At 39.2% G+C, this 69,994-nt stretch overlaps 8 protein-coding genes across 9 annotated transcripts; 4 read left to right on the top strand and 4 right to left on the bottom strand.

Annotated features, from left to right (window-relative positions):
• Positions 1-10,984: 10,984 nt before the first annotated feature.
• Positions 10,985-21,991, bottom strand: LOC112164745 (ABC transporter C family member 12). The gene is made up of 27 exons (XM_024301039.2): positions 21,339-21,991; positions 20,912-21,090; positions 20,539-20,578; positions 20,226-20,382; positions 19,888-20,002; positions 19,720-19,800; positions 19,538-19,562; positions 19,374-19,430; positions 18,963-19,028; positions 18,771-18,845; positions 18,549-18,656; positions 18,093-18,227; positions 17,645-17,751; positions 17,470-17,563; positions 16,706-16,873; positions 16,425-16,565; positions 15,668-15,868; positions 15,448-15,546; positions 15,208-15,360; positions 14,622-15,007; positions 14,119-14,299; positions 13,514-13,837; positions 12,660-13,416; positions 12,428-12,549; positions 11,991-12,236; positions 11,404-11,833; positions 10,985-11,315 (listed from the first exon to the last, which is right to left on the bottom strand). Exons 1-27 carry the CDS (start codon positions 21,666-21,668, stop codon positions 11,233-11,235), a joined length of 4,860 nt encoding a protein of 1,619 aa, XP_024156807.1. The 5' UTR covers positions 21,669-21,991; the 3' UTR covers positions 10,985-11,232.
• A 1,204-nt stretch (positions 21,992-23,195) lies between these two features.
• On the bottom strand, positions 23,196-35,571 carry LOC112166220 (ABC transporter C family member 2). The gene is made up of 28 exons (XM_024303006.1): positions 35,415-35,571; positions 34,344-34,731; positions 33,738-33,916; positions 33,540-33,579; positions 32,998-33,154; positions 32,657-32,771; positions 32,488-32,568; positions 32,342-32,366; positions 31,848-31,904; positions 31,295-31,360; positions 31,095-31,169; positions 30,493-30,600; positions 30,147-30,281; positions 29,831-29,937; positions 29,656-29,749; positions 29,216-29,383; positions 28,966-29,106; positions 28,650-28,850; positions 28,293-28,391; positions 28,058-28,210; positions 27,196-27,605; positions 26,441-26,621; positions 26,020-26,343; positions 24,988-25,744; positions 24,771-24,892; positions 24,388-24,633; positions 23,749-24,169; positions 23,196-23,648 (listed from the first exon to the last, which is right to left on the bottom strand). Exons 2-28 carry the CDS (start codon positions 34,674-34,676, stop codon positions 23,551-23,553), a joined length of 4,893 nt encoding a protein of 1,630 aa, XP_024158774.1. The 5' UTR covers positions 34,677-34,731; positions 35,415-35,571; the 3' UTR covers positions 23,196-23,550.
• A 5,252-nt stretch (positions 35,572-40,823) lies between these two features.
• Positions 40,824-57,787, top strand: LOC112166138 (DNA damage-binding protein 1). The gene is made up of 20 exons (XM_040506700.1): positions 40,824-40,846; positions 49,112-49,297; positions 49,988-50,036; positions 50,237-50,296; positions 50,373-50,464; positions 50,554-50,605; positions 50,784-50,846; positions 50,964-51,013; positions 51,224-51,299; positions 51,844-52,053; positions 52,177-52,283; positions 52,396-52,504; positions 53,271-53,471; positions 53,583-53,798; positions 54,356-54,466; positions 54,622-54,897; positions 55,179-55,453; positions 55,885-56,236; positions 56,353-56,637; positions 56,797-57,787. Exons 2-20 carry the CDS (start codon positions 49,194-49,196, stop codon positions 57,376-57,378), a joined length of 3,270 nt encoding a protein of 1,089 aa, XP_040362634.1. The 5' UTR covers positions 40,824-40,846; positions 49,112-49,193; the 3' UTR covers positions 57,379-57,787.
• On the top strand, positions 41,555-46,211 carry LOC112166139 (cell division cycle protein 123 homolog). 2 transcript variants are annotated; one of them, XM_040506701.1, is made up of 2 exons: positions 41,555-41,694; positions 44,795-46,211. In XM_040506701.1, the coding sequence occupies exon 2, from the start codon at positions 44,850-44,852 to the stop codon at positions 45,858-45,860; it is 1,011 nt and encodes a 336-aa protein (XP_040362635.1). In that variant the 5' UTR covers positions 41,555-41,694; positions 44,795-44,849; the 3' UTR covers positions 45,861-46,211. The 2 variants fall into 2 exon arrangements, with proteins under 2 accessions (XP_040362635.1, XP_040362636.1); XM_040506702.1 differs by having other exon boundaries at positions 42,590-46,211.
• Positions 42,883-43,559, top strand: LOC112203112 (pentatricopeptide repeat-containing protein At2g02980, chloroplastic). Its single transcript, XM_024344129.1, has 2 exons — positions 42,883-43,101; positions 43,167-43,559. The coding sequence occupies exons 1-2, from the start codon at positions 42,883-42,885 to the stop codon at positions 43,557-43,559; spliced, it is 612 nt and encodes a 203-aa protein (XP_024199897.1).
• Positions 43,679-44,272, top strand: LOC112203111 (pentatricopeptide repeat-containing protein At4g21065). The gene has a single exon (XM_024344128.1). The coding sequence runs from the start codon at positions 43,679-43,681 to the stop codon at positions 44,270-44,272; it is 594 nt and encodes a 197-aa protein (XP_024199896.1).
• A 178-nt stretch (positions 57,788-57,965) lies between the features above and the next one.
• LOC112166140 (photosystem I reaction center subunit psaK, chloroplastic) lies at positions 57,966-59,277 on the bottom strand. Its single transcript, XM_024302911.2, has 3 exons — positions 59,102-59,277; positions 58,340-58,420; positions 57,966-58,247 (listed from the first exon to the last, which is right to left on the bottom strand). The coding sequence occupies exons 1-3, from the start codon at positions 59,180-59,182 to the stop codon at positions 58,020-58,022; spliced, it is 390 nt and encodes a 129-aa protein (XP_024158679.1). The 5' UTR covers positions 59,183-59,277; the 3' UTR covers positions 57,966-58,019.
• Positions 59,278-60,510: 1,233 nt separating this feature from the next.
• Positions 60,511-63,532, bottom strand: LOC112168330 (glucan endo-1,3-beta-glucosidase 13). The gene is made up of 4 exons (XM_024305457.2): positions 63,040-63,532; positions 61,589-61,927; positions 60,908-60,938; positions 60,511-60,801 (listed from the first exon to the last, which is right to left on the bottom strand). The coding sequence occupies exons 1-4, from the start codon at positions 63,095-63,097 to the stop codon at positions 60,708-60,710; spliced, it is 522 nt and encodes a 173-aa protein (XP_024161225.1). The 5' UTR covers positions 63,098-63,532; the 3' UTR covers positions 60,511-60,707.
• Positions 63,533-69,994: the final 6,462 nt, after the last annotated feature.

Below are 69,994 nucleotides of genomic sequence, written 5' to 3'. Positions count from 1 at the left end.
CCATGGGGACAATCGCAACAAGCAGACGGAATCCTCTCAGCGGTATGCAGTGTTCACCGTCCTCACAGCCTCGTACGAGGAGATTTACAATCAGTGCAAGGATCAGATACCACCGCCACCCTCACCGAGATTCCCCAAAAAGGGTAAGCCAAGAAACACCGGCATGTGGTGCAAGTACCACGAGGACAGCGGTCACAATACCAACAGTTGCAACGCTCTCAAAACAACCATTGAGACCCTATACCGTGACGGCAAGATGGATCAATTCAAGGTGCGCCAACCGCCACCTGTGATTGCCAACATTGAGCCACTAGGCCGCATCAACACCATCGACGGCGGGGCTCCAATCACCAACATGTCTCACAGGGCAAGAAAGCGTTACGCACGCGCCAATCACCCAAAGGAAGTCTGTAACATCCGCTACGAGAGATCCACCAAACTCCCAAAGTCTGGTTGGGAGCCCATCACCTTCTCAGAGGAGGAGGAGCGCGGAGTACATCTACCCCATGACGACCCATTCCTGATCGATGCCATTCTCGACAGATGGTCAGTAGGAAGAATCTTGGTGGATAGCGGATCTGCTGTCAATGTCATATTCAGCGGTTGTTACAACAACCTTAAGCGGAACAAGAAACTACTACAAGACCATGAGCCATTGCTTAGCTTCTCCGGCGATATCACTCAGCCGCTGGGTTCTGACTACATGCGGTTAACCATCGGCTCCAGTCCATGTATGGCGAAGGTACATACCGAATTTATAATTGTGGACTGTTTCAGTTCGTATAACGCCATCATAGGACGGCCGGCACTCAACAAGCTCAAATGCATCATCGCCGGATACATGCTTCTCATGAAGTTCCCCACACCCAACGGCACGGGCTGTGTCAGGGGAAGTCAGCAACTGGCACGAGAATGCTACTCTACCACCATTGCGCGGTCAACCCGCCGCCACGAAATCCTAACGGTAGGAAATCAGGCACCGCCACCAGATATCTTCGAGGATCCTAGGGATGAGGAGGAGAAATACGTAAGGAAGGAACCGGTCAATCCTGAAACATCGTTGAAGGTCATCAGCATCTCTGACGAGCACCCAGAGCGGACAGTCCGCATAGGAGCTCAGCTAGACCCAGAAGTAGCCGCAGAACTCACTCAATTCCTGCGGGACAACGCCGCCGTTTTCGCATGGTCATATGCGGACATGCCAGGTATCTCTCCCGAAATCATCACACACAAACTAACCATTAAGCCATCCTTCCATCCCATCAAGCAGAGGCGAAGGGCCTTCGACGAGGAGAAATACCGCGCCATAGGAGAAGAGGTCGCCAAACTCCAGGGCATTGGATTCATCCGCCAGGTAATCTATCCCCAATGGATCTCCAACCTGGTCATGGTCAAGAAGCCTAGCGGCAAGTGGCGGATGTGTGTCGACTTCAAAAATCTCAACAAGGCGTGCCCAAAGGACAGTTTCCCTCTCCCACGCATTAATCAGCTGGTTGACGCAACCGCCGGGCATGAACTCCTCAGCATGATGGACGCTTTCTCCGGCTACAATCAGATCAAGATGCATCCCAGCGATCAGGAGTGTACCACCTTCACCACCGACAAGGGCCTCTATTGCTACAATGTTATGCCTTTCGGTCTGAAGAACGCCGGAGCAACTTATCAGCGGCTGATGAATGCTATGTTCGCTGAACATTTGGGCAAGATAATCGAGGTCTACGTGGACGACATGTTGGTCAAGAGTATAAAGGCCAGCGGACACGTGGCAAACCTCAAGATCATAGTTACCATCCTCCTGGCCTATGGCATGCGCCTCAACCCAGAAAAATGCTTCTTTGGCGTCACCGCCAGCAAATTTCTGGGTTATATCGTCAGTGAACGAGGCATCGAGGCTAACCCGGACAAGGTGCAGGCCATACTCGACCTGGCAGACCCTGAGTATAAGGTACACGTCCAATGCCTCCAAGGCAAGTTAACCGCCCTCTCTCGATTCATCTCCAGGCTCACTGACAGGTGTGCCCCATTTTTCAAACTCCTCAAAACAACTCACAAGAAAGTCATCAACTGGAACCCAGAATGTCAGGCGGCGTTTCAGGGCTTGAAGGATTACCTGGCGACAGTCCCACTACTCTCTATCCCTGTGCAAGGAGAGACACTGTTCATATACCTAGCGGTATCGGTATCAGCGGTGAGTTGCGCCATTGTCCGGCGGGAGGGACAGGACGAGCTCCCAGTTTTCTACGCCGGCAGGGGCATGAACGGGGCAGAAACAAGGTATCCACCCTTAGAGCAGCTAGCTCTTGCACTCATCGTTGCCGCCAGGCGCCTCCGCCAGTATTTTCAAGCACACACAATCCACGTGCTGACCAATCAACCACTGAGACAGGTGATGCAGAACCCTGAACATTCAGGGCGCCTCAGCAAGTGGGCCATCGAGCTCAGTGAATTTGACATAGACTACAAGCCAAGAACCGCCATGAAGGGTCAGGCGGTAGCGGACTTCATCGCCGAGCTCACTGAGCGTCAGCCCAGTCCCAGCACGGAAAATGAACCCGGGACGGAAATGGTCACCGCTAAGGAGCCAGCTCCCCTACAATCAGATTGGAACCTGCATGTGGACGGCTCCGCCAGCGCCAAGGCCAGCGGCGCAGGAGTCATCCTCACAGGCCCTGAGGGGCTGAATGTGGAATACGCACTAAAATTCAACTTCAAAGCCTCCAACAACATGGCGGAATACGAAGCACTCATTGCCGGCCTACTCCTCGCCATCGATTCAGGGGCTGACAGCGTCAACATCTTCAGTGATTCCCAGTTGGTCGTTAACCAGGTCAATGACAGCTTCCAGGCCAAGGACCAACAGTTAGCGGCATACTTGGGGTACGTTAAGACACTCCTCAAGAAATTCAAATTTCATAACATCACACAAATCCCCAGGGAAAAGAACGCCAAGGCTGATTCACTGGCAAGGCTAGCAACCGCCCAGCCACATCAGAGTCCAGCGGACACAAGAGTGGAATGTCTTGACAAGCCAAGTATCACAAAAACCCTGGCGGAGATCTTCAACATTGAGGTCAATACCAGCTGGATGGACGAAGTCATTCAGTACAAGCGCAACGGCACATTGCCGGACGACAAAGTTAAGGCGCGACAACTCCAGCGGAGGGCAACCCGCTACAACATCCAGAACGGCAAGCTGTACCGCCAGGGATTCACCCATCCCAACCTCCGCTGCCTAACCCCAGAGGAGGGAAAGGTCGTTCTGGCAGCAATTCATAGCGGAGAATGCGGAAACCATTCAGGCGCCAGATCCTTAGCCAATCGCACAATGCGACAAGGCTATTTTTGGCCTACTCTCGGCGACGATGCCCGCCAGGTAGCAAGATCATGCCACAAGTGCCAACAATTTGCTGACATCCCGCATGCACCGGCGGAACCACTATCGGTCATCGTCGCCCCATGGATCCACTCAACTTGGGGCCTGGATCTGATGGGAAAATTTCAAACCGCCAAGGGCCAGTTCAAGTACATCATAGTGGCTATCGACTACGACAGCAAGTGGATAGAGGCGGAACCACTAACAGCAATAACTACCGCCAAGGTAATTCACTTCCTCTGGAAGAACATCTACTGCCGTTACGGTGTCCCACACACGATAATCACCGACAATGGCACACAATTCAACAACAAGGAGCTCATCTCTTTCACCGCCAACTTGGGTACTAAGATGAGTTTTGCATCTGTCGCCCACCCCCAGACCAACGGTCAGGTCGAAGCAGCAAACAAGATAATCAAAAGGCTGCTGAAGAAAAAACTCGACAAATCAAAGGGTCTATGGGCGGAGAAACTCCCGGAAGTTCTATGGGCCATCAGAACAACCCCAACTTCCGCAACAGGTGAAACTCCCTTCTGCATGATGTTCGGAACGGAGGCTGTCCTGCCCATTGAGGTCTCTCAACCTACCGCCAGAGTCGAGGGCTACCGCCCAGAGACCAACACTGACGGCATCAACCTGGACAAGGACCTCCTGGAGGAAAAGCGACACAGGGCCCACCTATGCAACCTGCAAAACAAGCAGCGGGTATCGCGTTTCTACAACGCCAGAGTCAAGGCCCGGAACCTCCAACTGGGGGACTGGGTAATGAAGGAAGTCATTCCACCGCCAACAAAGCTTCGCCCAACTTGGGAAGGTCCATACAAAATTGTGGAAGTCGTTAGCCCAGGCACCTTCTACTTAATGGACAAGGACGGTGTCACAACGACCCACCCTTGGAATACCGAACACCTTCGGTATTATTACAAATAGTCATGCCGCTACCCAAGAGCATCTTGACTTAGCTAAATTTTTGTTCAATATTTAGCTAAGGGAAGCTACCCAACGGGTACTACCCCTCTTTTGTAAACGCTGATCAGTCAGCTATCAATGAAACGAGGAATTATTCAAACCATTGTTACCAAGTCTAGCACTGAGGGCAACTGGCAACGCCAGGAATCGTCAGCGGACCACGTCCGCTACGTGGTGCACTTGGACCAATTTTAATTCCTTTAATGTTTCATTGCTTGGCAAAAGAAAAATCTCTACGTCAAAACTCTAGCGGTACAAACACATCATGACAAACGTCAAACTCTGAAATTTCATTTCAGGGCTGGGACTCCCCACCCAAAATAGTTCATTATTACAGTGTAAAAAAAAAAAAAACCTATGGAAGTCTCAGCTAGCTTCAGCGGTTGTCTTCGGCTTCTCCGGCTTCAACTGGCGGCGGCACGACCGATCGGCTCGCCTGATCGGACCCTCGAGCTGTCGGACTGGGAGTCTCCATTGTACCATCCGCCCGGGTGTGTGCCTCCAGAAATCCGGCACGTGACACCTCCGACGGGGTCTGCTGGGGGGTCTGCTGGGACCTTTCCGGCGGATGGGAGCCACTTTCCCCGCTGCCCGAATGAGTACCTGCCGCAGTGGGAGGCACGACTTCTGTCTCCGGCGGGACACCCTCGACCACCGGCACGTCGGGCTGTGACGCCTTTACAAAGTCAATGGCGCCCTTCCGCGTCAACATGTCTATATTGGCCCGGGCCCCAGACTTCGCCGCTTCGGTCAATGTCTTTTTATACTCCGCCGACATCTTGAACGCTTCAACGGCGGCGGCTGCAGAAGAACTCTGTTCATTTTTCAGGCGGTTGACCTCCCCGTCCAGCCGCTGCATCTCACCCAGTCTGGCGGCAGACTCCCGCTGCACAATAATGAGCTTTTTATCTTTAGCGGCTATCCGCTCCTACAGCAATGCGATCTCCTGCTCCAACTGGGAGACGCGTTCATTCCTCTCCAGGTCCCGCCTTATGGCCGCATTAAGCTTGCCGCGGGCGTCCGCATAGTCACACTCCGCCTTGGCCAGCCCCTGCTCGGCCTCCGCCAATCTCTCCTTGGCCTCCGCCAGCTCCCTCTGGAGACCTCCGATCTCCCCCCTGAGCTCTTCCTCAATCCGGGGCTGCTTAGACGCCGCCTCGAACATATCATGTAACCCCGCAGATATTTGACCAAACGCCGAGCTGAAGGGCGATTGGTCAATTGCCGTCGGGCGCGATATGCCCGCCAGACCCCCGAACCCCAGCCGCTCGCACAAATGGAAAAGGAATGCCCGCTCCCCTTCTGTCATGAATGGCGCATACTCGGCAAAGGAGTCCAGATCACTGACGGCTGCTGCCTCTCCCTCCGCCACTGCACCCTTCGACGCAGCTTGTCGAGCCTTCTTTTGTTGGCGGACTCCGATCACCACCTCTTCTTCCTCTTCCTCGACGGGGGAGTCAGGCTGCCGGCGTTTTTTCTCCAACGCCCGTTGTGTCCCAGCAGCGGTCCTCGTCACCCGCACCGGCGGCTCACCCCGGGACTCGGTGGCAGTCCCCGTCGGCTGCACCGTCTTCTTTTGAGGACCGCGCCGGGTGGTAGGCATCCGCTCCCGCGGCCTTGTACCAACAATCCCCCTCTCCCCGCCGCCCACTTGGGTGTCCGCCTGCACTACCGGCAGGCCATCCTCACCCAGATGGGAGTGGTGCGGCATCGGCAGCTCCACCGCAACCTCAGACTGGCTCAGCACTAGCGTCTCCGGGTTCACCACCGTCTGCTGGGCCGCCAGCCCCTCGGCATACATAGCCTCCAGAAAATTTTCTATCTCGGCACGATCCATTGCTTTTTCGAAAGCGTCGCGACTAGATTTGTTACCGGGCGGGGTTTCTGAAAAGAAAAACACAAACACCCGTCAGTCCGGATCACTAAAAAAAAAAAAAAAAAATGAGGTGTGGCGGAATGGCTCTCACCAATAGAGCGAGTTAGCCCCAGGTCGACCAGCAATTCCCAACCGGTCAGAAGACGGAAGTCAAGCAAATTGCGGTTCCGCCAGCAGCCGCGGATCCTCGCCACGCGACACTCCTCTTCGCGCGTCAGAATGTACCTTAGTCCCGCTGCACAAACACAATAATCATTAGCAAAAACCGCAGGTTTGCAAAAGTTTGAAACCGCCAGTTAGTTTTAGCGGAAACCAGTTGCCAACCTCGGATGGGCTGGAATTCCGACTTAGTCTTAAACGTCGGCCCCTCCACATTCGACCTAGTATGGTACTCCCAGCCATCTGTGGCGACGCAGAAGGTCCCCCGCCAGTAGGACATTGAGTCCCTTAGATTCTCAATCAATTTGGGCGCTCCCTGGCGGCGGCTCAGGTTCACGCACCCTCTGCAACCTCGGCGCTTCACATACACTAGCTCGTAGAAGTGAAGCACTTCCGCCACGGTAGGCCCCTCGCACCCCGACAAGCGCCACAAGGAGTTCATCGCCAACATCAACCGCCACATGTTGGGACAGATCTGCCCAAAGGCAAGGCCAAACTCGCACACAAGAATTTGGAGATTGGGCACTAGCGGGAATGTCACTCCTTGGCGGAATATGGCCTCGTGCACGGCAGCACATCCCGCTGGGAGCATCGAGGCCTTCTCATCCGCTGTCGGGGGCGCAGCTTCACCGAGCCCGGCAACCGGAACGTCCGCTTCATCCGGTTAACAGCGGCGGCATCCATCCGCCCACCTGCCTCGTCGACGGCGGTGCCATCTGAGAGGTACCACGCCGACTCGACGTTTTGGCCCGGCGCTTCCCCTTCGCCAGCGGAGCCGCTAGCAGCACTATTGCTCGCCAAGCGCTCGTCGCGCCTAGCCAACTCACCCGCCCTAGAGCTCTCTGGACGCGAACCACGATCCATAGCTATTTCCCAGGGGATGGTCCGAAGTGGCTCAACTTCAAGCGGTTCTGGCAGTGAGGTTCCTGCATGGGCAGACGGACGCAACGAGTCAATAAAGGTCATATCCGCCACGCTGAACGACACGTCAGACCCGGAATCCTCACTGCTCGAAATATCTATGACGTTGGCCATCCCAAACCCTAAAACCCACATCAGTTAGCACAAATACAGATCTAACCTACTCTCACATCAGATATAGCCAAAGATGCCAAGAACAACTACCCACAAAAATACCAAAACAAAAACAACCGCACGCTCAACCCAGATTAGACCGTCTAGCAAAACCCAAAACCCCAACTTTCTGTCAAACACCATAACCTCCCTCAAATCTCTCCCTACACCCTCCGAGAACAGCACAGAAGCAATATCATACCATTAACAGAAATACCAAAACCCAGAAACCACCATTGCAGATTCAATGAAACAGGAAGAGGATCCGAAATACCAACCTCACGTCGAAGACTTTGGAGTGCAGTTCGTCTTCACTAACAGATTTCGTCCTCTCCAGTCCGACTACTCCACGCAAACCCGGGGATCTCCTTCGCAATTCGCAGGCGAACAAGGCTCGAAGCAGGCAACTCAGATTTGAAGATTTTCCAGAAATGTCGAAACTCGCTCAGTTCCCCCCTTTTTATGTCAACATCAAATAATCCTGAGCCGTCCGCTACAAAACTACATCACGTACCAACCGTACACGTGTCCCACGTCTTCATTAACTCCCTGGATTAGCCGAGGCGTCGCCTCGGTTACGAAATCCATCATTACTCGCATTAATGACGAGAAGACGGCTAGGCTTAGGAGGCAAGCCTCCAGACGCTAACCCTCTCAGAGTTAGCCACGTGTCAACCGTCATCATTCTTTGGCTTCCAAGGGAAGTCACCACCTGACAAGTAAACCCCCAACCATGGCAAGTCTCCGCTGAGCGAAAACCCCGCTCAGCGGATCCATCCTCACTTGTCATCTCCCAAGTGACGGAGTCTCCGCTGAGCGAAACCCCGCCAGCGGATCCTCACTTGCATCTCCCAAGTGACGGAGTCTCCGCTGAGCGAAACCCCGCCAGCGGATCCTCACTTGCATCTCCCAAGTGACGGAGTCTCCGCTGAGCGAAACCCCGCCAGCGGATCCTCACTTGTCATCTTCCAAGTGACGGAGTCTCCGCTGAGCGAAACCCCGCCGGCGGAGCTTCTCTCCTCATTTGGTAAACGGGGCGTCCTCCGCTACACAGCGCACCGCTGGCTGACCCCATTTCTCATCTGACAAGCTGCGTACTTTATTCAGCGCAACACCGCTCAATAAAATACCAAGCACATCTACTTGACGCTGCTTCCTACTACATCTAGCGGGGGGACTTCCGCCAGCGGCGGATCCCGAGGCCACGCCTCTCTGACAACGCCGCCACGCGGGGTTACGGTCAGAATGTCCCTACGGGACACGGGGACTAGTCAACAGTCTACGACAGCCCTGATCAGGTACGTTGACCCCCGTCACCTGGGTGCTAAGATTGGGCTCGCAACCCAACACCCTCTGCTCCGTGCAGCGCTGCTCCGTGCAGCTCCCCCTCAACAAACAATAACAACGACCATCCGGAGGTCCATCTTAGCCGGGGAGTGGGGACTCCCTGGGGGGCCTAGCAGGGGCCCACCCGAAAGGGCACAAAGCGTTTGCTCAGTAAATCCATGGTTGACAACGCACTGACGCTAATTATGCTTCTGCAAAGTCTAGCGGGAGAAACGCTTCAAACCGCCGATCAACTCCCCAACCAAGATTGCCCTCCTTGACTGGGGATTTGGGGGACTTGTACATGCATGTCCATTTGCAAGCATAATTAGCTATAATGAGCCACGCTCATGGTACCACCAGGGGTACCAACGCCCACCATATGAGTGACTGGCGTAAAGACAGTTAGCCGGGTTACCGCCTGAGCCCCGGATCAACCCCAAAGCACCGCCGACGCGCCGCCACGCGCCGTGTCAAGATGGCATCAGAAGCTACTGAAACTGGGAACTGAAGCACCATCAGTCCCACATCGAAAACAAAGAGAAGATCATCCTCTTCCTCACCTATAAAAGGTTCTCTCCTCTCTCCTCATTAATGACGCATTCAATACTTACCTACTATTACTTTGTCAACATAAATACATTGACTAACTTAGGCATCGGAGAGTTGAAGACCGCCCGGCGCGGTCTCCCTCTGACGCCCATTGTATTTTATTTGACAGGTAACGGGAACCACTCACAACAAAGGTATCGATCCGCCTGCCGGATCAGCGTTAACTAAGGTCCAGCTACCGCTAGACTTTTAGACATTAACATACACTGTGCTAGTGACCCAGATGGTGAAATAACACATAAAAAACAGTGAATAGTAGGTGACCTGGTGACCCACAAGTGAACTTGCTCTTAGACGATGACGGAGTGGTTATTTTCCAAGTGGAGGCCTAACAGCTATAAATGATAGATAAAAAATAAGTCCAACCCATATGTCATTTGCCACGTGGATGATAGTCTTGTTTCAATCTGTCAAATTTGACATAGGCTGAGTCTTCTGTCTTTTAATTTTTTATTATTTCTCTCTCTTCTTGCTCTTTGATTCTCGTCTCTCTCTTTCCTACCCAAACCAAAGCCAAAGCCTGTAGATCTGCAATTTTGACATAAAAGAAGCAATACTACCTGAAATTTTAAGAGTATATCAGTAGAAATTTGATTCCAATAAGGTTATTACTCGAATCAAAGTTTTGATTGGTGTACCCAAAGCATCAGATCGTTTAAAGATGTGAAGATCAAGAAGGGGAAAAGTAGTTTGAGTTCAGAGGAAGAAGATGATTGCTGGGTAAAAAGGTCTCTACAAAAAAGATGGATCAAGAATACCTACGCCCAAATAGTACGTCTATGGCTGGTGATGGCGATGATTGATCAGTATTTGAAAAAAAAAATGAATACGATGGAGAGATTAGAGAAACAACCAAAACAGGAAAGGAAGATAGAGAAGGAAAGATAAAACAGTCCAAACAGATGAGAAGAGATCTAAAAAGGACGGTCGATGGTCCTCCACCGTCTTTGATCAGAATCTTCTTAACTTTGGTCTTCCTTATTTACAAGATTAATTGATGTTCAGAAAGATAGAGAGGAAAAGAGAGAAGGAGAATGAAGAAAGGAGAGGAGAAAGGATAAACGTAAAAAACAGAAGAAAGGAGAAAAAAGTAATAAAATAATAATTTTTTTTTTACCCATCTATTAAAGTAGAATTCTAGTAAATGTCAAATTGCCATGTCAGCTGTCAAATTTAAATTTGACAAAAACCAAAAGGCATCTCTGCTGGAAATGCTCTTAGATACCCTAAAATAAAGACGCATTTGACAACGATGTAATTCAAATAACTTGAACCCAGACCCCGATTTGTTTACAAATTTGATCTGCACCTGTACCCAAGTGCCACAAGGCCTAGAAAGCAAAAAAAAAAACCAACCAGCCGACCCACCTCCAAACCAAAAGCCCACATTAGAGCCCGGTTCACTGGCCCAAACCTTAACCTAAGGGTGGTAAGACCCAAAAAGAGGGGAAGCTAGCCAAAGCTAGGAGGAGCCAATGCGCAAAGCCAGTACCCTCGCCCTCATGAGAACCCAAGGAAGCAAACAGAGTCTTCCGGATCAAGATAGCCAAGCTGCCGCGAGAAAATCCTAGGGAAGAGCTCACAAAGAGAGAACATATTTTGTAGTATTTGGCGGCTTTCATTTTTCTTGTAAATTTTTACAAATTTGATGTTGTAGTTAGTGAGAAAGTTTCTAAGCATAAATTAAAATTAAGAACTACTACTATGATTGTTGTTCTGGTGTTCTATGCAGATGTAACTCTTTTCTGCATGTTGCAATTTGGATATCATCCAGATTAGCTATACTCTAATCTATACAATATAACATCTTGAATCCATAGCCTTCTCCATTCAGAGGAAATTACTAGGATAAAGACTGGTCTTCAAAATCGTCATCTTCTAAAGGGTGGAGTCTGTTCTGAGCCAGCCTGCCCATCACGGCCAGACCTGAAACAAATAACCAATATTTGATTACAGATATAATACAAAAGCTCCCCAGAGATGGATTATATGCAGGAGTAAATGATTTTTTTACCTTCAACTATTCTGAAGAAAGCTGACCACCACCCCTCTCTTGGAATATGGTGCTGATTTAGTGATATGTCTATATCTTCATCATGCTTTCCTTCCAAAACTCCCTGTAGTGTTATAACTGCATCCTTTGTTTTCATGAGGATATTGTCCTCGTCTCCAATATCTAACCTCTGGAGATCGTTCTGTGAGGATGTGAGACTGACAGCCAATGCAAATTGGGCAGCAGCTGCCCAGCGCGAAGAGGCTAACCATCTCCTCTGGCTCTGGCCAAACAGTTGCTCAGCTTCGTCTCTATTCACCTTATTCTGCTTGCCTTCAAATACCAGGCTGCGTAAGTACTGCGCATTAGAAGGGCCTGTACTCCTGACCATCTTGGAGAATGCGCTCTCTTCATTTAGCAGTAGTTCTTCTGGGGAACCATGTTCTAGGACCTAAAAGGGGAGGTCAAAAGTTATTAGTGGATAGCTTTCTCTTGAAACCAGAGGTTGATGTAAACATTATCCTAGGGTTTCTACTTTCCACTTACTTCCGCAAACAATATATCCTGTAAGCAGAAAATGCAGGAATTGCATCAAAGTGAGGGCATACCTGACCAGCATCAAGAAAAAGAATTCGATCACAGTCGATAATGGTGTTCAATCTGTGAGCAATAACGAGCATGGTGCATGATTTGAATTCTTCACGTATGGTCTTTTGGATGAGAGCATCAGTTCTAACATCCACAGCTGCAGTTGCTTCATCAAGAACAAGAATCTTTGATCTCCGTAGCAATGCTCTAGCTAGACTTATTAGCTGCCTCTGTCCAACACTGAAATTCTCACCACCCTCGGAAACCTTGACGCAATAACGAAAAGTTAGGAATGACATATCAGTTTCTCAATTTAGATATATCAAGACATCGTACAGTCAAATAGCATCGTTTGGTTATCTGCTATTCTCTGCATTCGAGTAAAGATCTAAGTACCGGGAGTTGCAGTTCCCTAGGCATAATCAGACTACAATTAACAATAAATATTAGGATTTACCTCAGCATCGAGACCGAAGGAATTCCTCCTAATGACATCTTTTAGATGTGCCCTTTCCAGGGCTTCCCAAAGATCAGCATCATTATGCTCACTGAAAGGATCAAGATTAAACCGCACAGTTCCTACATAAGATAGAATGAGCATCAGAATCATGAATCTCATAAAGTCTAGCATGCATATCAGCTTTTAGTTGTACGCTGCAAAATCATGTTAGATCAATCAAAGTGCATACCTGAAAAAAGAACCGGTGATTGCGGTATGATGCTAAGAACTTTTCTCAAATCTGTCAGTCCAAACTTAGAAACATTACAACCATCAATCAAAATGCTTCCTTTTTCTATTTCTACTATCCTAAACAATGCATTAATCATGCTAGATTTGCCAGCACCAGTTCTTCCAACTATTCCTAGCTTCTCACTTGCAGAAACTGTAAACGATAATCCGTGCAGTACAGGTGGAAGTCCAGGCCTATAACGGAGGACAACATCCTCAAACTTGATTGATCCTGATGATGGCCACCCATGTGGAGGACGGTTGCTTTCAATAACAGCTGGAGCCTCAGAAGGCAATTCTATATATGATCCAACCCGCTCAACGGCATTTAAACTATTTTCAGCCCTGCTAGCTTGTCTAAGAACACCACTCAACAGACTAGTGATATTCAAAGTATAAGTGAGAAGTAGACCCATTGTAGATGCAAATTGTACTTGGTTTTCTGCTCTTCCATTTTGCATGACAGCAAAGGTTGCAATCACCCAGATCATGATACCTCCTAGTGTTTCCAACCTTATTGTAAGCCAGCGGTTTGAACTAATATTCACAAGGGTGAATCTGATGTTATTATCCATAGACCTTCCACTGATGTTTGCCATCCGATCATAAGCTTTATAGGCACGAATTGATGACAAACCATTTAATGCTTCTCCAAACTGTGCATAAACTGGAGATCTGGTAATGGAATCCATGCGTTTCACTTCACGGGATGTGCTCTGTTAAAAGAAATTCAATATCATCTTATAATTTTTACAAAATTAATGCACATTTATGTGGTGAGGTAAATAAAAGACTGATACCACAAAAACCTACCTGATAGAATAGATAGGCTGCATAGAACAAAATTAGAAGTGGCATTATGGCCCAGAGGGATATTGTGCTCACAATGCCTATGAGCACAAAAGTTGAAAGGAGCTGCCACACTTGACCCAGAAACATGTTCATAAAGTTGGCTACATTGCGATCTATATCACCAAGATCCTTTGCAAACCTATTGATTATCCTTCCAGTTGGGTTAGTGTGAAAGAATACCATTGGAGCTTTTAGTATAGCATGTAGTAGGGCATCATGCAATTTTCTGGCTGCACGAAGACTTGAAGTGATAAGCCAAAAAGAGTTCGTCAGAGTCACCGTTACCTGAATCAAGAAATGTGGATTAAGCACCTTCAAACCATGTCACAGTCGCAACTCAAGACTACAATAATTTTCTTCTGTAATAGAACACAGGAAAATGCATCTGCTTGTGGCTAATATAAACCACGGTACACTTTTTAGTGAGGTTTCATATGACTCTTTTCCGTGCATGGATTGTTAGATTCTGTAACTTAAAGATAATGGTAGAACTGTAGAAAAATAATATAATAGAATAACATATTTCAAAGAATGGTCCCACATGCATGTACTAACTATCGACATACCTGACCAATGGACAGAATTGCATATATAAGAATGTAGAATCCAGGTGCATAACTCTTTGACGTGCTTTGGTCTGTCCAAAAACTTAACCATGTGCTGCTTGAAACTCGAAGAACTTCTGTTAGTGTATAACAAGTAAATAGAACCATGACCACCCATAGGCCTCCTAATGCATGCTTATACCTGCCAACAATGAACAAAGAGATATTCATCAATTCATTATGATCATATAAGTCAAGTTTCCATGTAGAAAATAGGAATCATACTGCTCACTGCTCAGCTAATGCCCTTCTGCTTGACCAAAAAGAACAACACTACGATTATTTACCAACTCCGACCAAAGCAATATGAACTGTTCCAAAAAGCATATATATCCTTAAATGCTTTTACCATTTAAACCCAAAATATTTCAACAATCTGTGTTTCCTATGAGTAATCTACTTCCTCTGTCTTATTTTTAAGACTGTTGAAGCTTAAATCTTTGAAGAACAATTCAGTGTCTTACCTCTGCAAAATTTTCCAACTTACAACACCTGTTTCCCGTTCCTCTTGTCTAATGAGTACAGATCTCATCCCTTTCCCCTTCTTTGTGTAGTTTGTATCTTTTGGCAAGTCATTCACCACCCCGTTAGACACAGGAAGTGAGGTTTCCTGTTTATCAGTTTTGCTGGCTTCCTGTTCTTCTACATGTTCTTCCATTTTCCCGGCATTTTCCATTAGCTTCTGGAACAGCAAACTGTTTTCAGAGAGATCCTTAAAGGTTCCCTTCTCTTTAATCGTACCATCAGAGACTAATATAATTTCATCCACTTGAGGCAGAAAGTGTAGCTGATTCGTGACAAGCACCCTAGTTTTCCCCTGCAACTCTTCCTTGATACAGTGGTTGAAAACCTACAAAGATCTTGGTTCAGTTGAAAGTACAATGATCTCAACTCAAAACTCAAAAGCATAAAAATTAAAATTTTGCAACTTAAAGAAAAAAGAAATCCGGAGTTACCACTTCGATAAATTAAAATGTTTTTCTTATATATGAATATGGCAAGATTATAAGAATAACCCTGAGATGATAGTTCATCGATTTGAAAAAGTACCTCTCTAGCAACATGAGCATCTAAGGCACTTAATGGGTCGTCAAATATGTAAACATCTGAATTAGAATATACAGCTCGAGCCATAGAAACCCTTTGCTTTTGACCTCCACTAATATTGACCCCTCTTTCACCTATCTCTGTAAGATCTCGACCCTGGAATTCAGGTACAGTGTTAATACACTGGAATCTTTACATGTAATGAGAAGTAATGGCAAAGATAAAACTTCATAATCCACTTACTGGAAGTAGGTCTAGGTCATGATGGAACTCAGTCACATCAATAGCCTTCCAATATCGTGCAGCTTCAAACTCAGATCCAAATAAAATGTTTTCACGTACCTGGAAGAATATATTTAACATCTTGTAAGTACATGTGGGGGTAAGAGATGACTTTGAATTGACCGGAAGGCCAAAGAAGATTGAGCGTTGTAGAAATTTAAAGAGGAGAGCTGTGACTCACAGTAGCATTGAAAATCCATGAAACTTGGGGAACATAAGCAACAGTCCCCCTGATTACAACACTGGCACCTGCAATGGGAGGCAGCTCCCCAAGCATGGCTGATATAAGTGATGTCTTTCCTTCTCCAGTGCCCCCAACAACTGCAACTAATCTGCCAACTGGTATATCTAAGTTGATGTTTGATAATGTGGGTTTCTCTGCCTGCATAAGGAAAGAGGAGAAGATAAGGTTATTAAGACATCTTTGCATGTTAGAGAAATTGAGAGTCAACATGCTACTAGCATCATGATGTACATGAGAAATTTTCTTGGAATCTCTATGTTACTTTTTTCTCTTGTAAAATTTCCAGATAACATAGCATGGCAAGCCCTTTTTTTATACATGAGAAATTTTATTGGAATGTCTATGGTGAAGCATGATACTTGATTACTTGAACCAAGTTCCTTACAATTGATGTCTCATAGAAGTTGAGTTCCTAAACCTTTACTTTTTATTTAGCCATCTCTTTCAGAACTTCTTTAAAAAATAAAAAAAATATAAAATAAAAATAATAAAAAACTTAGTACAAAGAGAAATTTTTTTCCATGGAACATTGCTGCAAAGCATGAACAATGAACAAATAGTGTCATAGACACTAAATATGCATCATGGCCAACCACATATATTCAAATTAGTGCAGAGGAAATTCTCCAACTAGAACATATATATATATATATATATATATATATCTGTGTGTATAAAATTGTAAGCACAACACCTTTGAATCCCATGAAAAGTACCCATCCTGAATTGAGATGGCTGGAAGCCCTGGTTCCAGTGGCGGGTTGGGTACTAGAATTCTCTCCTCAGTTAAAAATAGTTCCTCCAAACGCTGCAAGGATACGTTTGCATTTACAACCTGTCAAGGTAGAATAGAGTCAACGGATGCAGACGAGGACAACTAAGCACAGAGAAATGTAAAATAAATAATCTACCAAGTGTAAATGGGATAACATAAATGTACGTGCTAAGCTAAATGCAAGATGAGAGATTGGCTACCTGACTTAACAAGTTGGGCAGCATGTTTAAAGGAAAGCGTAGCACTGCAAAAAGAGAAAGTGATGTAAACGCCCTAGCAGGTGTCAATTCACCTCCAAGAAAAGTGAATACTCCAAATGAAGTTACTGTCACAACAACTGGGATGCTGTTGAGAATAAAACTGTTCAACTGCAAAACCAAGACAATTGGTCAGAGAAACTATGAGGTGACAAATAAATAGTCTGTAGTAATGTTCTATCAGAATTAAATATTATGAATCTATCAAGGAGTAAACAGTTACTTATCCATATATAAATTCAAGGACTCAACCATCTGCACAAATTATTAATTGGAAACTGTGCCTTAACATTTTGTTTGAATTTGTAGCTGTACGTTATTACTATATCCCTAATAATGTTAATCTAGGTTGATACCTAATTCCATGCTTGAATTTGGTCACGCAGAAATCAAAATTTTACCAATAGAGTATACAACTATACCACACTAGTATAAAAGCATATAACTACTATGATATGACCCTGTCAGCCTCATAAATAGCTGCATCTGCAATTAATGAGTTCGAGCTAAGTGAAAAGGCTTTAGGGGGTGTGATAGCAGTTAGTATACATGCTTATTTCAAAAAAATTCGATGTCAGATCACCTATGGTTACTTCTCTGGTTAGAGCACTGATAGTCAATAATGAGGGAAATCTTGAAATTGAAATTTTCCATTCCTTGAATATATAGAAATTACATAATTGAAAAGATGAAGTGTTGTGTCTTACAGCAGATAGTAATTGTGCTTTACGGAACCTTGAGAGCTCATCATTCCGTATACTTTGAACTCGCTGCTGGAAACTTGTCTCCCAGGCATAACATCTGAAACATAATAATTCAGATTAATGGCAGAATAGTAACCATCACCGCTAGGCAATCTAAAATAATCTAATTCAGTCATACTTCACAGTGTCCATGGCAGCTAAAATTTCATTCATGAGGCCAACTCTCTTGTCAGTCTGTTGCAGTCCATCCTTTGTCAGTTTCCGCATTTTGCTGATGATAGTTGTCTGTGTACAAAAGAAATTATACAAAATCAGCCGCAACAAAATTAAAGGAAGAGTACATTTTTGTCACCAAAATCAAACAGCACAAGTGACACTATCAGAGTAACTGAAATCTAAGCACATAGACTAACAAATAGAAACTGAAACTCACTAATCTTGCAAACAAAAGTCAAACAGACAACCAATACAACCAGTACCTTTCAAGAGGGAAATAAGTACCAATACATGAAAGCAGACAATATTAAGGTTTTCTAAGCTTGACTTACGAGAAAAATCTATAAAACCATAATACAGACTCTTTATAGCAGAAGAGCCAAAAAAAGAAGAATAATAAACATGCTGACCTGTATGGGGATCATGAGAACTAGCATCAAGGATCCAATAAGCGATGCAACACCTAATTGTTGGTAGAGAAGAGTCATAGCTACAATGATACGGAAAGGAGCAGACCATAGTCCGTGAAGTTGTTGGCATATTTGCTGCATCATGAGAAAGGCCATGTTAGTATATAAGTTTATAATTCCATAAATTGACTTAATAAACATCAGTTCAAAGAAAAAGATAAGCATTTCCTTCTTGCTTGAAATAATTTTGTGCACCGAAATACAACAATGAGGAGTAGTGTTCTTTTAAGGTAAAATGAAAAGGAATTGAGGAGAAGCTGAGAGAGAGAGACAGATGAACAAACATAAGTTTCCATAAATTGGTTCTTTATGTTCAAAGGTTTCCAGAAGAATCTGAAATCGTTTACATTTTGATAGCATTTCTTCATGTATGACGATACGTCTACTTGACCATACCTGGAGTGCATTAGCATCTGTAGACATCATATTCGTTATCTTCCCAGTTGGAAAATTTTTGCGGCCCTCATGTGTTATTCTTATAGATTTACGGAATATAGCAGCTACCTACAAAAAATAAAGCAATGAACTTTTAATGAATCACAGAACATGAAACTAAATTGGGCAGCTGAACTTTGGTTTATATTATATTTGCTTGTTAATACAGATAATGTAATCTACCAAAGTTGATCTCAACCGAAAGCCGACCCTCATAACATTCTGGAAATACTGAGATTCAGAGAGCACGCCAAATGACTGGACAAAGATGAATAAACTTGTCAATATAGTTCACTATCTTTTTAATTAACAGTTCAGGCTTTGCAAATTGTTAACACGATGACACATGAAAAAAGTCCAAGATAGAAGCCATACCACACCAATGAAAATTAAGAAGGCATACATGTAACCCATCCAAGCTGGATCACCTCGTTGCATTGACTGCACAGAATAACAAGACGATTACAGACACTGTGAAAATACAAGTAATGTTCTTCACAAAGTAGGTTCATTCAATTCCTCAATGATGATAAAATACTTGAGCTACTAGAGTAATTGACTGAATGATATAATAATGATTAGGTTAACAGTGAATCAGTGATGATATCACTCCCAAGAAATGGTTGGAGAATTGCTGTATATAACAGTTCAATACTTCAAGATGAGAAGTGTCATAGCTCAATACTTCAGACTCACATACCACCTTCATAAACAGCTTTTGATACGATGGTTTATACATGATAAAATTAAGTCTACTAATAAGGCTTTGGCAAGAAAGAAACTAACCTGCAAGAGATGATTTAATAGAATGGGACCCGAAAACTGGGAGAGATCATTGCCAATCTACAACATGGATAATGTTATTAGAGACTTCTTAAGAGTCCATCAACCTTTAAATCCACAATGATTCTAACAATTTGCACCCCTGCAAACTGGAATAAACTCTTTACCTTGAAAAAGCCTCCCAACCAGAACCTACATAAAACACATAAAAAAAAGCAATGAATATAAGATGGAAATGCCGTTCACATTTGTTCATTTATATCTAACCAAATTGAATTGAGCACTTAAAAAAAATTAAATAAATAAATAAGATAAAATAAATCTAGTTTTAGTTCAACTTAACCATTACCTTCGTCCAAGGCTACAATTCAATGCTCTCAGAAGCCATGGCTTGGACCTTTTTGATTCTTCAACCCAACATTCCTGAAACCTGCAAAACTCAATATTATTATGCATGTGGCACAGTGGAGATAAAATAATGAAGAAACAACTGAAAAGGAGGCAATGGGAATTGGACCTCTTAATCAATGTCTCGGTCTGATCCCATGTGTCCAACTTCCAAACATCTGCTTCAGTGATGGGTTTTCTGTACCCTAGCTGCATAAGTGGAGTCATCCATCCAAAATATATTCCTACACAGATGCACATGAAAATACTGAGAAGCTGTAGCGTACATGAAATATGCGCCTAGCGATGAATCTTCTACTTTTGACTCTAGAAGACATCACCCTAAAGGAACTTAGAGAGAGAGAGAGAGAGAGAGAGTTCATTGATTGTCAACAGACAAAAGAGAAAATTTATGACCTGGAAACTATAAAACTCTGCATCAATTATGGGAAGTTTAAGGCTCCTTACTGGAAAATATATTAACATGCCGTTCAGGGCAAATTTGATCTTCTCCTTGTAGTGCTTCATATTCAGCATTGTCAAGTGACTCGGATTGCAGAACAACATAGCCGGGATAAGGATCCAAATTGGGGACATAGAAGAGAAGTAGAATTCCAAACAAGACCTGCATGAGAACAATAACCAAAGGCCAAAACGTAAACAACTTAATATGGAATGACTTAAAATAACAAAATAGTGTGTGTATCCTTGGACATCAAACTTCAGTATAACAAGCAAAGTGTAAGAGAAAAGAAAATAGAAAACAAAAGTTGGGATAAACCTGGCAACAGACAGTGCTTATATACAGATACAGAGCAGATCTGCAAGAATTCAGTAACTCAATAAGTACAAAGATTGTAAGAATGTCCTATACAGTTTGAGAGCAATGACAAATATAGTGAATCATTTATAGTCTAGAACTATTAATTCATTTCGTTTCTGTAAATTTTAAATCTAAATATACAACAACATTTTGGTGAATTTGTTAACTACTATTTCTAAGACGTAGGCTGTTAGGACGTGAGACAACAAATATCTTATACTCTAGCATTTTTCCTCGTGAATGGACATTGACACATCACTGAAAAGCCCACCAAATGGAATTCAATAAAAGGGGATACAGTATTGAGCAAGTGAAAGGAAGAAAAACTAACCTGCTGTAGGAATCTGTCACTCCAAGAATAAGATTTAGCAGCACAACATCTCCTACCAAGACGTAAAGGACCCCAAACCTTACGTACCATCGGAATTCCCGAATGTAAATCCTAGTTTCCAAGCCAATTAAAATTAGCATAGAGCACCAAGAAAGAGCTTCAATGATTGAAGAAGTCATCTGCAACAACACAAATAATTACATTACTCATACGCTTCATGTTGTATACAATCACACTGGGTTGCTATTCACAACTATCAGATCAAGTTTTTACTAGCTTTCGACAATGTAAAACTTTTAAATGAGCTATTCACAACTCCCTTCTGTTTAATTAACCACATACTATTTTGTATGTGCATGCTTTCACTTGAAAGACAGATATCATTAAGACATGTGAAAAGCAAATGTTCTATCCAAAAAAAACTCACCTCAAAAGGAGCAAAGCCAGTTTTTCCAAACGGGTTAAAAAGTGATAAACCCATCACCAACCTCAGTAGAGGCTCAGCAGTGGAGTAACCAGCCAACAAACCCAACAAGTAGTTATAGTAATTTGACCTCAACCTAAACCTCCGGGATTTCAAATTCTTCTTGATCATCCATATTCGATAGCAGCACAATCCAAAAAGGACTAAATGAGAAATGCAGATGACCATAGAGTCCATTGCACAAGGAGTGTATGAGCCAAAAGCACTGACTGCTTTGGCCCATACCCCATTAGCTTCTGGTTGACAATACCAGTCTATTGGCTTAAAACCCATGTCTGGTATTCACTACAAACTAACACAACCACTTCCAGTTTGACACAGCTTTGTTCTCACTCAATCTTAAACACTTGGTTTCCCACTGCAATAAGAAAAGGAAACACCTTTATTCAAGAAATTGCCACTCTTTTATTGGGTTTCATAAATTTGATGCTAGTTTCACTCTCATGCATCTGCAATCCAATTTAAACAAACCCAGAAGCACAAGTTTGGGACTTTTCAGTGTAAAAAGTCCAAACCCACATAAACCCAGAAGCAAAAGTTTTAAGACTTTAAGCAGTTAAAAGTGTTTTAAAGTCCAAACCCAACACGCTGTTGCATCCAAATATAGCAAATAGATATAGTGGCAGGAAAAAGAGGGGGGTAAGGGGGTCACCTTTGAAACGCTGAAAATGCAACCTGGGCATGAGATTCTGCAAGAGTAGGACTCATTGCAGACGTCACGGCTTACGCCATTGATTGGCAAAACGACAGGGAAGAGATTGGCAAAGAGACCAATGTGAACTCTTTGCAGTCTGAACAAATGTATAAAAACAAAAAATGAATATAGTGCGTGTCACAGAGGCGAGTCACCATCTTTCTAGTTTTGGCTGCTTGCCCCCCAGACCATGATTGGTGTCTCATATGAGGAATGGCGGGTATTATTGACCACATATTCATGATGATATCTCTGAGAGTCCTAGACCCAGTTTTAGTATATCACTTGTGACACTGGTTAATGAATCACATGAGTGCTAGAGCTGAGAATTATTGGGGGGTGCACTTTGTGTATGTGGACCTGGCATTAGACTATTTTCCAACTATTTTTCATCACCCGGGTTTGTATCCGGCCGACACTGACTAGGAAGAGGAAGTATTCTAACATAATTTCCCAATACAGATTAGTCTCTCGGCTTAGAAAATCTTTAAGAAACCGTGTGATCTTGATAAAATAATAATAATAATAAAAACTACTTCTCATCTAATTATATCCTAAGAATCATTCTCCAAAATATATATATATATACACACACACACACTAAGAATTTGTAATTTCAAGTTCATTGTCTTCCAATAAATTTGATATATTTTGGAACAATATTTAGAAAAGAAAAGTTGAATTCGAAACTGTCATACTGATAACTCCTCTTAAAATTTTATTACTAAAGCTACGAGTCTCCTTTTATTTTTTTTCATATCATCAAATTGCATAGACCTTCATTACGAGTCTCAAGCTCTCTCCGTCATCGAATCCATCACCATCGACCCAAGGACGGCCAACTTTAGTAACTTGCGCTACAAACCACCACCTTATATTAGAGATTAAAAGAATTGATTCTACACGAGTACAAGTTACCAACTTTTTATTCTTGGTCAAACAACAAGATACCATCTTATTCACTAATTTTGAATACTAAGTTGCTTATAAAAGTGTCACCTTTTCATGTGTTTGTTCATTCTATAACAGTATTTTGCTTTCAACTTTCCAAGACTGCACAAAAAGTTACTGCAGAAGTAAACAACCTTAATTCACTTGAAGATAGCTTTTGGGAACGAATTAAATTTCAGTTTCATTTCAGTCTGCAGGTCTGCACAATTTGTCTAGGGTTTTTCATCATATAAGATCACAAAATAGGATATGGTGATCTGGAATCACAAGGTCAACCTTGAAGTTTTGCAAGGGACCCATTTATTCCCCGAAGCTAGCACCCAATTAAGCATTTACAAAAGTGGACACCTTAAGAGTGTCCTGTGTCTATCACCCTCATCATATAAAGCCACTAAGAAAATTTGTCGAATCTAAATTACAAAAAATTAGACAACATTTGAAGATTGGTGTAAATGGTAAGTTATCAGAAGCTGTTTAAAACTTCATCACTATACCACAATGACCATTTTCCTACATATCAGCATGGTCCCAGTTGATTGATCTGTCTTCGAAACCAATTTCTGACTGGTGAAGCCTACTCCTCGACAGTCTGCTCATTACAGCAAGACCTGTAGATAAAAAAATATATGAAAAATGAACATGAGAAAATTATTGATTGAGTTCTTCAAAAATGAGGGTGAAGTAATGCAACTGGAGTCACAACTGTACCTTCAACCATTCGGTAGAGAGATGACCACCACCCATCTCTAGAGATCTGGTATTGATCAAGTGACTCTTCAATAAGTTTGTCATGCTTCCCTTCCAAGACTCCTCGGAGAGTTATCACTGCATCCTTCGTCTTATAGAGGATACTGTCCTGGTCTTCAAACTCCAATCTTTGAAGGTCATTCTGGGATGAAGTAAGACTAACAGCAACGGCAAACTGGGCAGCTGCAGCCCAGCGAGAAGAGGCCAGCCATCTCCTCTGTCCATCTAGTTGGCTGTTGTCCTCTCTTCTGTTTTCTCCTCCCTCCCCAAGGACCAAGCTTCGTAAATATTGGGCATTTGCTGCGCCTGTGCTCTGCACCATTTTAGAGAAAGCGCTTCTTTCATTTGACAGCAGGTGCTCTGGAGTATCATATTCTCGAACCTGGAGGCACAAAAATTTTGCTATCAACAAAAGAATGAATTAAAACCAGCTATTAGGTGCTGAACTTCAAAAGCTGCCAAGAGTTTTTAGTATAAATGATTCAAATTTGCAGGAATCCCCACAAAAATGCAAAAATTCACCTCAGGAAAATATATATATATATATATATATATATATATAGTAAGAGTGAGCTTAAAGAACTCTAAATTAAAGCATACCCGGCCATTATCAAGCAGAAGGATTCGGTCACAGTCAATAATGGTATTTAGACGATGAGCAATAATGAGCATTGTACATGATTTAAATTCTTCACGAATAGTTTTCTGAATAAGAGCATCAGTTCTGACATCAACAGCTGCAGTTGCTTCATCAAGAACAAGTATTTTTGATCTTCGCAAGAGTGCTCGAGCAAGACTCAATAGTTGCCGCTGTCCAACACTGAAATTATCTCCTGACTCCGAGACCTTGACATATCAGAAGGAAGGGTACTTTAGGGATGAAGGTACTATTGTAAAATTGTAATTAGGGTATCAATAAGAAAGAACCTGTTGCAAATATACACAAATCAACACACATCAAGTAAGCAAAGATGAGCATGTACCTCAGCATCTAAACCCAAAGAATTCCTCCTGATGGCATCCTTCAAATGTGCCCTCTCTAAAGCCTCCCATAGGTCAGCATCATTATGTTCTTGAAATGGATCGAGATTAAATCTCACAGTTCCTAGGAAAAACGGAACAGTAGAATGATTAGAATATGGATTTTACATGAACATATATGTAATTCTACCTACTAAAACAATGACTAGAATGGTATACCTGAAAAAAGAACGGGTGCCTGTGGAATAATACCAAGAACTTTCCGTAGATCTTCAAGTCCAAACTTACCAATATCACAACCATCAATCAAAATTCTTCCTCTCTCCAATTCAACAATTCGAAATAAAGCATTTAGCATGCTGGACTTCCCTGCCCCAGTCCTTCCAACTATTCCGACCTTGTCGCTTGGAGAAATTGTGAAAGACAACTCATGCAAAACTGGAGGAAGTTCAGGTCTATAACGCAGAACAACATCTTCAAACTTAATGGATCCAGATGAAGGCCATCCTGGAGGGGGGCGGTTGCTCTCAATTACAGCAGGAGCTTCTGAAGGCAACTCTATATATGTGCCAACCCGCTCAACAGCATTTAAGCTATTCTCAGCCAGACTTGCAAGTCTCAGTACACCAGTCATTAGACTTGTAATATTAAGAGCATAACTAAGAAGGAGACCCATAGTGGATGCAAACTCCTGCTGGTTCTCTGCCCTTCCATTCTGCATAACAGCAAAGGTAGCTGTAAACCATATCATGAGACCTCCCAATGCTTCCAAACGGATTGCAAGCCACCGATTTGCACTTATATTCACCAGCGTGAATCTGATATTGTTGTCCACAGACTTTCCATTAATCTCTGCCATCCGATCATAAGCCTTATATGCACGAATCGATGATATACCATTCAATGCTTCTCCAAATTGGGCATAAACAGGGGATCTGCTGATGGAGTCCAAGCGCTTCACCTCACGGGCCATGCTCTGCCCAAGAGCAAAAAGAAAACAGTTCATTAGAAAAGTGTTCGACAAAACGATAAAACAGGAACAGACATAATAAGTCCTCAATGGTCACAGTCCAAGAAATTGAAGCCTAATCACACTCTGAAGCAACTTTTTGCAAATTTTTATTTAAAAAAAGTTAAATTATATTGAACTACGATAAAGATAAACTGATCTATTGCATGACAGATTAAGGAAAGAGGATTCTGTAAGTGCCAAACACGCCAAACATGAAACCATTGGATGATTTCACATACCTGATAGTATAGATAGGCTGCATAAAACAAAACCAAAAGAGGTAGAATGGCCCACAAGGACATAGTGCTCACGATCCCTATTAAGATGAAAGTAGAAAAGAGCTGAGAAACTTGACCAAGAAACATGTTTACAAATAGAGCCACACTCCGATCAATATCTCCAAGATCCTTTGCAAATCTGTTAATGATCCTGCCAAGGGGATTGGTCTGGAAAAAGACCATAGGAGCTCTTAATATGGACCCAAGCATGGCATCATGCAACCTCCTCGCAGCATAAAGACTACAAATAATCAACCAATAAGAGTTTGCCAGTGTCACCATAACCTGAAACCAACATATGTATAAGGATTATCATTACAACATGTTACTACAAAATTTTGAAACTTCTACACCAAAAACTTATGTCTAACTGTAAACTCACCTGACCAAAAGATAGAAGTGCGTATATCAGATTGTAGAAACTAGGGTCATATTTCCCTGTTATGCCTTGATTAGTCCAATGGCTCAACCACGTGCTACTTGAAACTCGTAGAACCTCAGTTGAAATATAGCATGTAAAGAGTATGAGAACCACCCACAAGCCTCCTAATGCATTCTTATACCTGGACACACAGAATAAAATAACTAATTCATTCATTCATTCATGTTTTAAGCTATGCAAGACGGTACGAAATGAAATCATTCTACAAGTAGGAATTTCTAAGTGCTATTGTAGCATAATCTATCTGCTTATAAAACAAAAGCAAAGACACATAAATAAATCAAATCCTGAACGCCCATCAGGAAAGACATTCACCCGCTTAAGAATTGTTGGGGTCACACCCCCAGTGGCCATACCATTAAACTTCAGACCTTATAGTATATTATTATGCTAAATCTAAGGTCAAAATTTGCCAAAGAAGGAAAAGAGCTCGGGGAAAGGCGAAAAGAAAAGGGAATGCAAGGAGAGATGAATACAGTCAGCAGGCACAAGTCTTTAAGTAGAATTCTAAACACTGTATACCTAGATAATGTGCTTATGTGAATTCATATTGAAGCCTAAACCCATACTGAGGATAACGAGATGATTCTCCAATCACCTCCTGAACCTAGATTTCTTTAGGAGAGACTTTTGGGATATCTCAAATCACGAAAAAACTGAGGGAATACTGAAGTTACTATTGAAAATCTGATTACCTCGCCAACACCTTCAAGTTGACAACTCCTGTTTCCCTTTCTTCTTGTTTAATAAGAACAGATTTTCCTTCTTTTTGTTTACTTGCATGGCTTGCAGTTTTTGACATATCATGGACAACCCCGTTGACAATAGGTTTCAAAGAGGCATTATGATCAATTGTTTCGCCATTCTGATCAACAGTTTCATCATCTTCTTTCTCTTCCCCATACTCTTCCATCTTTCCCGCATTTTCCATTAGCCTTTGGAACATCACGCCATTGTTGGAAAGCTCCTCAAATGTTCCCTCCTCTTTCACCATTCCATCATGAACTAGAATGATTCTATCAACTTGCGAAAGAAAATGTAGCTGATTGGTAACAAGGACTCTGGTTTTCCCTCTTAACTCTCCCTTGATGCATTTATCAAAAACCTAAAGACATAAATTGTATAAGATAAGTGTACAACATGACAATTTATTATAACTTTTTTGTCCCGAAAGAAAAGAGTAAGCAACTTTCAGTAACCATAGATAGTGCACACAAGTAAATTGTAGAAAGGAATAAATGGTGTGCATTTAGACATTTGTTGTCCCTTCCAAGGAAGTTTCCACAAGCTTTATCATGGCATATGACAAAGAAAATTCAACCATAAACACACACCAAAAGAAAAAAAAAATGATGCTCTGAATCTTGAAGTGAAAATTATTTGCAAAAGTCACAAGAGGCCATGCTGAGTAACAAGACCGCAGGTTATATGTAGTATTTAGAAGTAGAATGTAGAAGCAACACCTAATTGGCAGAAAGAAAAAAACAATCAAAGTATGTAGAAGCAACAAGGATGACAAAGGTCCTTGGGTGAAACTTAAAGTTAGAAGAAAGTAACCTGTCGAGCCACATGAGCATCAAGGGCACTCAAGGGATCATCAAAAACATATACATCAGAATTGGAGTAGACAGCCCTAGCCATAGAGACTCTTTGCTTCTGTCCGCCACTAATATTCACTCCTCTTTCACCAATCTCAGTCAGATCACCACCCTAATGATTCAATATGTGACACAAGTGAGGGACTCAGACCATAAAAACTAGCAGCAAGATAGAACTTTCTAACAGCACTTACAGGCAATAAGTCAAGGTCATGCTGCAATGCAGTCACATCAATTGCCTTCTGATATCTTGAAGACTCAAAGAACGATCCAAATAAAATGTTGTCACGTACCTGCAAACATAAATATGAAAGTTAACAATTTGCAGGAGCAAGTAGATTGCACTATAATTGATTTAATACTCAAGGTTTAACTAATTCCAAGACTACCGTATTCAACTAACTTATCTTGAGAATTAGAACATCTCTATCATTAATTCATTATTGACGTCAAGTTTTCAAGGTTGACAGAAACAGCTGGCCTTGTTAAATCCACACAAATACTTATCTGAAAGGCATATATAGACCCACAATATAGGCATCAAAACTTACGGTTGCATTAAAAATCCACGAAACTTGTGGAACATAAGCAACCATTCCTCTCATTACAACACTCGTGTTTGCTACAGAAGGAAGCTCCCCTAGCATTGCAGATATAAGTGATGTCTTCCCTTCACCAGTACTGCCAACAACTGCGACCAAGCTCCCAACAGGAATATCCAAATTGATATTTGTCAACGTGGGCTTCTCTGCCTGAAGGACAACATAAATTTTCAAGGTCTGTTAGCAAACAAATGCAAAACTAACCACCACAATTTTAAGTCTAAGCAAGCCATGTAATTACAAAAGAATCCATTATAAATGAGACCTTTGAATCCCAAGAAAAGAATCCATTCTTAATTGAGATGGCCGGCAGTCCTGGATCAAGAGGAGGATTTGGCAGAAGAACTCGCTCTTCAGCTAAAAGTAATTCCTCCAGGCGCTTTACAGATACGTTAGCATTAACTGCCTGTCAATTTGAAGGAAATTTAGAGGAAAAACACGAGGCAAGTAGTTTGACAAAATGTAAACAGTGTCAAACTCTGAAAAGGTTCATGACTGAGGAAAGAAATCATAACCTGAGTTATTATATTAGGAAGCATGAATAGGGGAAATCGAAGCACAGCAAATAGAGACAGTGATGTAAACGCCCTTGCAGGTGTGAGATTTCCCCCAAGGAAAGTGAACAATCCAAAGGAAATCACAGTGACCACAACTGGGATGCTATTTAGTATAAATCCATTACACTGCAAAACAAGGGAAAAGAATAAGCGAAAGTAGAAGGAAAAGGTAAAAAAAAAAAATGTAAAGCACCTCAACACTAAAACTAATTCGGATATGCATTTTAACAGGGAAAATATTGTAAGTCCAGACTAATATGTCATTGTGCAAAATACTTACTTCAGTTAATGGGAAGAGGTCCATATTTTTAGATGAGTAGAGTACAAATATAATATAACATAAAAAGCCTCATGAATTTTTGCATTGTTCATATCGTAAGAAAGAAATAAAGCCATACCGCTCCCAGTAGTGATGCTTTCCGAAACCAGTACAATTCTTCAGTTCGGACACTTTGTACCTTGGATTGAAAACTACTCTCCCATGCATAACATCTGAGCCATTTGAAAATCAAAGCGAACTGTCAGTTTTAATCCCTTAAATAATGTATAAAAATCAACAATATTGAGATATACTTCACAGTGTCCATTGCAGCCAAAATTTCATTCATTAGGCCAATTCTCTTGTCTGTACGTTGCAACCCCTCCTTAGACAATTTCTGCATTTTGCTTATAACAAGAGTCTGTTCCAAGTGAATCACAAACACCAAGAAACAAATTAGTAGAGTTGGTCAGGACAGCTGAACAGATCATATTAGGTGATACTTTTTTTTGGTGAGAAAAGAAGGTGATATTCATGTAGTTACCAGTAGTAACTTTTTTGAAGTATAACTACATGTTAAAGTAGCTTTTATGGGAAAAACAAGCAAAATCAATGAACCAACTCATTTACCTGTAGGGGGAACATAAGAACTAACATGAGTGCACCAAGTAGTGAAGCAACACCCAATTCTTGGTAAAGAAGAACCATGCAGATCGTGATACGAAATGGTGCTGACCACAAAGTGTGAAGAGACTGGGTTACTTGCTGTTCAAGGAAAGAAGAAAAATTAATCCAGGCATAACATAAATCTAAACCTATTTGTATTTCATAATTTGAGCAACTATTCAATGATCTAAATTCTGAAAGCACAGAAATCTAAACTTTGTTTGACAGCATATAGGCATATCTACAGATAGTTACCAAACATAATTAGAAATAGTTACAGTATGTTGACTATTGAAATGGGAATGCATACCTGAAGTGCTTCAGCATCAGTTGTCATCAGATTGGTTATCTTTCCGGATGGAAACTTCTTTCGAGCTTCATGAGTAAGCCTTAAAGATTTCCGAAATACAGCAGCAACCTAAGAGGAAAAGAATCACATACAGATCTGTCAAGATTATTAACACATTTTGCTTACCATATATTTTTGAGTTGCATACTTTCCTGGATTAATACATTTCCGAGATATATCAAGATTATTAATACTCTTTGTCAGCAAGAAGACCATCCTACTAGCTGAACCCTGACCATTGAACACTAAAACCAATCCCACTCTAAGCAAATTAAAAACCTACATGCTCTCACAATTCATTCTAAACCTGCTAAATATACCCTACTCACCCAAGAAATAAACTACTAAAGATTGAATTTATTTTGGTACCGAGAGACATCAGTAAGCATAAGAATGTCTAGAAAACTATAACCCTCACTCACCCAGGACAATGTAAAGGACATGTAAACCAATTTACTTATGTTTGCTATTAGACATGCCATTAATGGAAATTAAAAACATGTGAAAATAATAACTTTAATAAGCCTTAACAAAAATGAAGATGGAAAGTGATGGGAACATACCAATGTTGACCGTAGTCGGTAACCAACACGCATAACATTTTGAAAATACTGAGCTTCACATAGCACACCAGCGCTCTGGAAGCAATTTAAACCAATTAGATATCTAATTCTGCTTGATTTTCCAATTCCATATTGCAAAGAAAATATTGCAGAATGAAGACTGCAAACAAATTAGCATAAATAATCTAAGGATATCATACCACTCCAAGAAATATTGAGAAGGCATAGATGTAACCAATCCATGCTGGATCCCCTCGTTGCATAGACTGCAGACAAATTAAAGAATATTTAAAGTAGTTAGAAAAAGAAGTATAACAGCAATTACAATTAGAAATCTGTTACGAGACTCTGATACAATTCTTCGGAGTTCGAACATGTCAAATATGCAGGAATTAGGCAGCATACTTGAAAAAAGAAAGTAACTTTGGTTAAAAGCTAATGTGGCATTATAAGTGAATGTTGTTTTCCTTTGTTTGAGATGACAATGGTGTTTCAGTTACCTTTATTTCTTATATGGAAATTTCAAGTGGCTACAGATAATTCAGGATCATTACGACAAATACACAGAGTCAGGCAGGTGTGACAGCCATAGTTGAACTCATAATAACAGTTACATAGCCACAATCACCAATATCATTATGCCGACTAAATTTCTTGTAATAATGAGTACTGTAAATATAGATGTTACAAGACAAACAATTAAAATATATATATATATATATTATCCATTGAACTATAGGAATAAACACAAACCTGTAAGAGCTGATTCAAAATAAGCGGCCCCGTAAACTGGGAAAGATCATTGCCAATCTACAATTTTCCAACAAAACAATAAAATAAGTTGTGTGACTAACAACATCCAAACTGCTGTATGTTAATATCTGACATACTGAAACTGTTACTGTTCTTTTCTACAATAGGAACATTACCTCGAACTAAATTGTGCCATGAAGAGTTTGTGGTAAAAAAAACTATAAATGAAATCACGGAACTCACTGAACCGTGTGAGCTACATGTATACTAGACTAAGAAGTAAGAAGCGAACAACACTATCCTACTAAAAATAAAGAACAGTATTTTGGTTTACCAAACATAAAGTATTCTTATTGATAAAATATATCTGTAATGAACTTTGTGCACTATTACATGTATCATGTGGTTTGATATTCTGCTATATCTTATTGGGATATAAAACAGAGTTAAAACAAGAAAACCAACAATGATATCGTGTATTCGTGTATGATTACCTTCCAAAAGCCTCCCCACCAAAACCTATAAGAAGGAAATATAAAACATGAATGAGATTCATATGCAGAAGATTGCACAGGAAGCACAAGACCATAAGTAAAGAATGTGGCATTCAGACTTATAGCTGTGGGTCTCGAAAAATTACCTTCCCCCAAGGCTAGAGTTCAATGCTCTTAAAAGCCATGGTTTAGGCTTTCGTATTTCCTCAGCCCAACATTTTTGAAACCTAGAAGGTGATTGAGAAGATTATGATCTAAACTGTGATGTATATAAGTTTAAATGAAAACAATGTTTTAAAAGTAACAAGCACACACTTATTGTTCAGTGTTTCAGTTCGTTCCCAAGTATCCAATTTCCAAATATCTTTCTCCGTGAGGGGTCTTTGATAGCCTAGCTTCATAAGGGGATTCATCCATGAAAATATTACTCCTGGCAAACACACAAATTGAAAATATGAGAATATGAACGCTGGTCCAAAAAACAGCTGATATCACCTATAACAAGCGCATTCAGCAGATAGTACTAAAGTTGAAATGGCTGAAATGGATTACGGTCACATGTCTGAAAAATTTTGGTTTACTAATAATTTCTCTAAAATCTCTGCAAAATTACTAGATGCTGAGCATTAAGTTCAGATAAATAATTTTAAACATACTTGACAATATGTTGGCCTGCCTCTCAGGACATATATGCTCTCCTCCAGGAAGTTCTTCATATGCAGCATCATCAATTGATTCAGTTTGGATTGGAGTGTAACCAGGATATGGAACCAAATTTGGAACATACACAGCCAAAAGAATTCCAAACAAAACCTACATCCGAATAGAAGTAAATATCAAAAACCAATTGGCATTTGATTTATAGTCTGATTAAAGAAAATACAAGAAGCTTTTATTATTGACCAATAGTTTCACTCCACTTTTATCTTAAACATAGTTACATCTGCTCACAAATGGATACATATCACTACACCAAGGCATACACCATGTATGCGCCCCATATCTTCTGCTGCCTCCCTTTTCTCAGAGATTGGTAGAGTAGATTTCTACAGGAAGTGCTAGATGACTAATTTGACTTTAATATAATTAGATTAAAGCCAGAAGGTTACTGCAATATAATTAAAAATGCGGGACACAAAGAAGCAAACGAAAGCTAACCAGGGACAACTAAGATTATAACAGAGAAGACCAAGCATACCTGAGCAACAACTTCACTGATGTACAAATAAAATACAGATCTGCAAGAATTACAAAGGATTGTGAGCCCATCTTGCACAACTATAAATCTCTGAAATGTACTATCAAAGATAAAATATGAAAACTTTAACAACATAAGTGGCCATATCAATTTTTGAACAGAAAAGAACCAATCCTGGTAAAACAGAGAGAAAGAAACCTGCTGTAGAAGTCCTTCACTGTAAGAATGAGATTGAACACCACAGCATCCCCTACTATAGTATAAATTACTCCAAATCTTACAAACCATCGAAACTCACAGATATAGATCTTGGTTTCCACACCAATCATGACCAGCATAGAGCACCAAGAAAGAGACTGTAAGATCAGAGAAACCACCTGGCAAGAAGGGATCACACTAAATATTGAGCATATTCAAGTAAGCTCACTACAAGAAGTTAATGATGCTAACATGTGCCCTGTATATATTGATGTTCTGAGAACTGACAAATTAAGTATCCTGTAATCTTGGTCCAGTAATGGATATGTTATAATGGATTAAACCAAGTAATATCTTGGTTTCTTTTGTTTATTCTACTTAACAGGTGAAGACTAAGTAATTGCCCAACATGTGAAAAATGAAAATATTGGATTTTGCAAGAAAGTTTGAGTTAGTATGCCTTGAAAAACTCTTTTTGCAGTTATTCAGCTCAATTGCCCATATTTAAGTTGAAGCTACTGGAATGGCAGGTTCAAAAAGATAAACTCACAACAGATAAAAAATAATAATAAAATAAAATAAAAAATGATGGATCAACAAACTAACCTCAAATGGCGCAAGGCCAAACTGACCATCTAAATTCATCACTGAAATTCCCATGATCAATCTATACAGAGGCTCGGCAGTACAGTAACCAGCCAATAAGGCCAGCATATAGTTGTACAGTTTGGACTTCAAACAGAACCTTTTGGCTTTGAAGTCCCTCTTGGTCCTCCATATCCGATAGATGCACAGAGCCAGAAGTACCAACTGAGAAACGGTGACAACTATAGACTCAACCGCGCACGGAGTGTATGCACCAAAGGCATTCAGCACAGCTTTTGCCCAGACCCCATTGGCCACCGGGCGACAATACCAATCCAGGGCTTTAAAACCCATTTTTGATTGCTTTCTTCACAAGAACAGTTCACTTAAAGTGCATACTTCATCAGTCCTGCAGTATCATAACACTGAATTTAGCCGAGAATCAACCACTCCCATAGTCAACAGAACCCAATAAATTCCAAATCTTTAGCTCTCTCATCCAGCACATAGTATGAGAATATGGAGCATCCGAGCATCAAGAAAGAGAATCGGGATATACGAAAATCAAATTTTCTCTCCTTTAGGTGAAAATTATACACCAACATCTTCAAAAACTCAAGGAAAAAAAAAGTTCAACCCACACAGAAAATTCAACAGATATTGACTTCAAAACTCTCAAAAGTTCAAAACCCAGTTTTCATTTTCTCCAGCCACAACTTACAAACAGTCACAGTCAACATATCTATCTAAACTCCTTCTGTTGTAGTACATTTTCCCAGTAAACCATACATACCACTAAACTCATACTAAAAATACAACACCAACTATAATCCACACCTTAATAACAACACCATGATAAAGAGTTCATCAAAAACCCAGAAAACAAAAAAAAAAATTTACCACACTGAAACAGCCAAAAACAGAAGCAAAAAAACCCAATAAATTTCACATTCCAAGCGGCAATAAAAACCTCAAAGACTCTGCCTTTACAGCAAAAGCTTCACACAACTTTGGAAAGTTTACACCTTTCTCGGATCAAACTACAAAAAAAAAAAACAACCAAACCCAAATTTCCATGAAGAAAACGCTGACCTTTTTTTCCTTCTCTGTATCTTAGTTCTGAAGAGCTGTTGTGTCTCTGTGAGAAAGTGAATGAAATGGAATTTGTTCTCTTATATGGGACGGTATGTTGTTCTTGTGGAGGAACCAAAGACCAAGCGTTTATTATTTAAATTCACAACGACCCACAAAAAACTATACAAAAAGATTTGAGCTTTTTGGCAGCGTGCGTCACCGATTACGATCAGATTTCTTTCCCTATAATTATTTTACAGAGAATTAAAAATGGTGGTAAACACAAATATTTATGGGGATAATGTGGAAATTGGGGTTTTTGGTGGGGTGTGAATAATGGGGGAGAATGGTTGGAGGAGGGTATGATTGTCTTTTTCTTATATTTTTGGGGGTTTTCAACTTTTTTGGAGTTGTGGGTTATAAAACAAAAGTTTTTTTTTTTGGTTACATAAAACAAAAGTATTTTTGGGGCTGTGGAGTTTTATTATTATTCCTTTTTGGTTAGGGTTCTTCTTCTTTTTCTTTTTGTCCAATAGGTCACAGTTCTATTTATATTTTGGTCTATTAAGGAATACTTTTACAAAAGGGGAAAAAAGATCAAAACTTGGCCACTTTCTTGTCTCTAATTTCTCAAGTTTTTTTTTGTTGAATAAAGGCTAATTTCTCAAGTTTAACGTACATAATTGAATGGAAATTATTCTATGTACCGACGGTGTAAATAACTCAATACTTATAAGATTATCTCAACCTTTGATATTTATAATTAATATTTTTATTAATAACCTAAGAGTGTATTTAATATAATTTAATAATTCATTTATGTCGGTGCACTAAATCTATTTCTATATTGCTCATTAATGGTGATTCCTATAAAGTAGTAAACACTATATTTGTTTGCAATGCTTCGATTAAACTTAAAATGAATAAAATCTAAGATGCTAATCAAATCGTTATATTGATTAATAACCTATTTTAAGTTGTTTTGAAAGAAGTAGACATTTAGACAAATGTAGTAATTCTATTGGCCATCAAATGATCAAAATGATATACTGTAAACAGATATAGTAATTTAATTCAATCATTAAAATGACAAAGAATCTATAATAATAATCAAATCGTTCAATCGATGAATTTCCTGTGTTATGACTATTATGAATATAGATAAATATAGTAATTTGATTCAACATTAAAATGTCTGAGAACTAAATATCAATATAGTACTCGTTAAAAAAAATACTATAATAATATATTTGTACATAACGACTTGATTCATCAAAATCTTATTCTAACTTCATAAAATCTAACTTTTATATGAATCATAAACGTATGCATTCAACACCGATATGACTAAGTTGGTAATCTCGTCATTAAACCATTTTGAGCATGCTCATTCAAAAAAATAATATTATAGTAATGTATTTGTACACAACGACTTGATACGTCAAAATCTAATTCTGACTTTATAAAATCTAACTTTTATATGAATCATAGACGTATGCATTCAACGAGGATATGACTAAGTAATCTCATCATTAAACCATTTTGAGCTTAATTGATTTTGTTCAAAAGGATCTTCTTCTTTTTAGGTTAACTGTTCAAAAGGATCTTTGATATAATGGTGTGCTTTTGAAAAGGAATGTCTGTAATTATGACATCATACTTTTGACTTTTGAGGGCTTTCAGTGTAAAAACTAGTTTTACCTTTTGCCGTTTGAAATTATTGCTGAATGACTGTGGGAATGGGACCCTCTAATAAATGCAGTTGTACTTGTTGGATCCTTGGTAGTTGGTTGGTACAGGCTTTTAGTTCACAGTTTCACACCTGCGCATTTATGCTTTTCATCCGCGGTTGCTGGAGCAAATCACAAGCCCCAATTTCATTCACTAACTTATTTGATCAAATAAAAACAAAAATAATAACACTACATTTTTTTTGTACCAAAAATAACATTACATTTTCTATACTTTCATTGAGCTCTCATTTGTTTTATAGATTGGAATCTCGAAAAAGGAAAAAGATTATATAGTCCATGTTTAATAAGTACACCAGTAGTGTTCACTTTGTCAGTTGCTGACCAGATAATTTATACTCAATAACCCTTAGATTTACATCCAATGGTCGAAAACAAAACACCTAAACTTAATAATAATTCTCTCTGCCATTGGATTTACATTCAAGGGTGATTGAGCATTATTTTCTTAGTCAATGACTGATCAGGTGAACATTTTTGATAAGCACAAAGTTGGAAAAATGTTGCCTTTTTTTTTTTTTTTTCTAGTACGATCCTTTTTTTTTTTTTAGGAAAATCAAACAATAATTTTATTGATAACAGTCATACAATTGTACAAGGTCAAGTTAGAAGGATCCGAAGACCCCCTCAATTTACTCTACTACTCAATTATATTGCCAGTGCAATCCTTGTTACATTATTTGGTCGATTAAGCTCTTACAGTAGCAATTTTTTCATATGACTATTTATATTATAAAATAAATTGAAACTCTCTAATCAGCTTATGTAATTGTGTCGATCTGTAACCAAGTGCAATCAAAGGTTGCGTTGCAAAGAAATAGATGTTGTAAGAGTTGGGAGCCTTAAAAATGATTTTTTTTTTTTTTACATGGTTATTTTGGAGATACTTAGGTCACGAGCAATTCAATTGGATAAAGCCATCTAAATTCTCTTAGTTTATAAAACTTATTCATGTGAAGATGAGAAAAGAGGTTCCGTCTCGTGATGGCATCTATGTCGGCCTTGGTTGCGTGATATCAGGGCTACTGCTAGACTGGCCTTAAAGGCTTGCTGGTAGTTGTTCTCAGTTTGTCTCTTTGCTTGGAGTTTTACGGCATCGCTGCCGGATCTTGGTCTATTGGGCGTTGTGGCATGTGGGATCGACGACAACTTGGTGGGTCAAGGGGCAACGCACAGGTGATGGCTTTCATGGAGACGTAGGCAGCGGAGTTGTTTGGTGGTGACTTGGCGGGGTGAAGAGCGATCTTGGTAGGTTGGGTCTTCTCCTATTGGGTTTCATTGATGGCTCCGGTTGACCGCATCGAGTGATGATGGTAGTGTTCTTCCTCGCGGCGACGGCTGGGATGCTATGTTAGACTGTCGGCGGCTTAGCACGATGCGACATAGATTAGATTGGTTGCTTGCTGTTAGGCTTGGGCTAGAGCAAACTGTGGGCTATTGGGTTGTGGCCTCTATTTTTAGTCTTTGTTTTAGCTAAATAATTCCCTATTTTTTTAGGGCCTTATGCTTGTTAGGTTAGATTACTTAATGAGCCCTAACGAATATAGTTTTGCTTGTCTATTTGCTATTTTTTTTTTCCGTAGCTTATAGGCTCGCTTCTAAGTGAGCGATAAGTTCGAATATAGTTGGTCTATCCTATATATCACTGTCGTTTCACCACGAAGTCTTATTCTGTCCATTGTGAGGCAGTGAGTGGATATATAATGACCTTCTTGACATGAGTTTTATTAATGGAATTACCATTAGTTAAAATAGAAAATTACTCATAAGTGTCATTTTGAAACTTTAAAAAAAAAATCTCTTAGTTTAGACAACTACCATTTCACTTAATTCATATCTATACTAGTATTAAGAGAAGATGGTTTGTTAGCCAAAATCAAAAATTTTGAGTTTTTGACAAAAATAACCCTAGAAGATTAAAAATATTTGAAAATTAATTAAATCACAAGGACAATTGTGACATTCACAAAATATATTTTTATTAAAAAAATAAACAAAAAAGAATCCATAACCCCCACTTTTCTCTCCCATTATCTTTTGTTTGCAATAACCGTTTTTTTTTTCTAGAAAAAAAAAATTTGCACATGCAAAACATGTGTGGAGCTAGAAATGCTCGTTTCTTTTATTCATACAATTAAGGCATAATATTTGTTTGTGGTGTGGCTCATTCAATTTTCAAATGAAAAAAAAAATTATATACTTAGGTGATCAATGATAACAATCTCTAATTCGCAAACCAAACTAAACATATCGCGCACGTGTTGCTTGAGATTCGAGAGAGTGATTTGATAGTGTGAAAACTACTGAAATATTTCAAGGCTTAAATTTTATCTTACTCCCAAGAGTTAATTTGTCAGAAAAAATATATGATGTTATAAAACCAAGTTTGAACAAGGGTAGTAGCCAAGACAAAGTTTGAATCGTCTACGACCTTCTTCTATTGAGTCTTGTTCAAGTCACTGAACGTTAGGTTAGACTGCTAGGAATGACTTGCAGGAATATTTCTTATTCAATCCACATTCAAAATCGTACTAAATTAAATCAATATGTTAATGTCATTGATTGGACTTTACTTCAATCAGTGAATAAAAGTGGATCCATTGCCTTGACTTTACTTCAGTCGGTGAAAGACACCAACCATTTGTCCATGTTTTTGGAGATGATCGCAGACCCGAGTACAGTTGAATATAGAGCAATCTCTATGAGGAAGATTCCCGAATTTTCACGAAGCACAGCAAGTTTCTACATAGATCATCGCAATATTGAACAAGAAGAAAGCTAAGCTAGCTTGATGCACAGGCCAAGTTCTCGTCTGAACATTATTTTCTGAATTTTATGATTTGAATTTTGAAGAGAACGTTTACCTACTTCGTTTCCATTGCTGTCACATCCATACTATTGGCGAACTTAAACCATAATATATGCGAGTTTTTAATAGACTAATTTGACTTAAATGTTTAGAGACTTCTAAAACCTTGTTACATAAAGTCTACTGGGATCAAACCTCAGAGGAAGGAAATATTTGCTTATCGACAAACTAATACAACTACATCGATGAAAATGACAATCGTGGACAAGACTATCGAGATCAAATACCCTTCTTCATTAAGCCCATTCAGAGGAATCCCTACTTGATGAGACGTCCCACATTCCAAAATACCATAACAGAGTAATACGCCTACGAGCGATAATACTGCACTCGCAGTCTCGCACTAATGAAAAGTTAGGTAGGATAAATTTGTTGTTAAAAACACAACTATCACCTCAAAACCACACCGTCAGTTTCTGGTTTGATTATGTGGTGGTTTTCTCCTCTCCCAATTCAGAGTTGAAATACGTCAACTAACCTCAAAATGTATGGCTAGATATGAACGAGATATATATATATATATATATATATATATATATAGGCGATATATGACAAGAATCACGGTTGTGTGAGATTAGTTAACCAACCTTGTTGGTGTTGGTCACAATGTTATAAAGCGCGAAATGAAAATGAAATGGTATTAATGTGCAAAAGAATTGGAGACTTGACTTCAGAAGATCTATGCTGGTGTCTAGGACGATGAGGATGGTTTTGTATCTATGCAAGTTTTTGAGCGGTTCTGGCTGAGCCATGGCATGCATGACCACCAAAATGTGCTCTGCTCCACAATTTGATTCTCTGAAAATGAGGGGGAGAGAGAGAGAGAGAGATGATTGTCATTGTCTTGGTTAAAATTCACAGTGAAGAGACAAAACTAGTGTCCATTGTTTTGGCTCAAATGAATGGACATTTCGGACTACAGGAACAGTACTCAACACGACATCACGAATCTTTCTGCGGCTCTAGTTACTTTTCACAAAGATAGCCAGAGTGTATTGATAGATAGCACACAAAGATTCAAACTAGGGTTTTTGGCTTCGTCCTTGGGGCCATAGGAATATGGCCTTATGTGAACTCATGTTTATCACATAAGTAGGTTAGTGTATGACTTTTATCTCATGTATTTTTTATTCTTTCAGATAAAGTAGGTTAGTGCATTCAAAAATTGTGACCTTAAAATTAGGTGTGAGAATCTTAAATTACAATTCATAAACAACACTATATTAACCAAATGCTGATAAATTATTAAAATCATCCTGAACCAATGCATTGTGGTGCAGTTCTCAATTAATTCTATAGATACACAAACACCTTATGATCAATATTAATCAAAATTCATATATTTATTACAAGTGACTATTTTCTATTGATTATCGTAAATTCTATCCATTTTCAGTTTTTAAACCGAGTCCATCCCTACACTTTCTGTTGTACATCACATTAAAAAAAAGACTCAAAAAAAAAAGGAAAAATCTTATTTTGCAGAAAATAAAAATCAAACAAATCAGGTGGGAACACATTACCGGGCCTAGTTTAAGGCCATCCCCTTGAGCCCAACTCTAGCCATAGCCCTAATCTCCCAACTCTTTCTTTACCCTCCAGCAGCCCACATCTTCTTCTTCTTCAATCTTCACCTGCTCACACTACACATACCCATCAGCACCACCGATTATCTCAGGTAACTTGTCTCTGCTCTATGGTGATGATAATTGCTGCGCTAAAACCTATAATCATCTTTCCCTTTTCGATTGATTTGGCTCTGTGAAGTATATGGCACATTTTTTTTTTTTTTGCTTTTCTCTGTGTGAAGTTTTGAACTTTCAGATTTGAAAATGAAATTTCGGGAGGTATCTGTGAAGTAGATAGCTAAAGAACAATGCTTTATGAAGAATTAAAAACATATGAATCGGTTACTTTGCTATCCCTCAATCTTATTTCCTTTTTCCACTAGTATCTTCCAGCCTACCCATTATCTGCATATAAAATGTACCAAGAATGATGTATGAAGTAATGAGGCAAGTTCAGAATGTAAGAGGAAGCACAGACCCAAGATGTAGGTGCTGCTATTAAGCTTAAGCTCTGGACTGGATTCACACACAGTAATTTTTTTTTTTTTCCTGATTGCTGTGGACAATGAGATGTTTTTTTAGGCCTTTAGATAAAAATAGGTTGGAGAAAATTGATAAAAGTGGATTCTTTTTTTCTGGAGGGAGGATTTCCCCACATAGAAAGGTTCTTGTTTGAACTAGGGAGAGGTACAGAGTTGATTTGCTCTTGAAAACAAGTTTCAGAGCAAACGCATCTCTTCCGGTTAGAAATGCAACTATTTGAGCTATAATTTAGTTAGCATAGGCAATATGCTGCAACAGAGTAGTTCCTATATAACAGTGGAGTTCTGTAATTTTCGGGTTTGTTGTACATTTGGAAGTTCTATTTAGGGAGTGGATTGTCATTTTTTATAAGATTTGAGGGGAGTGATTGTGTTGCTCTTTCATTGGAATGCCATTTTGGTTAGTGTTTTGAAGGAATTCGAGTACACTACCCCCAGCTAATAATCTTTCTCATCAAAACAGGTGTTTGATTTTTCCCTTAGAGTTGGAGTGTGCAATGAGAAGGAATAATTTCCATGAACCACGTGTACAAGTTCCACGCTTGGCTTATCAAAACTGGCCAACAGAATCACCCTCCCTCCCTTCGACGCATCCTACTATGGTGTGCTGCCACACCATCCCTGAAAAGCTTATCCTAATTCTGCGCTCTCTTTGCCTACATTCCCTCTCCGGACACCTTTGCTTATAACACCATCATCAGAGCTCATGTAGCAGCCCACTCTTCTCCCTCCCATGCAGTCTCCTTCTTTACCCAAATGCGTCAGCGAGGTGTTCTACCCGATAACTTCACCTTCCCATTTCTTCTCAAGGCTTGTGCTCACCTCCAACTGGGTCAAGATGTCCATGCACTTATTCTTAAGCTTGGCTTCCATTCAGACATATATGTTCAGAATGCATTAGTTAGTTTTTACGGGGGTTGTGGGTCGGTTGAGCTTGCATTGAATGTGTTCCATGCAATGCATCAGAAAGACTTGGTTTCTTGGTCATCCATGACAACGGCTTTTCCAATGAGGCCCTTGCATTATTTCGGCAAATGCAGCTTGCCAAGAATGTAACGCCAGATGAGGTCACTATGCTTAGTGTGATATCCGCTGTTTCGAGCTTAGGGGCACTGGAATTGGGTCAGTGGGTTCATGACTTTATAAACAAAAGTCAACTAAAACTTACCGTATCATTGGGTACTGCATTGATCGACATGTATTCGCGTTGTGGATCTGTTGATAAATCTATTGAAATTCTTGATGAAATGTCATTGAAGAATGTACAGACATGGACAGCATTGAGTACTGGCCTTGCTGTGCATGGATGCAGTAGAGAAGCACTAAGGGTCTTTTATGAGATGAAAAAAGCTGGCTTGCAGCCAGATCATATGTCTATAACTGGGATTTTAGTGGCATGTAGCCATGGTGGACTTGTGGAAGATGGTAGTTGAGTTTTCAAAAGCATGAAGAATGAGTATGGCCTGGAGCCAAGGCTTGAGCATTATGGTTTTCTGGTTGACCTCCTTGGCTGGGCTGGTTTGTTTTCCGAAGCCTATGAATTTTAGAGAAAATGCCAATAAGGCCAAATTCTGTGATTTGGAGGACCCTTCTCGGAGCATGTGTAAATCATAACAATCTTGTGTTGGCTAAGAAAGTGAAGAAGAGGTTGAACAAGCTAGATCGTTATCATGATGGTGATTATGTGCTTTTATCTGATGTTAGGAATTCAATGAGGGCAAGGAAAGTTAACAAGAAAGCTGGTTCTAGTTCAATTAGTGTAGACCAAATCATTCATGAGTTCATTTCAGGGAATAACTCTCATCCCCAATCACAGGATATTAGAGATTTCTTAGACAGAATATTTGAAAGTATAAAAGACACGGGATATACTCCCCTTACATCGAATGTATTGCATGACATTGAAGAGGAGGAGAAGGAGCATACTCTTGGTTATCATAGTGAGAAATTGGCTGTGGCTTTTGCACTTCTGAGTGTCAAGGATACTAGGACCATTAGGGTCATGAAGAATATTCGAATCTGTTGTGACTGCCATTCTTTCATGAAGCATGTTTCAGCCAAATTTGGTAGAGAAATTATTGTTCGCGATCGAAATCTGTTCCATAATTTTATCAATAGATCATGTTCTTGTCAAGATTATTGGTGACAGATGGTCCATAGTTGCTCTTCTCGTCTATTGCCTTGTAATAAAATCTATCATCACTCCATCATTTCTTCACCTTTATGAGGAAATTTCTATAATTTGCATTTTATGGAACTGAGATTACAAGTTTTGAAACTTAAGGGCCTTTACCTTCAGATACATTATTGGAAGCTTTAGTCAAACTAATTGTCACTGTATGATCAAATATTGTCAGGCAAAGCAAGGTCATTCAGTTAATTGTGAATCACTCAAAAAGTCATGGAGTTGATGGTCATTGGATTTCTAGCAGAATTAATGTTCATTATTATGTGTTTTAGTCAAAAATAGTCTCGAAGTTTCATACTTTTTGCTTATTCATGGCTCAGTGGCTCACTATTCTGAATATTACTTAAAGTTTTGAAAGAATTTCACTATTGCATGAGAAAACCTATTTACTTTGCAATTCATACTAACTATCCATTTCTGATGGTTTCATTTATGTCAATTTGTGATACATTATACTGATCATACCTTTTGGTTTAGCAGATAGCAAACAATAACATATAGCAAACAGCCTTTGATCCATACACTGAGCCAAGAAATGAAGGAAGAAGAAGTGAATCGATGCCAGATACAGGAATGGTACCCTAAGTTTAAATCCGTGTCTATCAAAACATGGATTCATGAACTTCCAGAATCCTTTGTCCAGTATCTTCTTGATGATTCAGGGCCCTTCCTTCTTCCAGTTTCCATCTCAAATGAAGATGCATTACCTAACAGAATTCATAATCCAGAGGAGGAAGATGACTATCAAGTAGTAGAAGGATCTGATGATGAGTCAGAGCAGCCTTCGTTGCCCCCTTCTTTTCCTGAACTTGAGTTGGAGATTAAGGAATCCATTGCATCGCTTGGAGGTGCTGTGTTCCCGAAGCTAAACTGGAGTGCACCAAAAGATTCTGCTTGGATTAGCACAACAGGGACTCTCAGGTGCTCTTCCTTCAGTGAGATTGCACTGTTGCTACGATCATCTGACTCACTGGTGCATGATTTGTGTCATGCGTATGATTCCTGCAATGACAAGACCTCCTCACGGCCCAAGAGCTTCTTCCTTGCTCTCCGTAAATGGTACCCATCCCTTCAGCCAGAGATGGAATTCCGCTGCTTTGTAAGGAATCAGAATTTAGTTGGAATTTCCCAACGCGAGGCCACAACCTTCTACCCTTCTCTGCTTGAAAGCAAAGAGCATCTTGGAGTGTTGATTGAAGACTTCTTTATGGAAAATTTAAGGTCAAGATTTGAGTCAGAAAATTACACCTTTGATGTGTATGTGACAAAGGACGAGCGAGTTAAGGTTATGGATTTCAACCCTTGGGGAGCATTTACACTGCCTCTGATGTTTACATGGGAGGAACTGGAACAGAATGATAATGAACAAGGAGATGGTGTGGACTTCAGAATTGTGGAGAGCCAGTGTGGTGTTAGGCCAGGTTTGAAGACGGCAGTGCCCTACGATTATGTGGACACTAGCTCCGGGAGTGGCTGGGACCAGTTTTTCAGGAGCGCCAATGAAGAGTTACAGCGTCAAAGTAGGTCTCCTGAAGCAGGTGCTTAAGGTCCTTCATTGCTTGGTCAAGAATGAAAAATTGCATTTACATTGTTAGATGATACTCCTCGAGTCTAGGTGTTGTTGCCATTTTACGTATTTGATACTCGGGCAGGAGTAGGACTGGGTTGAACTACCTTGGGTGTAGAAACCAGCATATGAAATTTTTAAAGTTCTTTCATTTCACTTGGTACTTTAATCCTATGGTGTATTAGAGGTGCTTCACTGCATCAAGAATCAAGTGTTTTGTTGCTTTTCTATAGGTTTTTTGTTTTTCTTGTTTAAATTTGTTTATTGAGTGAAGAGTGGAAATGCTTAGTGTATAGTAACTGGAGTCGATTCAATTTTAGAGAAGCTCAACCCTAATTGAACGAAGAGCAAGTCCGTGAAGTGAGTTCTGAACCAGTTTGCTTTGATTCTCTCTAGGCCTCGTTGGGTTCGCGAACGATAAAGAATTCTTTTATCTTTTTTATGGGAAGAGAAATTAAGATTCTCATGAAGTTTCTGTTTCGGTGTTTGGTAACTTCGAAAAAGTTATATGGATGGTCTGTAATTAATACAAAATGAGTAACTCATGCAACAAAAAGAGTGAGGGGAAATGAATCTCTTGGAGAGTTTGAGGCACGGGAGGATTCACTCTCTCACTTTTTCCTTTCCACTGTGAAATTTTTTCTTTTGCTGCGCTTATCAAATACAGAAAATGAATGAGTTTTTTTTTTCCCATATCTTCTGTAAACCAAACGACACCCTATTATAAACAAAAAAATTGGTTATCAAAGTATTAATTGTATACGCACTTCCACACCAGTTGGCTAATTGGAAAGGGGCTTTACTATAATCAAATTGACTCATTTTTTTAAACATTAATCAAAATAAGACTTCCTAAATAATTAAGCATGAACTTGTTTTATTGGGTCTGAATAAGAACACATCAAATGTCAATGCACTGATGCAACACAGCCACCATTACATATTTCTATATTTCTTGGTCAAATATATGTAATTATTTTACATGACTTTTCAAGTAGTCGAATACATGACTTTTCAGATAGAAAGTCATTGTCTTACCACCCCACGTCTCCATCCAACCAAACACACACACTCGGACTCACGTAATTACTTATTTACGAGCCTTTTATTTTGAAGGAAAAGACCGACAAACTTATTTTCTTAAAGTTTTATTAGTACATAAATGGTGGTAAAATGTGCTACCACTTGGAGCCAAAGCTTGATTTGGATAAAGTTCTCTTGTGTTTTTTACAAACGGATGATCAAACGCCTCACCTCTTTTAAGTATTCAGTTCACATTCATCTAACTTGTGGGCTTAGCCAAATTTTCGCTAGACCAAACTGCTCGGTTAGCTTATTTCCTTAAAAGTTGATAAAATGAGGTTCGCTGTATTACTTGAAAAAGAAAAGGGTCCTTGACCAAAAGCCCCAAAATGAGCAAAAGTTATCCCACTTACCCCAACAACAGATTTTTATTCTCACTAACCCAAATTAGAGTATAATGACCAGTCTACCCTCAACCTAATTAAATAACTACATCAATGCCACTCTCTCTCATCTCTCGATCACACACACTCTCTCTCTCTTCTCGCTCTCTCTCTCACGATCTGGCCACATCCCCGTCGGCCTGGTCGCCGGTCGTCGGAAACGAAGTCAACAGTGAGATCGTGCAGAAGTCCTAGCAGAAGTTCGAAACGGATCTTCAAATTTCGCCAACGAAGAAGGGGAGGATGTGAGTGATGGTCGAGATCGACCTCCTCGGCGGTCCAGAGCGACCTTACCGGCGAAGAAGGTTTCCGATCCCCTTGGGTCCTTGCCCTCCGGTTTCTCTCTCCCTCTCTCTCTCTGCCATGAAAGCTCTGTCGCTCTCTCCTCTTCGAACTCAGTCCCGGTGCCATCTGGTTTCTCCCTCTCTCTCTCCAATCTCCAGTTCCGGCGGAGGAGCACTCTGCCTTCTTCCTCTTGCTGCTCCAGCAATGAGCTCGACGACGTCTCCGACTGAAGACGCTGCTTCTGGTCAGCTCGTCAGCTCGCCGGTGACCGGATCTGGACCAAGACGCTGAACGACATCTCCGGCTGAAGACGACGTCTGGTCTTGAGTCTCACGGTTGAACTCCGATAGGGTGCCCAGATCTTTTCTCTTTCTCCGATAGAGACATCAACATTAAGATCCAACATGTCTGCTACTTTGCTACTCTGGTTGTCTTCGAAACCCAGAACCAAGTTGTAAAGACCAGTTTCAAGGATTGGAGGAAGAAAGATGAGGTAGCAAAAATGGCAAGAGAAACTGGTTCAAGAAAGTGAAGGTTTCATTCTCGAAAAAAAAAAAAAAAGGTGAAGGCTAAACAGAGAGATATGTGAAGGAATAGACGACTATTGGGGGCAATAGATGTTTTAAATTGATGTAATCTCTTATTTTTTTTTCGTTAATTAAAGTTTTATTTGTCTAATTTTAGGAAGATTAATTTTCATTCCAGCAAACGAAAATTCTATTGGGGGGCAATAGACGTCTATTGGGGGGCAATACATGGCTGATAGACGTCTATTGGGGGGCAATACATGGCTGATAGTCGTCTATTGGGGGGCAATACATGGCTGATAATTGTCTATTGGGAGGGCAATACATGGTTAATAGACGTCTATTGGGGGGCAATACATGGTTGATAGACATCTATTGCTCCTTTATTGGGGGGCAATACATGGCTGATAGTCGTCTATTGGGGGGCAATAGACGTCTATTAGGGGGCAATAGACGTCTATTGGGGGGCAATAGGAGGCAATAGAGGTCTATTGGGGGGCAATAGATGTCTATTGGGGGCCAAAAAACCTTTCCGGTGAGATTTTCAACAAATTCCGGTGACCGGAATCCGGCGGCCGGCGATCGGAATCCGGCAAAAGTTGGCCGGAATCCGGCGGCCGGTGACCGGATTCCGGCGACCGGTGACGGGCTCCGGCGAAGTCTCCTATGGTTTCTCTCTCTTCTATTTTCTCTCTCTCTCTAAGTAAATAAGGGGTGAGGGGTAAAATGGTATTAAAAAAAAATTAAAAACAAAAAAAAAATCTTAATGGGGTATTAGGGAAGACTCCCTTAGAGTGTATTGGGTAAGAGGGAATTAAAAAAACTCAATGGGGTTAGTGGGAAAAAAATCCCTAGAAATGGGGTAAATGGACAAAAACCCAAAAGAAAAAGAAAGAAAATAAATACGTGTATGTATTCTTCATATATGTAATTCCAGAAGAAGCGCGAGGCGGTGAGAGAGTGAGACTAGTGTGTGATAGTAGAGAGGAGAGAAGAGGGGTTTTTGCTAGGGCTACCCAACTCCGCCATTGAAGATGAGCGTCTGGAACTACGTCGTCACGGCCCACAAGCCCACCAACGTCACCCATTCCTGCGTCGGCAATTTCACCGGCCCTCAGGAGCTCAATCTCATCATTGCGTAAGCCTCTCCCTCTCTCTTTGATTTGCTTTGAATTCTTTGATTCCGCTAGGGTTTCGATAACGCATCTTTTCATTTTCTCATCGTCTATCAAATTTTGGAGGCTTTGTTTGCTTTTTAGGGTCTGTGTGCTTGGTGGAGTAAGGGTTTTGAGGCTTGTGTTTTATTCTGGTTCTTCAATTAGCTATGTGTGATGATTTGATTTAGAGTCTATGTGGTGGTTTGTATTTGTTTTTGGTTATGTTAGGTTTAGAAATTTGGTGGAGGAAGTTACTGAGAGTCATGAAATGTGTAGAGGCTCGGATTTCGTGGATAATGTAGCAATTGAGTCTCAACTTATTTTGTTTTTCTCTGTATAATTTTTTGCAATTTTGTATAAGCCAAAATTTTCCTGGCAAGTGATGAAATATTTAGGCATTGAACTCGAATTCGTTTTTCTTTCCTTTCCTTTTTTTTTTTTTTCCCAGAAAACTATGCGTAGATACCTTTGATGACTGTTGAAACACGAAGAGGTGTAAAAGAAATGAGTTTATGGTCTTGCAAGTGCATATAACTTCAGCGAAAATCATTGTATTATTATGTTTGTATTTGACTAAGTTGTTTAGATGTACTTAATGATATAATTCATTTTCTTCGCAAGATTTCATATGAGAGTGCTTTCTTATCCATTTTGTTTTATTTTGTGGCCAGGAAATGCACACGGATTGAAATTCTTCTACTTACTCCTCTGGGTTTGCAGGTACATTTAATTATTATGCTGAAAAGGAAGTTATAGATTGCATTTATTAGCTTGCTTTCTTTGTTTTTGTGGGTTGGGGAAGGGCAGATAGCTCTCTAAGCGGTTAACTTAAAATTATCAAATGTATAAGTTAAGACAAAAACTTTCCTAGTTAGGACTAGGCTCTAATAGCAGGAATTAAGCTAAATTTTCTTTTGCAGCCTGTCTTGGATGTGCCGATATATGGACGAATTGCAACCCTTAAACTTTTTCGGCCACATGTAAGTGTTATTTAATACTTTTTCTCTATACTGGTATTTGTTTTATTCATCTTTCTGATACGCTAGTTTTCATCAGGGTGAAGCCCAGGATTTTCTGTTTATTGCAACAGAAAGATACAAGTTTTGTGTCCTTCAGTGGGATGTTGAAACGCAGGAGCTTATTACCAAGTAATATATGGATTTTAGTCAACTGTAATCTAGCAATATACCTTTTCCTCTTCACATTTCTTTAACAAATGTATGCCACTATCTTGTAGGGCAATGGGTGATGTCTCAGATCGTATAGGTCGTCCTACAGACAGCGGTCAGGTGGGTCTTTTATATGGTCATGAATTTTGTAGTAGTTAGTATGTGTAAAGCGTGTCTCTTCTTTTCTGTTTTTTTTCTCTCTTTTTCTCTTTTCCTAATTTCACATTAAAACCATATTTTATTTTTAATTGGGCAGTTCACAAAAATTTATACATTTGCTTTACCTATGAATCTGCAGATTGGTATAATAGATCCAGATTGCAGATTAATTGGACTTCATTTGTATGATGGCTTGTTTAAGGTACATGGTTTTGTACTAATTTTTTTCTTACTATCAAAAGGAGCCTTTATTGTTCTTCATTTTTCTAGTACATTCAATTGTTTAGACAGGAACCTCACAATTTGTTTGTTTTGGCAGGTTATTCCTTTCGACAATAAAGGGCAGCTGAAGGAAGCATTTAACATTAGGTATTTTTTTGTCTGTCATCTAGTAATATACTAGTTGATTATTTTTCTGTGATTGAATTAGTCATGACATGTATTTAAAATGTACTAAAGTTGGCAGGTGATAGTACAACGTGTGCATCGTACATCATGTCCTATATTCTTCATTCTATCCTTTTGAATTGGTGCTTCTACATAGTTGTATAACTATATATTTTGATGGTAACTTTTCAGGCTTGAGGAACTTCAAGTTTTAGATATCAAGTTTCTTTATGGTTGTTCAAAACCCACAATTGTAGTTCTTTACCAGGTATGTCTCTACATTGTTATGTTTGTTATGTTGTTGTATGGACTTAAAGATTGTGTATGAAGTCTTTGGGCAATATTATGCAGGCATGTATTAGTGTACATGCCGTCATAGATCAGAATTTTGGCAGAAAGTAGAAACAAGACATGGCTAGGTCAAGGAGATGGAGTTTCTACATGTATATATATACCATCTTTATTTTTTATAATTCTAAGTTAACAAAACTTTGGGCCTGAGTTTTGACTCCATCTTAGTGTTACTAGATTTCCTGGATATCCTGGGTCTATATAAAAGTTGTGGAAGTCTTTAGGGGTATATTGGAAAACTCTTGCAGTATCAACTTAGTGTATACCATGTAATTCTATGACTCTGCTCAGGGCGTGTGAATGGTCAGAGATGCATTCTTGTGTGATTATAGTTCTTTTTGCTGTTATCGGTTTTGTGGGCTATCTGTGGATATCTGTCGTGCACAGTTTGTTATGTTAAACAGTATAGGAGTGCTTGGGACAGAGGTTTCATTTGTTTTAATATGGTTCACTAATTGCAGGATAACAAGGATGCCCGCCATGTCAAAACATATGAGGTTGCTCTGAAGGATAAAGATTTTGTCGAGGGTCCTTGGTCACAGAACAACCTTGACAATGGGGCTGAGTTGTTAATACCAGTTCCTCCACCACTATGCGGTGTTCTAATTATTGGAGAGGAAACAATTGTTTACTGCAGTGCCAATGCATTTAAAGCAATCCCCATAAGACCGGTAGGTTATAGTTATTATCTGAGTTTTGTTTAAGTGTCTGATTACAAGTTTCTAAAATAGTTGCATATTGGAATGGTTATAGATGTATCATTAGTCTTTTTTTTTGTTGTTGTCATTTTCTAGTCCATCACAAGAGCCTATGGAAGAGTGGATGCAGATGGTTCTAGGTATCTACTTGGTGATCATGCTGGGCTACTTCACCTACTTGTTATAACCCATGAGAAAGAAAAGTGAGTTCAAATTCATTTCTTAAATCTTCCAGTTTGTGATTGTAATGTTTTGTAGTTTAGAGTTGTGGACTTTATTTGTTGGTTCAAGGTTTAATCTCCTCATACGTTGTAGGGTGACTGGACTCAAGATTGAGCTCTTGGGTGAAACATCAATTGCATCTACAATCTCTTATCTTGATAATGCATTCGTCTATATTGGATCAAGCTATGGGGACTCACAGGTGACCAACTCAGCTACTTAGAAATGTGTAGTCTCACTAATGTTTTGTTGGAACAATAACTATTTGTTCAGGAAAGAATAAGAGTCATGGGTAATTTAAAATTGGTATCATACATACAGATCATTATCATATTTCACAGAAAAGTACTGTTTTTTTTAAAAAAATTATTTTTAAATTGTTAGTGTTTACCTTGTATCAGGCATTTCCAAGTTTTGCTCTTAAAGTCTAGGCTTGAGGATTAGAGTATTATATCTGTCTTATTCACACATACTGCGCAAAAGAAAGTGTACTCTTCTCTGTTTATATTAAAAAGAGAAAGAGAAAGAGACCAACCTCAATTTGTTAGGTCAACTAAGAGATGATGCAGTAAAGTTAAAATTATTGGAGGTATTTGATTAATTGCAAACAGGAGATTGTAAGAGAATTAGGTTGATATCGTCGAAGAGGGTACGTTAGTGGTTTCTCAGTTTCTCCTCCTAGATTGCTGAGTTCAAGCATGGAAAATGTTTGATGCTAGTGATGCTTTCTATGGTTTATTCATTAAATCCAACCCTATTTTAAAGCTTTTTTTTTCCCCCCAATTGAAAACAGTCTCAATGATTTTCTGTCTTGGTCGTACTGTCACGTGTACCTGTTGTGGTTCATGAAGTTTTAAGTGCGCTAAGTACATCACTGTGATTTTGATTTGCTCTACATTTGATGTCTCTTTCAATAATGATTTGCATTGTACAATAATTAATACTTCAAAGTGAATGCAAACATGCAGCTTATAAAGCTGACTCTACAGCCGGATGCAAAAGGTTCATATGTCGAAGTTTTGGAAAGGTATGTCAACTTGGGGCCAATAGTTGACTTCTGTGTGGTTGATCTTGAGAGACAAGGCCAAGGCCAAGTAGTAACTTGCTCTGGTGCTTACAAAGATGGTTCTCTTCGTGTTGTTCGAAATGGAATTGGAATCAATGAACAGGTTTGACTCTTTCAAACATTTCCTGTTTACCCAAAGTTCCATTTAAGCATTTTCATGTCATTCTTGCATGCCGATACAAGTCACTTTTGCTTTATTAATGACTTGGAACAGGCATCAGTTGAGCTTCAAGGTATCAAGGGAATGTGGTCATTAAGATCGTCCACTGATGATCCACATGACTTCTTTCTGGTTGTTAGCTTTATCAGTGAGACACGTATTTTGGCAATGAATATGGAGGATGAGCTGGAAGAAACCGAGATACAGGGCTTCTCTTCTCAAGTGCAAACTTTATTTTGCCATGATGCTGTCTTCAATCAACTTGTGCAGGTAGGTTGTCAAATTCTTCTCATCACTTGGCCTTTCCTAGTTATTATGCAAAGTCTGTATGTGGATTAATATGTGGAAATATTCCATGTCTGAAGCCTTAGTTATAATCATGACTCAAACCTGTTGTCGAAAAAATAAAACTGGTTGTTCTATTATAGGTTTATCCTTAAAGTTCAGTATGCATTGACCTTATGAGGTTGCCACCAGGTGCACCACTAATGTAGTGGATTAACCGTCACTTGTATGCGAGAATGAAAAATCGTTCGGGAATAGTTGCAGGCTTTTTCAATGCTTACTGCCCAATGCAGTTAATGATTATTGCATTACTGGTTCAAAGTGGTTTTATTGTTTGACTTAACCATCCACTGACTGTTGGAATAGTTATATTGTTCTATATTTTTTTATGGAATTGCTCTCTTTCCCATAAAAAAAAAATGATGCTTAGTTTTTCTTTTCTGAAATATTGCATTTAGTGGATAATCTGGACTGTGATGATTTTATTAAAGATTGAAAAGTACAGTATCTAATGCATGCTGGCTGATGAATTGACATCACAGGTCACTTCAAGCTCGGTAAGGCTAGTCAGTTCTACATCTAGGGATCTAAAGAATGAGTGGCATGCTCCAGCAGGCTATTCGATTAATGTAGCAACAGCTAATGCCACCCAGGTTTGGTTTCTGTTTCTATAAATTTGTGCATGAGCTGCATATCCGCTGCTTTCTAGCATGGTGCTATGCCTGTTTGGGAGATGTCTGCATTTACATGTTGTTTGGCCCATTGTTGATCATTCAACCGTTTGATTCTTTATGGTCTTGTATGGCAGGTTTTATTGGCAACTGGAGGAAAGCATTTAGTTTATTTAGAAATTGTTGACGGGGTCTTGATAGAGAAGAAGTATGTACAGTTGGACTTTGAGATCTCATGCCTTGACATAAACCCCATAGGTGAAAATCCTAATTATAGTCAGCTAGCAGCTGTTGGGATGTGGACAGATATAAGTGTGCAAATATACTCTCTTCCTGATCTGAACCGCATCACAAAGGAGCATTTGGGAGGAGAGATCATACCTCGTTCTGTTCTTCTCTGTACTTTTGAAGGGGTATGTCTGCTCTCGTGCTTTCTTCGCTAAATCTTTCTCACTTATGCACATTCTTGTTATCATTGGTCATAAATACTATTGAGGAGTGACTCTATAGCAACTTTGATCGGTTATAACTAATATTATTACCTTGTGCAATCCATCTAGTTTATGACACATATTGGCATTTTAATCATTTGGGAGTTTGCTGTATAGATGATGAATATGTATACATGTTTTTCTTTCTTTGATTTCTATGCAAAGTGTTTTAAGTAAATTATTGCCATTTTTTTTTCTTTCAGATATCCTATCTGTTATGTGCTCTTGGTGATGGACACCTCTTAAACTTTACACTGAACACAACTACTGGCGAATTAACAGACAGGAAGAAAGTCTCTCTTGGGACGCAGCCCATTACACTCCGTACTTTCTCATCTAAGAATACTACTCATGTGTTTGCTGCATCGGATAGACCAACTGTCATCTACAGTAGTAACAAGAAACTGCTTTACAGCAATGTAAATTTGAAAGAAGTCAGCCATATGTGCCCATTCAACTCTGCTGCCTTTCCAGACAGGTACCTTACTCCCTCTGCCCTTCACTCTTATTTATTTTTTTTTGTTTTCTGCATCCTACCAACTTGGTATATATCCAAGTATTTTATCCTTTTTCCTATTTCAGTTTATGATCCGATGTAACGTCCTAATGATATATTCTACATAACAATTGGGGAGAGTTAGGTTCTGGGAATTTTAATGGGCCTCTGTTTCCGGAGACTTTAATGATTACCCTTTTCTCTTTTCTTGGAAAACGGTTATAGTTTAGGGTTCTTTGTCTAGGTTGGTTTGGTGGCAGTTGAGCCTACTTGTCTGCTGCTCGAATCAACTTCTCTAGTTTCTTTTTCTGTGGACTCCTTGTCCACTTTTTGTATCATGCTTTTTATGATTGGAGAGCGTAATAATCAGTAGAAAATTCTAATTTCATTTTCTTCTTTTCTGTGAACAACAGCCTTGCGATTGCTAAAGAAGGTGAACTTACCATTGGCACAATTGATGACATCCAGAAGCTTCATATCCGTTCTATTCCTCTAGGGGAGCATGCACGCCGCATCTGCCATCAGGAGCAGTCGAGGACCTTTGCAATATGTAGTGTAAAAAATAATCAGACTGGTGCAGAGGATTCTGAAACACACTTCATCCGTTTGTTAGATGACCAAAGTTTTGACCTCGTGACGTATTATCAACTCGATGCTTTCGAGTATGCTTGTTCCATACTTAGCTGTTCCTTCTCAGATGATAGTAATGTATATTACTGTGTTGGGACTGCATATGTTCTGCCAGAAGAAAATGAGCCGACCAAGGTAGGATGGCAGATAAATCTTTTTACTGATTTGTGCCGCATGAATTGGTGACTTGCTGACTTCATTCCAACACAAAAACTGACTTTCATGATATGTTCATAAAAAAATAATTGCAGGGTCGCATTCTGGTTTTCCTGGTCGAAGATGGGAAGCTGCAGCTCATTGCTGAAAAGGAAACTAAGGGATCTGTTTACTCTTTGAATGCTTTCAATGGAAAATTACTTGCTGCCATCAATCAAAAGATACAGTTATACAAGTGGACACTCCGGGATGATGGTACTCGTGAGCTGCAGTCTGAATGTGGACATCATGGTCACATACTTGCCCTCTACGTACAAACTCGTGGAGACTTCATTGTTGTTGGTGATTTAATGAAGTCGATTTCGTTACTAATCTATAAGGTATAGCCATCCCCCCCCCCCCCCCCCCCCCTCATATGACAAACTACTAATTCATCAAGAATTCTCATCTTTTTGCTTATTGAAAGCATGGTTAGTCCCAGATCTGGAAATATAACATTTATCTTTTGCACTAAAAAACAATTTGTTCTTGTCTTACAGCACGAGGAAGGTGCCATCGAGGAGCGAGCCCGAGACTACAACGCAAATTGGATGTCCGCTGTAGAGATCCTTGATGATGATGTTTACCTTGGCGCTGAAAATTTTTACAACCTCTTTACTGTTAGGAAAAATAGTGAAGGTGCGACTGATGAGGAACGGGGCCGTCTTGAGGTTGTTGGAGAGTATCACCTTGGGGAATTTGTCAATCGGTTTCGGCATGGTTCTCTTGTCATGCGCTTGCCAGATTCTGATGTGGGCCAGATTCCTACTGTGATATTTGGCACTGTTAATGGCGTAATTGGAGTTATTGCTTCACTTCCTCAAGAACATTACTCCTTTCTAGAGAAGCTTCAGACGAACTTGAGGAAGGTGATAAAGGGTGTTGGAGGATTGAGCCATGAGCAGTGGAGATCATTCTGCAATGAGAAGAAGACCTCAGACACCAAAAATTTCTTGGATGGGGATCTTATTGAGTCATTCCTTGATCTCAGCCGTGGGAAAATGGATGAAATTTCAAAACAAATGAGTGTTCCAGTGGAGGAGCTCTGCAAGAGAGTAGAAGAGCTGACAAGGTTGCACTGATAGTGTTTTGAATTGTTCTTTTATCTCTCCCAGTCATGCAACGCTGAGTGGCCGTTTTATGTTTAACATTTTCTTTTAGTTTCAGTACATATGTGTTGTCTTTGATGCGCCATTTGTAAAATACTTCTGCCGGAAATTTACTTCGAAGATGCATCTTTTGCGTTATGTAGTAAATTTCAAGAAGAGAAGAAAAAATGAATATGCTTTATCGTGATTCTCGTAACTTGTGAGATAGCCTGCAGCATTTAACAGTTGTCACGCCCCCACACGATGTTCTTGTTTGAGAAGGAGAGTGATTTATCAAGTTGATAAGCTCTGTTAATGTTGCATGAGGAAGAAGAATGTCGAAGGTACTGTTTGCGGTTGAGACAATTCACATTTGCTTCTTATTCCTACTTTTTCTTTTGTTAACTCCTTCAGTGGCCTTTGAATGTGAATCGTAGTTAGAATAATCATACAAACGTTTTGATATCTAAAGCATGTTATATTAGTGGCACACTTCACGTCCGCTCCACTTGTTCTACGTTGTTACCTCATTTTAGGATCCGGTTTAAGTTTTTGAATCTCGTGATTGTTGAGCAGAGGAAGAAAGCAAAGAACCTTGAAATTAAATACTCGTAAATTTGAATTCACATTACTTTTTACAGAGCACCAATGTTCTTAAGGCCAAGAACAACCCCAACCCCAATGATGTGACCCACAGTCCCACAAGCCAAGGTATCAGCAAGGGTGAACCCAGCTGGGTCACCGGTCTGAAGCCCTGAGTCCCTTATTTCAAGCTTCAATCCTGCTGTTGCCTTCCTGTTTGCAGATGGCGCCAACCCGAATCTCCCAGCAAACAACATTAGGCTTGTAGTAGTCACCATTATCTGAATCAAAAAGGAAGAAGATGCGTTAGTTTTGATCGCCTTCTAAGCTTCATAGTTCAAATTCTTACAGAAAAGAGAAATATATGCTTTACCAAATTGGTGGGTGAACCGATGAAATCACAGCGAGCTCCCAAGGCACCTTGGCTCTTGCGCCTCATTGGTTGAACAGCAGCCTGAATGATGAGGCATACTTTAGTCAGTTAACTAGTGCAAGAATTAACAAAACCATATAGTAGTTGGGGGTCAAGTTAGAGTGTCTAACTGTATAATTCCCATATGAGCATGATCATCATCTTCACCCAACTAGCTTAAAACTTTCTAAGATTTTGGATTTTTACTACAGAAAATGTTTAATTCACAGAATTTGTTTATCAAATAAGATCTTAATCGTGCATGGACACAAAATAAGATAAATAAAACAATATCAAATTATTTGGTAAACAAAATTTGATGAGTATTGCATTACTTATGTCGATCACTTAAACAATAACCAGCCATAAGAACTTCCGATCACTTAAAGAACGGACCACTATAAACGGGTCCATTACTTATGGAGGGAGAGTAATCACTGGTCTTACAAATTAAACTTCTAACCCAAATACAAAAGCTCCTACTATACCTTTAACTTGTACCTAATTGGTCAAATTTCCTATTATAAACTTCTAAATTTGATCCATGCATAAATCATCAAAATAGATACCATATTGTGACACAGTCCTAGATCCAACTTCTACTATATCTTTAACACTCCCATTGAACATATATTTCAATAAACATGAAGCAGAACCAACTGCATTACACACATTCAGAAGCAAAATAGTCTAGAAATGAATGAGAGAAAAACAAGCACCTACCAAGCTCTGTACATTGGATGAGATCTTGGGTCTCAACCCATTGAACTGGGGGAGAGAAGTAGTCACAGTAGCTGCTGCCATTTTCTAATCACAACTGATGTTAGGAGTCTACAAAAGTCTCTCTTTGTTTTTTTGATAATTTTCTGAACTATGGTAGCCTGTAATGCAAAGATTATAAGCTTTTTGAATAACAGAGTCTTCACCTCAACCACATGAGGAACTTGTGGCTTCAGAAACACACATTTGGATACACCAAGATACTTGTTGCTGACTTGGCTTTACCTCATTGGATTTTCTCAGTTGGATAAGGTTTTTGTGAGCTTCAGAAATGTCCATTTGGATTATTGATGATGGAATTTCAGGTATTGAGCTGAGAATGGACAACGACCCTGATATAGAAATGGGCTGGGTTGGGTTAACCTGGACAAGTCAGCCCATAAGTTTGGGTTGGGCTACAAAATGAAATTTTAATCTAACGGGCTTATGACCTTGACCTATATATGGCTGAAGTCCAATTACCTGAGAAGCCGTCAATGGCAAGAAAATGGAAAATTAGGTCCAATGAGAATTATCTAACATCTTTCGATTGTTAGTTCATGTTGATTGAGCGCATGATAAATAATTAAATATAATATATTGTAATGAATGTATCCATAGATTTTAGAACAAATTGAAATTGGACCAACTAGAGTTGAGTATAGAAAACGTAAAGTTACCCTTCCTAAAACTCTGCTCCAATTTACTGTTGAAAAATGATTCAGAGCACTGACGTGCAATGCGTGCAATTACACTTATATGAATAGACAACTGGATAATATCAAGTGTATTTTTTTTATTATAAAAAAGAAAATGACTACAAATATGCCACGAAACACTGTCGCGAGTTGCAGCACAGCATTATTGCGAGTTGCGACCAACATTTGAGCGGGAAAGAATGCCCGAGGGCAAATTTGTCTTTTAGCTGTGTTGTTTATTCATTACATAACATATGTAATGATGAAGTGACTTTCCCAGGACGTGTGAGAAGGACAGAAGATACAATATATAATGGAACAGAGATACTATCCACGGTTTCGTGGGCCCTCACATTTAAACCCCCAGCTTCCCATTCAAACCTCAAGATCTCTGTTCCTTGGGATGGGTTCAACCCCAAAATCTCGTCTCATTATCTCAATATATCGCGATAAATTGACATGGCTAATATCGTCATTTCCTCAAAATGATCAGTCTATGCAAACACCATGTGCAGGGTGTTTAGGGAAAGGAGCTCCAAGAGTGAGGAGCCCAGAGGAAATAAGAAGAAAAAAAAAAGTTGAATGGGAACATAAATTTGCTCCACTTTAAAGATACATGAGATGGATCAAACAAGAGACAGATTTAAAAAGATTGGGGGGGGGGGGGGGGGGGGGTTTGCTTAATTAGCTATAGATTCCTAAACCAGAAACAAAGACAGGAATAAGCATATTACAATTACATAATCATAGGCTAATCGTGTTCTGATCTCCTGCCTTTTCCTTTCCATGACATTAAAATAGTCTTGTACAAGACAGTCGAATTCGACTTTTTGGGCAGTTTAATCAGTTTAAATAATGATCATGAGCAATGATCAGCTTCTTAGATACAAAAGCAGTAAACAAAGGAGAGCAAGTTTCCACCACCAAATAAAGCTCAACAATGGAGGTGCTGCAGAGCCTACAGATCTGGAAGACGAGAAATATATATTAAAAATCAAAGAACGAGTACAATTTAGTAAATAAGACAGGATGCATTAGGCAAACTAAAAGATGTAGGTGAGAACAAGTATACCCAGGAGCAGCATAGACACATTTTCCATAACCTGCAATATAGTAACGAAACTCATCACTATCTGTTCTTGGCTGAATGATGTTATAAGTATAATACTTCACATTCTGGTCGAACTAACATCGAGTAGTAAGCTTCATAATCAGCTTATAAATCCAATAAAATTAGGCAGCATTAATAAAATGTCACTGCATCTTATATTAATGGTGAAGCAAGCTATATTGTACTCTCTGTTTGATACTAATCTTAAGGAAGGAATAGATCCTTGTGGTTACAACTTTAAATGACATTAGATGACCTTCAGTATATAAACCCATATGTGTCATAAAGTTAAATGTCTAAGAAGAATAAGTAGTTCTAAAAGGGCCCTAAAGCTAATTGTCACTTTCTTCGAATCAATAAAGTAATAGGAAAATTGAAGCTTCTAGTTTAGTGCCTAATCTCATTACATCAGCTATTACTTATTTTTCCACCCCAGAGTAAAACTTGTGTACTTCATAGAAAGCAAGTTGAATTTAGCACCAAATGTACCATGGGATTCCACTTCCAAATTGATGTCTAAGGTGTTCTAAATCATTTGTTTATCTAAAATGCTATTGTAGATAGTCATTGTCTTTGTCGTAAGTCCTAGTGTTAGCCTTTACAATAGTAATCGGGGAGAAATTAAAGAGATGCAGAACTTACTTGGGTTATGTTTAGTGACAGCAGCAGTGCCCCCAAAATTGCAAGCAATATCAGAATTCCCATTCTGTTGATAGTAGCTATTGAAAGCGAAGGAAGCATGAGATAAGAGAGTGTCTGGATCGTAACAGGGCCCGCCTTCTTGGATGGCCTTGCAGTCTGCCATTCCGAGCCCACAGGCCCAATCTAATGCATTCTGCAGATCATCTTGGGGGACACCAGCAAGAGCCACACACCATGTTGTGCCATCAATGAATGTTGTGTTCCCTTCTGGTGGTGACAATGTGGTCACTGGTATTGCACCATCTACTTTCTCTTCCACACCAACTCCCATTGTCAAAGCTAAAGAATTTGAAAAACGTGGAGATTGGATATGGACCAAATCAGAAATGGATGAGGTGATCACTTTTCATTAACGATCAAATATTGACAATTGAAATTGTACCGAATATGGGCTACTCTACAATATCCCCATATCGGATGCAGGGTTTTTATTAGTTCTCACACACATTCAAAAAGTGGCAACACTTCTGCCACGTGAACTTCTCAAGACACAAAATTTCGAGTACACTAACCAACAATTCAAGTTTGTGAAATTATCGATACCTACAGAAGTAAAGCTTAAACATGTGCTTTCAGTCCATCACCTATGTTGCTGTTCGCTGCTTTGGTTAAGTATAAGTAGCAAACAGGAAAGACAAAACTGAAGTAGCAAATTCCATGAAAACAGTATAGAATATCGTTTTAGAACAAGCCCAAGTAAATAAACGCAACACAACGATAAAGAACAATGACAATAGATCATGAGCCTAGTAGATTAATAAATACCATGGGATTAACCAAGGGCCTAGTAGATCATGAGCCTTTGGTACTAGACAGGCACCATGGGCCAATAGTACATGTGAGCAATTAAAAGTCATAATGACTATTAGTACAATTCTACCAACTGGTCTAAGACTAATTAAGTGGGCTTGGACTTTGCCATGTATCAGTATGTTCCTATATTGGGGACTCAGTTACCATGAAATCTGGGTTTCCCATACCACATTTCTTAAAAATTTAAAAAAAAAATTAAAAAAGAGAAGAGGAAAATTCATTTACATCATTTTTTTTTTCCTCAGAGAGAGTACCCTTGATGTTCTTGCTTATGAAATGTTAATAATCATAATAAAACAGCAAAATTAAGACAAAGCACTAGCACATTAGCATTAGATTAGTAGTCCCAGAAAATAAAATATGCAAATCACAGATTGCACCTTTCCAACAAAGAACAAAAAGAAAGCATTTTCAAATTTTGTTTGAAATGAAGCGCACAAAACAAAAATGTAAACTTTGACCAGCAACTTCCAACTTCTGAACAAGAGGATCTCAGCTAAAACAAATACAGAGACACAAATACTACTCCAAATCCAGCTTTAAAAGAAAGAAGAAGCAAACTAAGGAACAGAACATACCAAGATAGCATCCTATGAACAACAGGCAGCACTGCAAAACCCAAGTGTTCTTTCTCATGGTGGATTTTATACTCACTGATCTTCTCCTTCAAACCAAAACTGAAGAAAAAAAAAGCCTCAGAATTTCAAAGCCCTCTTCACCTTCAGAAACTAAACCAAACTACTTTGAAACCAAAAATGTACTTCCTACTCTCTATCTCTCTCTACAAGCTCCTCTCTCTTAAAATACCAAGAATGTGATGTGAAGCACATGAGTTGGAACAATGGGTGGTATAAAATGCAAGAGCAATGGTGTATTAGAGGAATCTCAAGTTTCCTTGAAGAGAAATTGTCTCTCCCCTTTTTCACTTTATTTGTTGTTTGAGTTTTCAAGAGAGTGAAACTGATGCTTCAGAAGGCTATGTGTACCACTTGCTCACTTTGGCAGTGGTGTAGACCTTCACACTTCACAGAGAAATGTGTCTTAAAATATGAAAGCTTTATTCACAAGACAAGAGGAGTCCAGCCATAAAGCAATAACCAATTCTGGCTCTCTGTTTCTCATTTTCTCTTTTAATTTATCGTGATATATTCCACCTCTTATATTTTCTCGCCAATGTGCTTCTCTTGTCGGGGTTGGTTTCGTCCATAGATAGCAAAACTACCTGCTATTGTGGCCTGGATTGTGTTTTATTTCAAAGTGGCCCAGCCCAGTTCTTGGACAGTTCTGATGATGTTAAAGTTGGGCCTATTTCTGACCCAATAACAGATGAGTCTCCAGTCTCCTCACACTTGCCTAGTTTGCCCCTATGGGATTGTTTTAAAATTTCTTTGATCAACGTGCCATCAAATTCATTCAAATGGAAGGAAGTGTTATGAGTAGGATTACGATACAAACAAGAGGCATAGAATGTGTACTTCTAACACAAATGCAAATCTATATTATTTCTCTCGGATAGAAAAATATTGCAATCAGTTGCAGGAGAGGTGGATTTATAGAAGCAATTAAGGTAGATACAAGGTGTTGACAAAACGTCTAACCTGATGAAGAATAACAACTAGCATGATGGAAAAGTATGAGTGCACTTGAACAACAAGAAAATATTTTTTGTTTTTTAATTTTCGATTCTTAATATGTGATTGTAAAACAGATACGGAGGGGTGCTTTATATGTCTTAATACATAAATGAATAACAAAATTCTCTTTCAAAAATAAAAATGAATAGTAATACTAAGGGGGTTGTATTGTATATGGAATTAGTGGAACTTTTAAAGAAATCTATGGAATTTAAAAGTCTGGGTGTATTCAATATAGACTTTTAACAGTTCATGAAAGTCTTGAGGTATTCAATTAAGATTTTTAAAGACTTCATGAATTCCACCAAAATCTATGGGTATTCAATTAAGACTTTTAAAAATGAATAAAAGTACAGATGTATTCAAAATATCATTCATACTTATGGAATTAGAAAATCATGGATAATCGTGGACTTTGTAGTGTTAACTATACATACCAAACTCCAATAATTTTCTAACCTCTAGACCAAAGATTTCAAAAAGTCTATCAAAGTTTCCTCTTCAAAAAAGAAAAAAATGAAAAAAAGGTCTATCAAAGTTCCTCTCTCTACGCACGAAGAAGTTTGTCATTCATCATCTCTCTTTCTTAATTTTTTGTCTTTTCTCTAATCTTTTATGATATCAACCTTTTTTGATACCTAACATGTTCATTGTAGTTGTTGAATGTGATTTTTTTTTTTTTCAATTGTGATACTTTGAACCCTAATAGGCAATAGCAATAAAAATAATTTATGAAAATATTGTGGTCTAACCCTAAGACCTTGAACCATACTAAATTTTATCTTATTAATTAATTATTCTCATTAATTTGAATTTATATTATGATTCAAAAAAATGTTGGACAATTGAATTTCAATTGATTGATTATAGATCAAGACATTGACCAATATTGCTACAATATATGTTAATCGGCGAAAACAAAATTGATGAGAATAATTAACCATAAACATCAAGTGATCTATATTATATATTTATGTTGTTAGGAGATTAGGAATGAGAACAAACTCGCTAGACACACTAACAATCATTTGTTTGAGTTCATTTCTATTAGAAGATGCTGGAGCATTGAAGAGACAACAGAGACAACAAGTTATTATTTTGTTTTGTGTTTGGGCTGCATTTTTTTTTTTTTATATTTTGTACAATCTAGGAAATCTGTAGAATTCATTCATAATAAAGTATATAGATTTTCATGAATCAATAAAAGTCTGTTGCTAAATTCAATGGTTTTAAAAAATCCATAACAGTCTATCAACTTTTTAAAGAGTTTATAGACTTTTTAAAAAGTCTGTTATTTAAAAAAAGTCTGCACAAATTTAAATACAATACACCTCCTAAGAAAGCAATTGTAACGTGTGATAATCAGACAAATTTTGTACATATTTATGAGAATATAACAACCGCCGGGCAACCCAAACCGCCGGGCAACCGAAACACTAAGAAGCTACTTGGAATTGGATAGATTTACTAAACCGACAGAACTGTACGAACTACCTAGTGTCCTGGCATATAAATAAACGTCACGTACGTCGATTGGAAGACCTTCATCTTCATCACTCGAGTCATCCTCACAGTCGGAGAAATAGATGCCATTACTGAGGTTGTTAGAGATATCAAAACAAGAAACAGCACCGTGGAGAGGTTTTGATTCTTCCGCCTTGGTGCCAGGAACCTCATGGACCTTGCTATCAAGAGACTTGTCGTCCATCGGAAACTGCCGATGGTTTCAGGCCCCAGAATGATCCTCCTGATGATGGTTTCACGGCTGCTCTTTCCTGATGATAGTTTCGGGCTCTGGAATGATCCACCCATATCTGCAGTCGTCATCCTCAAATGTGTCTTGGGAATGATAAATTTAGAATAAAAAACGTAAAGTATTCAATGAATTGTTTCAAAAACATAAAAGAAAGTAAATTAATTGAAAGAACACGTTGGAGATGAGTCAGATGACATTACAAGATGATGCAGCATACAATACAATGTTACAAACAGTACACATAAACTCATTTGTAATAGCTACAGAGCTGTGATTGATACATGGTCCCTAGCTAAAAAGGATTTTGGACCCGATTAAAATTCTTGACGTACGTTGCTGTCAAGTAATAGCCACAGAGCTGTGATTGATACATGACCGAGGCATATGCAGTGATCTTTGCCCTCGGCCCTAGGCTTAATACTGTTGTTTCTCTGTTTATATCTAGCTAGCATTACACATGGTGATCAAGTATTCGCCGGCTGCTAATTAAGCTGCCTCTTGGATTTGACATGGCTCCATCGATCTCCTCTCACATAAATGGTGCGGAACTCACAGACAACAGTGGGGATTATTATCTTTTTAGTCTTATGATTTATTCATCAAAGTGTAACAGTTTTGGTCCATGTATTATTAACTAGAAAAGTTTAGTCCTAAGAGCAAGTTGATCTATTTGGTCACCGGGTCACCTACTATTCACTGTTTTTTAGTATATATTTTTATTCTCTGGATCACGAAATACACTGTGATCATGATCACCCAGAATACTGTAGAGGGTGACCTAGAACACGAAATACACTGTGCTCGTGACCCAGATGATGAAATTAACATTAAAAAGCAGTGAATAATTGGTGACCTTGTAACCCAACGGGTGAACTTGCTCTAAGCGAGGCTATTCTACCACCAATTATTTCATCAACAAAAGTTACAAGCAAGGCTAACAATATCACTGGTCATGCAAGCAAAACCAAGCTAGCGATCCTCATGCAAGCGGTATTAAGTACGTTGAAAAATGTCATGTACTCTTTTAACCCCGTGAGAACCAACCTTAAAACTTCTTCCCATAAAAAATAATGTCTAAGAACCAAGGTCTCGCACCAATAGCACCATGATTGTTTTTTTTTTTTCCCCCAAATTTCATGTTCTTGTTTTCATGCCAAAATTTTCTCACATCTAAATCATAATTTTTTTAAGGAGTTCTCGAACTAGCAGAACTCAAAAATCTAGACCTGTTTTTTTTTTTTTTTTACGATTTTCTTAAAATGAGCTTCAATTCATAATTCCAAAATTGACATTTGAACCTCTTTCATTTTTCAAGTAATAGTTGATATTGTCAACTCATGTCAAATTACTAATAAAAATACAAAAGAGAGGGGAGGGGGAAACAACTTTTCTTACCCCTACGTACAGTAGTAGTCTTTGACTTAAAGAAAACTTTCTCCTCTAACATAACCCTAAAATATACATCAACAAAACATTATCTATGTTGCTGTTAAAATTTTCTGAATTTGACTTTGTGGTTAATCACCCATTAATGGAAATAGGTTTCTTGTAAAAAAAAATGAGATTTAGCTATGAAACTCATAGAAAATAAGGAAACAAAAAAAATTATGGAATTGTTAGTAGGAATGATGGTGGAAAGAAGATTTGACGAGGGGGGAAAGAGTCATTGTATTTCATTGATTCAGCAGAAAATAAATATAAGCTATATAACCTCCATAAGATTATAAAACGTTAAAAGTTTCCTGGAAATAGTTCACACATACAAGGTCATAAACAAACTCTATATATAAAATTACAAATCACAATGAGAGAGAGAGGACTAGAAACTGGAGGCTTTTTTTTTTTTTTGTTCAGCTTAATTGTATCAAGACAGACGTCTTTGTTAATTAACATGAAAAATTCAAGTCGATAAAGGTTGAAAAAATTGCAAATTATTGAACAAGAGGCCCATGTTAAGAATAGTGTGTGTAAAGAAGGCAATGTAACTGAAGCTAAGAAATGAAAAGTGCGTTTGTGCCCCCAACGAATTTCTAAAGATGATAGTGGGAACCCCACAAGTAAACTTTATGTAAATAATTGAGTACGACCACGCACTAAAGTTCATTACTCTCGCAGGTTGTCCTCTCATGAGCTTGTAAATCATTAACGGATTGCTCAGTTAATTGCCCATAGAATCATACAGCAGTACTCTTTGACATGCAGTTCAGGATTAAGTGGGAGTTCAAATCTGGTTTGAGGCTCCGAAACATCAATAAAAGTCAATTATTTCCACTAATTAGGATTACGTTGAAAACTAAGCATATATATCGGGGAAAGCTACTACTCCCAGAAAACCATGGGATTACAAGTTTACAGTTCAAGACTTTTGTGCCATGGTACCAGCTTTAACCCCTTTTCTTGGTAACCAACATATAATACGTACAGAATTTCATGAACTCGCTGAAAAGTTAAGTATTGAACTGATTGGCTCTCCAATGAAGAGCTTGGAACCATTCTTATCAGACATAGACCATTCTCTTAACTGAAACAGAAAGGAATAATACAGCCTATAAATTAAGGCTAGGAGCCACAAATATAGAACTTTATACCCTGCAGAGATTTGGGTGTTGCAGGTAAATCGGGTTTCTGCATGATTCTTTCTAGTAATGTTGATCAAGATGGAAACCCTTTCTTATATTTTAGCAAGGAGACATAATAACTTGCAGGATTTGGGTTAGCAAGAATATCTCGTTTCTGCATGATCTAGACCTCTCGAGAAATTTTGTACGAGCCCCAATACATACATGACTATTTGCATCATAGTCAGGAAATAAACCTGTATATCACTATAGGAACATACGTGGTTAGTAACAACTTTATTCATATAATTAGAAAATACAAAATAAGTTTGCTTAAACCCTATATTACATAGAAGCATGAGATATATATATATATGGTTCATATGAGATAAAAAAAAAAGAGCAAAAATATAATATTAAGACAAGATGTTCGACAAATGTACTCAATAATAGTAGTATTAGAGTAAATAAAGCAATCCGGGCTGTAAGTTTCTTCGATCACCCTGCTCTCGAAAAGAAAATCTTTTTCAAGAACAAGCTATACAGAATAAGTGTACGTTGTGAATATTTATAGAAGCTTGACCGCTGAGCCAGTTCTGTCTATCTGGGTTCGTCAACATGCAATATATGAAATCATACCTGAAGCAAATCGCTTAGCTGCAAATTGCCTCACACATCAAACCATATAAAATGTCCACACCTCGTAAACTTTGAGATCCAAAACTTTAAAAATAGTAGAGACAGAGAGACAGAATCTATGAGTTAGCTGAGCAACCACTTATTAGTTATTAGTAACCACAGCAGATCAAAGTAGACATAGAAGCAACGTGAACAGCTTCGGAAACACCATTCAGGGTGTTCATACAATATTTTATGGTACCAAGAAAACTAATCAAATATTTAATTAAGAAGATATATATATTAACTCGGATTCCCAACTTCCATTTTTTCTTTCTTTCTATTTTTGGGTTGTTCATGATACAGCCATTATATACCACACACCATTAGGGTTTATTCTTATTTTTCTCTAGCTTAATACAATAATAGACCTAAAGTCAGATTTATATTAAATTGGTGTCATAATTTTCAACTAATGTAAAGTTTATATTCTAAATGTTGAGGAAGAATTTGTCTATGTGACATATTTTGTCCGTTTGTCGGCCTATCAAAACAGCGGGAATATTGGCTCCGTGTTCACCACTCTGCCCTAATTCTCACATATTTTTTCTTCTTCTTTTTCTGCAATCTGCTACTTCCTTGAAACTAATGGCCATGTTTTTATGCCTAATATATGCTTCCTTTAAAATTACGTACTTACAAGGATTTCTTAGTTATTTTATTCTGCATGCATTCCTCATATATATTAAATTTTTGGGGTTGATGTGAAAAGCATGATCTTGCTACATACAGAGACTTTTCCGTACCTTCATTGATGCGATATGCATTCCAAGTTTATATATGAATATATGATGACTAATTTTTGCTATGTACGGTTGGCTTAGCAAAGAGGCTTCTGAATCCCACATCAGATACATACGTTCAAAACACAATACACCAGAATTCACCTTAATTTAGAAAGGGTTTT

This window comes from Rosa chinensis, chromosome 5 (genome assembly GCF_002994745.2).
Source record: "Rosa chinensis cultivar Old Blush chromosome 5, RchiOBHm-V2, whole genome shotgun sequence".
Taxonomy (NCBI): domain Eukaryota; kingdom Viridiplantae; phylum Streptophyta; class Magnoliopsida; order Rosales; family Rosaceae; genus Rosa; species Rosa chinensis.
The sequence above is the reverse complement of the archived record's forward strand: the minus strand, read 5'-3'. Positions and strand labels throughout refer to the sequence as shown.

Bases quoted from the DNA above. Each gene is read 5' to 3' on its own strand.
- LOC112164745 (XM_024301039.2), bottom strand. From the start codon at position 21,668: ATGGGTTTTAAGCCAATAGACTGGTATTGTCAACCAGAAGCTAATGGG. The intron at 19,431-19,537 runs GTAAAGAGTTTA...TCCATGTTGTAG, and splicing joins GGTTGGGAGGCTTTTTCAAG to ATTGGCAATGATCTCTCCCA. The intron at 12,237-12,427 runs GTAAATCCTAAT...TATTGCGTCAAG, and splicing joins CCTTCGGTCTCGATGCTGAG to GTTTCCGAGGGTGGTGAGAA.
- LOC112166220 (XM_024303006.1), bottom strand. From the start codon at position 34,676: ATGGGTTTTAAAGCCCTGGATTGGTATTGTCGCCCGGTGGCCAATGGG. The intron at 32,772-32,997 runs GTATGTTTAAAA...TGTGTTTGCCAG, and splicing joins GCAGGCCAACATATTGTCAA to GAGTAATATTTTCATGGATG. The intron at 30,282-30,492 runs GTATGCATTCCC...TTCCTTGAACAG, and splicing joins CTGATGCTGAAGCACTTCAG to CAAGTAACCCAGTCTCTTCA.
- LOC112203112 (XM_024344129.1), top strand. From the start codon at position 42,883: ATGCGTCAGCGAGGTGTTCTACCCGATAACTTCACCTTCCCATTTCTT. The intron at 43,102-43,166 runs GTTTCTTGGTCA...CGGCAAATGCAG, and splicing joins CAATGCATCAGAAAGACTTG to CTTGCCAAGAATGTAACGCC.
- LOC112203111 (XM_024344128.1), top strand. From the start codon at position 43,679: ATGCCAATAAGGCCAAATTCTGTGATTTGGAGGACCCTTCTCGGAGCA.
- LOC112166139 (XM_040506701.1), top strand. From the start codon at position 44,850: ATGAAGGAAGAAGAAGTGAATCGATGCCAGATACAGGAATGGTACCCT.
- LOC112166138 (XM_040506700.1), top strand. From the start codon at position 49,194: ATGAGCGTCTGGAACTACGTCGTCACGGCCCACAAGCCCACCAACGTC. The intron at 51,014-51,223 runs GTATTTTTTTGT...GTAACTTTTCAG, and splicing joins AAGGAAGCATTTAACATTAG to GCTTGAGGAACTTCAAGTTT. The intron at 52,284-52,395 runs GTGAGTTCAAAT...CATACGTTGTAG, and splicing joins ATAACCCATGAGAAAGAAAA to GGTGACTGGACTCAAGATTG.
- LOC112166140 (XM_024302911.2), bottom strand. From the start codon at position 59,182: ATGGCAGCAGCTACTGTGACTACTTCTCTCCCCCAGTTCAATGGGTTG. The intron at 58,421-59,101 runs GTAGGTGCTTGT...CTCATCATTCAG, and splicing joins CATCCAATGTACAGAGCTTG to GCTGCTGTTCAACCAATGAG. The intron at 58,248-58,339 runs GTAAAGCATATA...TTTTTGATTCAG, and splicing joins TCGGTTCACCCACCAATTTG to ATAATGGTGACTACTACAAG.
- LOC112168330 (XM_024305457.2), bottom strand. From the start codon at position 63,097: ATGAGAAAGAACACTTGGGTTTTGCAGTGCTGCCTGTTGTTCATAGGA. The intron at 60,939-61,588 runs GTAAGTTCTGCA...ACTATATTGCAG, and splicing joins TGTCACTAAACATAACCCAA to GTTATGGAAAATGTGTCTAT. The intron at 60,802-60,907 runs GTATACTTGTTC...CTCGTCTTCCAG, and splicing joins TGTGTCTATGCTGCTCCTGG to ATCTGTAGGCTCTGCAGCAC.